The sequence below is a fragment of the Pistacia vera genome, unplaced genomic scaffold (genome assembly GCF_008641045.1).
Source record: "Pistacia vera cultivar Batoury unplaced genomic scaffold, PisVer_v2 Contig350, whole genome shotgun sequence".
Classification (NCBI taxonomy): domain Eukaryota; kingdom Viridiplantae; phylum Streptophyta; class Magnoliopsida; order Sapindales; family Anacardiaceae; genus Pistacia; species Pistacia vera.
In genome coordinates, this window is record NW_022196169.1 from 235,177 (window position 1) to 307,265 (window position 72,089).

Consider the following 72,089-nt stretch of genomic DNA (forward strand, 5'->3'; position numbering starts at 1 on the left):
TAGAGATTCGTCATCTTTTCAACAAGTAGAGTGTAAATTATTGTGTTAGAGGTTTATGTAAAAAATTAGTGTTACAATATTCAACCTGAGATTGATTGTTTTTAAGATAAAGTAGTGAATTATTTTCTACTATAAGAAGTAATATTTCTGGTTAATGAAGAGTAATTTCATTGGGAAATTTGAGAACTAATGACAATGTCAATACATGTGTAGAGATAAATCTGGGATTCAATGTTAGAGAAGACAGGTTCAAAACAAAAATAATGTTAAAGGGGCAAGAAATATTTATATTTACCATTTCTAGTTTAAACTTGTTGTATGTGATTTTTCCATCAAGCTTAGAGTATCGCGAAATTATAGCGCGACCCAAAACTAGCTCAACTCCACCGAACCAATTGTCTGACCAATATAAGTTCGTCGAGCTATAGCTCGACCCAGCACAAGCTAGTCACAAACAATATGTGCGATCATTCAACCAATTCCCAGATAACTTCAAATCCCAGATATCTCCAAAGGGGTCAGATTGAAAGTAATATTTGCCCAATCACAACACCCAATCGCGAGAATATCAGAGTTGTATTTCAATTTAATTGTAATCTCTTTATTTTTGCTCTTTTCTTTATACAAACTCTGTATATAAACCCCCTCAAATAATGAGAAAGGGATTGGAAAATATTTCTAGAATTTCTATTGTAAGCTGTCATAGCAAATACAAAAAACAGTGGAAGTAGGCTCAAGAGTTCATCTCATCGAACCACTTTAAAAATCTCTTTGCCATTTACTTTACTGCATTCATTATTCATTTATTGTTGGTTACCCGTAATCATGCACACACCGGTTTCAATCTCACTAAGGTCAATTGAATCACTCTAGTTGGTGCAGATTTCTGTATCAAGAAAACTTTGTTGTTGACTTCTAATTGATGAAGACAATATAAAATATGCTTACTAATAAAACCTCATTTATTTAATAAATAATAGAAAAAAGTTGGTTCTATTTTTAGATTAGTAAGATCTATTTGCAAAGTAAATTATAACAAATTAAAATAAAAAAGACAATTATAAAAGAAAATTAATTAATTGAGTAGGGTCATAAGCGCCACCCCCACTAGTCACTTCTTAGGTCCGCCCCTCACATTCCTTGGTTGTTGAAAATATAATCCAAATCAATTCGGTAGATGGAGGGTGAGACCAGTGGTGGAAAAATAACCCACCTGGCCTGGCCTGGCCCGCAACGGGTTATAGGGATTGGCTGGCCGGGCCTAACCTAGCCCACCAACAAGGGCGGGTCGAGTTAGGCCCGCCTCTTGGCTAGAAAGGGTGGCCCAGCCCAGCCCGTCAACCCTAACCCAGTGGGTTAAGATGCGGGCTAGGCCGGGTTAGCCCACAATTTTTTGTTTTTTGTTTTTAATTTTTTCTTTTGTGTAATTTGTTTTAGTTAACTTTTCAAATATCAATAATTCAATTAAATTTTTTTTTTTTGGTTAACATTTCAAATATTAATTCAATTTTAATACAATAAAATTGTAATATAAGAAAAAATATATTTATTTATTTATCAAAAAATAAAATAAGAAATTACAACAATTATTGTCTCGTTAAAAACCTTACCAAGAAAAACCCAATGGGAAAAAAACTTGGTAAGGAAAAAAGAGTACAATAATTGACAATTAATTTACAAGTTACAATTTACAAAACAACTAATCTAAGGGTTGACTAAGACTTCCCTCATCCGTATCATCTATATTACAAAATTGAAATGATTCTATTAAAGTATCTTCAATAACCTTGTATTGATCCTGATGGTGCAGTCGTTCCCAATCTCGAAGACATGTGAGGACTTCAATCATTTTTTGTGAAAGTTTAGTCCTCCTTTCATTTAAAATTCTTCCACTTGCACTAAATGTTTGTTCGGATGAGACGGCTAAGACAGGAATAGCGAAAACATCTAAGGCAAGTCTTGATAATACCAAAAAAAATACATTTTTTGGTTTTCCAATATTCTAAGACATCAAAGTTGGCTCTTTGTTGTGGATCCACTGGTAACACTTTGGGGGTTCCCAAAGATTAGTGAAGCTCATTACTCTGTAATTGCATGGAGGATAGTACAGTCGTTGTTGGTGCTTCTAAAGAGGAGGTTGTGCTTCAAGTTCGAGTCCTCTTCGGCCTATTAAGTGCACTTCAAGAGTCGAAGTCTTCATTTGTTTCTTCTGATGCAACTTCCACGGGTATTTTGCCATTTTACTGGTTCTCATACCTGTTTTCATATTGCAAATATACCTCTGCAAGACACTCTCTTACCTCTCCTAGTTGATTGGCATATGCTTCGTTTTGTAAATTTTCAGTTAATGTGTCTAAACCGTTTTCTAAACCTGCTACTTTAATTCTAGGATCAAATATAGCACCTAAACAATAAAGAAAAAGAATGGGTTTCCAATATTTTTTTTTTTTAAAATTCCATTGCCTTTATTGGCCCCGCTAAAATTTCATTGCTTCTGTTTTTTTCTAAATAAAACTGAAATTTTTATAATTATATGTATTACCAATAGACTAGTAGGATAATACACACCAAAAAGTTGTAAAGTGGATTGGTAAAAAAATTTAAGAAAAGAATGAAATTTTTTAGCTATATGTCAATCATTTTCTACCAAACAATGAGGACCTCTATTATTTGCTACAAAATAACTAATTAAATTTGCATAAAGTAAACATGAATCAAGCATTAAATAAGTACTATTCCATTTAACAGGCATGTTTAATGCAAAAGTTCTAGGAGACATATTTGATTTTATACAAGCATCTTGAAATTCAGCATTTCTTTTATTACTACTAGTAATCCAAGCTAAAGAATTCCTATCTCTAATTGTTTTCATACCCCTTTTCACAATTAAATTAATAATGTGACATGCACAGCATTGGTGAAAAAACTTCAAATTGTCATAAAAATGATAATTAATTTTTAAAAAAAAATATATAGTTGTACTATTAGCACTTGCATTATCTAAAGTTAAACTTATCACTTTATTAATAACATCATAATCTTCTAAAACTTCAACAATTTTATTATAAATTTGTTGACCACTATGATCCACATCCATTAATCTAAATCTCAATAAAGATTTATTTAATTTACATTCATTATCAAAATAATGACTAGTCACACAAATATAATCTTGTTTAGCTCTACCACTCCAAATATCGGCGGTTAGAGTCACACTAACATGACAAGTATGTATTTTATTTTTTAATTCTAATTTCATTTTCCCAAACAATTTTATTAAATCATTTTTAGTTGCAATTTTAGAATAACTTTTAAATCCTGGAAAAATGAATTTTTAATAAATCTTTCAAAATATTTATCTTCGGCCATATTAATAGGTTGATTAGTTACAGCAATATATAAAGCTAATTGTTCCCTATATACATCAGAATTATAACGTCAAGTAGTATACTCATATTAGGTATTTGAGTTTGATTGGTTTCTCTATTTCCATGTTGAGCAATATATTTATTAGCATGCCTTTTTAAAGTATTAGTACCATTACCTGAATCAGCTTTATTAATATTTTCACAATACTTGCATCTTGTTTTCTTCACTTGAACTACATTTTCTGTCTCGTAAAACTTATCGAAATGCACCCAAATGTCTAATGTGTGCCTGTTGTCGGTTTCGACAGTAGTTGATGAACCCGCTTCTGCTTGAGATGAAGTTGGATGAGAACGACGATTACAAGGATGACTTCTAGAACCACCGAGAGCTGTAACAGCATGGGGAGGAATCAGGGAAATATTATGAGGTGCATCAGATTTTGAGACTGGGAAAGCGGGACTATTTGAATCTACTGCATTTATGTTAGTAAATTCAGGGGGACTAGGATAGTTTCCTTCATCATCGAAATCGATGGGATGGAAATATCTATCTATTGTAGTTGAAAAACAAAATTTGATATAGAAGAAATAAAAAATTAAAGAAAGAGAATTGGAATTTGGAAATATGAATTGAAAATTGCAAAAACTAATAAAAATTAAAATAAGAGCAAATTGACAAATAACAACAAAGAGAATAATTGAGAGATTTCAATAGAGATTAGAGAAAATGAGAGAATTTGAGATGTGAGAAAATATTATAGTTTAGGGCCTATTTATAGAAAAAATGGGAAAAGAAAATGACGAAGAAGACCCCTCCAACTGCTATAAAACGGATATATTTCAAGGGTAAAAAGAGTATTTGCAAAAAAAAAATATTTTTTTTTTGGTCCGAATTACCAAGTTGGCAGGTTTTTTTAAAAAAAAAAAAGTAACCCGTCGAGTTGCCATATTAAAACCTGGCCCGCCTAGCGAGGTACATGCGGGTTGGGTTCAACCCCACCACCTTTTTTCGGATTGAACCCTCCTTAATGTGGGCTAGGTTAGGATTGACCTACCTAACCTGACCCATTTATTCCACCTCTAGGTGAGATTAGATCATATATAAATCTTGGTTAGATTGAGGAAGAGATTTAATAAATATTTAAATCGATCAACATTGAATAGGCCCAGCTTGACCAAACCGATTAAAATCGTGATATAATAAGTGGTGCCCAAGTTTATTTATATCCTAAAAGAATATGTGAAAGCATCTTTTAGGTATAAGAACACCGTGCACATGGGACAAAACCTAAGATAATTAAGCATAAAAATATTGTTGAAGTGATCATATCATAGGGCTGAAATGTTCCTGTAAATTTCTAAAATGTTGTTGGGACACAAGTTTGATTTGTATTGTTACTGTCTCCAAAATGTTGCCTGCACCATAATGTATTTATTGTGTGTTGTTAATTCTAGCTTTGGCTTCACATTCTCACTTCACTTTCATTAATTTTCTTCCTAATCCGGCAACAATGGTTTTACTTCATTGGATCCAAGGATATTGGTTCCCCCAGGAGAATTCTGGTCTTGGACTCGGTAAACACATGGTCTCCAGTCTCCACCTTTTAAGTAGAGGCTCCAAATGCCAGTCTCAGCCTCTTGCTACATGGGGAATTTAATCATGGTGTTGATATGTTCAGTGCGGCAGTCTGATCCGACCTCAAGAGTAGATATTGCCTGCAATGAGTTCTACAAATGTCTTGATTCTCAATTTTCATAGATTTGTACGCACGTATTGATTTCAATATACCAGTTTGATCCAATCCAAAGGGAAGATATTACCTACATTGAGTTTCTCAGATGTCTTCTTTTTCATTTTCATGGATCTTTAAACACGCATTGATTTCAATGTAGCAGTCTAATCCTCCTACTATATTGTCTGTTTTGAGTTTCACACGTCTTTCACTTTCACGAATTTGGCAACACGTATTAGTTTCAGCATCTCTATAAAGTTTAATCATCTCATTATTAATTATGCAATGTGAGATTTCCGAAACTAAACAAATTGAATCATGATAAACATATACTCAATATGAACACTATCAAACGAGTAGAACGTGTCTACTTTTAGTTTTTAGGTTTCACAAAAGCATCTTTTCACCCATAATACCAAACACGCCTATCTAATTGGGGAAATACAATAATTCTAACTTGCTGTCACCAACAATGTAGGATGTGACACTCAATCTTTACTTTGAATTATGAAAACGTGATCTTGTAATGGGGAAAAAGCTTCAGAAAGCAACATAATCCATTAATTAGTGTTATGCTTAGTTCATTGTAATCCACTTGGAAACAAACTGTAATATTATAATTTAGAGGTGATGACTTGAGGACAAAGAGCACACAGAAATTGAACAAAAGGGTTCAAAGCGGCATCAAATGAGATCAAGATTCTGATCCGAATTGCACACAACAAGACGGCTTCCTGGAATTTTTGGCCAATTGCAAATAGACAAACTCAACATCTTTGTAAAACACAATATTATTCTCAACTCTTTATAACTTGATATACAATTTCAAGGTAAATTAATTATCTAACATAAGAGTCATTCTCTAATCAAACGTTCAGGATTATGCTTAATCACCATTGGTTTCATTTTATAGGATGATATTATATTTGACAATTCAGATCTAATAGTAAATATACATAGTCCTAACAAATTACTATAGAACGTCATGACTAAATAACCATTAACATAAAAGATTATTAAAATATAATTAAGTTGCGTATTAACCATTCTAAGATGCATTGTTAGATTCCCAAGACGTTTTATCATCCATCTATTTTATCCTAAGTTTGTTTTTTTTCCTAATATGGACAATGCGGGAAATGCTTATTAATATTCAGATAGAAAACTTCTCATTGTTTTAGTCAGCTAAATCCATAACATTTCAGGAAAGGGAAAAAGATCGACAACCCAATATGAGTTCAACATTTTCAATAGCAGGAAGGCCTATAGGGGTTGGCAATGGCAAAAGAGAATTCTGTAAAAAAGCTTTAGTGATTAGAGCAACAAGAAGTGGTGGAGTAACAATGGCCCCCAGGGAAAAGAACTCAGTTATCTTCCCTGGATTGTCAAAACATGGCATTCCTCACACTGATCTCCATGTCCGTGACATTGTCGAGAGGCAGTCTCAGCAGGCTAGCTTGTTTGGCAAGGAAGATGCCTGCAGAAGAAAGCCTGAGTTCCATCCTTTGTTCCTTGAAGAAGCTTATGAAAGATGCAGAAAAATTTGTGCAGAATATGCAAAGACTTTTTATCTAGGTCCAATTTCACTTCCCTTCTATCCAACAATTTCAATCATTGGCAAATGGCTTACTGATGAATTTTTTATGCTGCAGGTACTTTGTTAATGACAAAGGAGCGACAAAAGGCAATCTGGGCGATTTATGGTAAGTACTAACTGTCAACTCTGCAGATTAATACAAGGAGAGGACTCATTTTCTAAGTTGTTTTTGTTTAAAAGGCCATTGTTTCCCGCTTCCCAGAGATTGCAGGGTTCAGTGGAGACTCCAGTTTTTAAACCGGGCTTGCAAAGCAAGTGTCGAGGAATTTCTGGGCTCTTAAAAAAAAAAAAAAAAAAAAAACACTAATTTAAATGATTTTCTGCAGTTTGGTGCAGGAGGACTGATGAGCTAGTTGATGGGCACAATGCTGTGTGCATGAACTCCAGTGTTCTTGATAGATGGGAAGAGAGGCTGCAAGACATCTTTGATGGGCGCCCTTATGACATGCTTGATGCTGCACTTACTGATACTGTTTTTAACTTCCCTTTAGACATCAAGGTGCCTGCAGAATTCGCTTTTCTGTAGTTGTCTCCTGTGAAGTGTGAACATCCTGAATTTTTTTTAAATCCGAACATGTACTCCTGATGCAAGAAAGTTAATGTAATAACAGATTTATTTTTTTGTTCAGCCTTTCAGAGACATGATTGAGGGAATGAGAATGGATACAAGGACATGTCGATACGAAAACTTTCAAGAACTCTATCTTTATTGCTACTATGTAGCTGGGACAGTCGGCCTAATGAGTGTTCCAATAATGGGAATCGCACCAGAATCTGTAGTTTCTACTCAAAGTGTATACAACGCTGCACTATACTTGGGAGTTGGAAATCAATTGACAAACATTCTTAGAGATGTGGGAGAGGAGTAAGTTTCAGTATAGAGAAAGCATAGTTTGCTTGCAGTTGAAGCCTCTTAATTTAATTTCTTATTTGTGTTTTATTGTCATTTCAGTGCTTCAAGAGGGAGAGTTTATCTTCCCCAAGATGAACTAGCACAGTTTGGACTATGTGACGAGGATGTTTTCTCCAGAAAGGTGAATGATAGATGGAGAGACTTCATGAAAGAGCAGATTACAAGAGCAAGATTCTACTTCAAGCTGGCCGAAGAAGGAGCTTCACAGCTCAACAAGGCTAGCCGTTGGCCGGTATAATCTATTTAACATTTCCACATCTTAGTACTGATAGTGAAAAAAATGTCAACATAAAACATGAAACTAATAACACACCGATAGTATCAATCATATATAAAAAAATTTAGATATTTTCAAGTGCAAGAAAAACAAAACTCAATCTAGATTCAAGACATCATTGAAAGTGAAGGAAATTAAAAACATCAATTTCATAAAAAAGTCAAGGCTTTTTGTAGAAGATTACAAAATGATTGATGGTGATATATATAAATGTTTATGCAGGTATGGTCATCCTTGCTACTGTACAGAGAGATTCTGGATGCAATTGAAGAAAATGACTATGATAACTTGACAAAAAGGGCCTATGTTGGAATGACAAGGAAGTTTATGATGCTGCCCTTGGCATATTCTAAAGCTAAATCAACACCACCTAGCTTCAGCTTTCCATATAGAATTTGATTGTAGAAGGGCTTGTGACTTTGTAAATGTAATATTAGTTGCCCCCTTTTTAAGGGTTGACAACTTACGCTTTAAAATTGTCGGGAGTTGTAGGTATATACGGATTTTGTGAAGTCTGTCAATTATGTAAAGCTGCAATTCCTTCCATGAACTACTTAGCAATTTTTCTACCACGGCATCTAAGTAAAACCACAAGACAGTGGCAATATGAGTTTAAGCACCGGTAAACTCTCGTTGGAGAGAATTGGTTAAGCATAATACTATGAATACAAACGAGAAGACATGAACCACTTAAGTTAATGATTAAGATTAACCAAAGGACATTAACTCATTTGGAAGTTTTTAACGAACTTGGCAATAATAAAATAAACCTTGAAGGGATGAGAATACTTTCAAATGCAACCATCCAAACCTGTACAGTCCAAAGCAACAGAAAATAGAATGAAAACAAAGAAAAGAAGTTGCTAGAGAACACATTAGATTGAGACTAAGGAAAAAATTATAAAGCACCCATTATAAAAGACAAAAATAGAAAAGTTGACTCATCATCCCTCTACAGATCCCCAACCCCAAGATATTGTATCCTTCTACATGAGAAAAAGGACAAGAGAAAGGAACAAAATCAAAATAAAGAAATAAAAATGCCATATTGTTTGCTGGAAATGGTACTTGAGCCACTACGGCGACGCCAGCTCCACTGCTTCCTCTTTGTTGAAACTTAAGCAAACAACCGAATGAAGGGGCTGTCCCTGCCAATTCTACATGCTTTTCCACCCAATCATCACCTCAGTGAAATTATAAATCTTAAATTTGAAAAAAGCCCTCAGTACATAAACCACCTGCAGGCACTGGATGCAGGGAATATATCGATTTAATACCAGCTTGCATCATAGGAAGTAGTCAGGTGTTCTCCTTGTCACATCTGGCTCTCCTCTCCTTGGAGCAGGCTCAAACTGCAAACATACAATGTTCATAAATGGCAAAGCATATATAACAACCTGAGATGCAGCAGGGCCTATAGTATTCATGCTTATGTGCTCAGTTTGTGTGCATGCGGATGAGCGAGAGTGCGAATGAGATGAGTGTACATGTGACTCTGCAAGAATGTGAGTGAGACCAACCTGAATGAAAGTGTGACCCTTGCAGTCATCAACTTCCAAGATGGATGCCATGTTTCCACAGCGATAACAATAATTAGGTGCACTAAATATAGTAACCACTTTTTGTTCCTGTCAAAAGAATGCAAACCAATTATCCATCAGTCACAAACCCAAAAATTAAGAACGCCAATAAAAACTTCAGAATTGGGCAAAGTAGTTACATGACCCCAGTTGTATCCTTCCATAACCAGCTGGTGCGCCCTTGCAATCAGCTTTAAGTTATTTGTATGATTAAATTGCTCTGATATATCCTGAAAAACAACAAAAATTAGCACACCCAAAGAAAAGAGCATTTAAATGGGAAAAAAGAAAGGGAAATTATTTTTACTTGACCAAAGGTGTATCCAGCACCCCTGGGTGAGATACCCCAACCACAACGATCATCTGGATCAGACCATAAAAGATCACACATCGGACCCTCATGGGGAACTTCTTGAACACGATCAAAATTACGTATGTTATCAAGGGTCTCAATGGATGGAGATAATCCACCATGGAGACAAAATATTTCTGATTCAACCTTCAAAAGAGAGAGGAAAATATAATAAAGATCCAAATAATAATCCCAAACTGTGAATATTAACAAAACCAATGACATCACAAATAAAAGTCAATATTCTACTCGCTAAATAAACATGTTAGCACTGAGCAAGCACAAACTCGAAACTACTGGCTTTGTTAACGACGAACTATAAAATATATGGAACTTGAAGAATTAGCAATTGCTCAACTTAGGAGTCGCCAGGATACTTCACAAATTGAGATTTCTAAGTAGCATTCTTTTTTCCTTCAAAGTTTCTTTTCATGCCCAGAGCTATTCTATGTTTATCTTTAAGACATCAACAAATAATATATAGTCATACTAACCAATGCAGTCAGTGGAAAATAGTCGAACAAATCTGTAAATATCTTCCAGACATTGGCATTTCCATACCTGCAAATATATACAAAAATAAATATCTTAACAGACTAGTAGGAAAGAAAGAACTTTAAAATGGAAGTTACTGAATTAAGAGAATAGAAGGAAGGGATAATAGCAGAAATATAGTTTTTATATTTCTAAAAGAAACCAGGAAAATATTGCATTCATTTACATGAATAATTTGTCATATCTACAACCTTAACCAGTATTCATATTTTCCAAAAAAGATAGCCCACAGACTATACACCTGGAATAAAATTATTTCCTGCAGAATCATATATACTAGCTAGCTACGACTGTCTCTATAGGATCCCACATTGAAAGGGAAAAGGGTGGGCATGTGGGTTATAAAGGCTTGGGCACCCTCCCTTGGCAAGCCGGTTTTCCAAGGAGAGTTCTACCCAAGCCCATGAAAGACTCATGGCCCAGCCCAAAATTTTTGAATTATTGGAGTGGATTCCTATCAATTGGTATCAGAGGATGATCCTGCACCTATATGGCAACGCACGCGTGGCAGGCTGACCCATGACCGGCTAACCTTGGGCCCGGGCTGCTACCCCTATAAAGGGCATGAAGACCCGAGGGAAAGAGGATCCGCATAGTCACCCAAGGGGTAAAAAAGCCAACGGGGGTAAAGAAGCCGACGTGGACGTCGGTTGCGGAAGCGTGATGGAATGTTAGGATCCCACATTGAAAGGGAAAAGGGCGGGCATGTGGGTTATAAAGGCTTGGACACCCTCTCTTGGCAAGCCGGTTTTCCAAGGAAAGTTCTACCCAAGCCCATGAAAGACCCATGACCCAGCCCAAAATTGTTGAGTTATTGGAGTGGGTTCCTATCAGTCTCACTGAACAAACAATAATCTGTATGACAGTGCCCAGACATAGTCCTATAACAACTTAAACAAAAAGGAAGGAAAGCAAATACAAAGTGTCTGAAAGAAACAATTTAAAATTTTATGACAAATTCTGAATTAAGGTTATAATCTTAGTCACAAACTATTAAAAAAATATGATCCTTAGAAACCAAGGATTCCAGGAAACTCACTTCCTAAGGCACTCATCATAGAACCCATAAACTTGAGTAATCTGCAATAAGAAACATTATTCCATAATCAGCATTTAAAAAATAAACAAATCAATCAAGACAAATAGATGTAAAATCAAGAATCAAAATCATAATGTTGCAAACAGAAATTTCACCTCTAATGGAACAACAAAAACAAAATGATACTGAATTGAATTTTCCAATATTTTAATAAATAAACTATAGCCCTGCGGTCAGATCCGACAACTACTATTAAATATTCTCTAACTTGAAATCAAGCAAAGAAAATAGTTACATAAACCATGCTCAGTAATTTAATGCATAACTAAAACTACATAAGAAAGCATACCTGACGACTTTCATGATTTCCCCTAAGAATAGTAATCCTCTGAGAATAACGCACTTTCAAAGCAACAAGTAGCTGGATAAAAAATTTCAACCGCATTACAACCATATACAAAATGAAAATGTTTCCAAACAATTTTTTAAAGGAAATGAATCATAAACAATTGATAATTTATAAAATGCAATGCTTTACACTTTGAATTAAAGGCATCAAGTGATGAAAAGAAAGATAGCAACTCTACTTACTGTTACAGTTTCAACTGAGTAGTACCCACGGTCGACATAATCCCCCATGAACAAGTAATTTGTATCCGGACACTGATCAGAAAAATTGAATCCAAACATAAGTTCATAATCATGACTCAAATAGGGAAATCAAAATGAATCTACTCAGGGAAAATGAAAAAATAAAGAGTTCCAGCAAATACAAATATTGCACCACATCAAAAGGAAATGTTAGATCCAAAATTTTAATTATATGATATCACCCTTCAGGCATTGGCCACCCTAGGCAAATAAGTGAGACCAGAAATATTTTAGTTGGGGGACATGTGGTAGCAAGCTCATGATATTTCAACCTAGGATAGGTATCATTACATAACATTTCTAGAAAGAGGTCATCAATGAAAAACTGAACTGACAGGGTCCAATTGCCAATTGTATTATAGTTTAACCTCGAGGGATATTAAGGAAATTTCCCTTCACTATATTTTATATTAAGAAAACAATGTTTCATATCATTTCTATAATACACTCATCTGGAGCTCAATTAGCAGATTTCCACATTAAAATTAAACTCCATTAGCATCTAACCATAAATCACAGGCCTTAATTAATCACCATATCTTCAGCAAAGAAAATAACCCGAACTAGAACAATTACCTTTCCCCCAATGCGAAAAAGCTCTGCAAGATCATGAAATTGCCCATGAATATCACCACAGATTGTAACAGGGCTCTTCACAGGCTGCATTGCATAAAACCAAAAAGATTAACTAGAATTCACTGCCACTTCAAGTTCATGATGCTGTAGCATGTCTTACACCCAAAAACAAGAATAAAAAAATAATAATGAACACAAACCTAATGCACTAACCACAAAACCAATAACTTTGAGCGACACAGAAAATCCACAAGTAGTCTAGATCTCATAGGCCTAGTAATAACCATGACAAGTTGAAACAGATTGACAAAAATTCTTTTCCACCCAAATAAAGTAAAAAGCAGAATCATGCTAAAATATATTAAGCCCTTACTAGAAAAGAAAAGATGCACAAATTACCATTGCTAGGCTACAAAATTCTGAACTCTGACCTAGATACAAATCCAATCCAGAACCCATTTTCTACAAATTCAAAAATTAGCCGAGAAGATTATTGTTGTTTGGCAAAAATTATTAATTCGTATTGAGAAGTAATAAGTGCCAACGATTTCTAAAAGAAAAAGTTAAATAAGAGACAGAAAAAGAAATCATTGCAACAAGTGCGTTCATTAGCTACTAACAAACTCAAAGAAACTAGTGATGATAAATCACCTTCCTTTATGACAACCTCCAATGGTCAATCTAGATCTAAGAAGTTGAGAACAAAAAAATAATGAATGAGAAAATGAAGCATGAGAAATGCAAAATACGTACATATCACAGGGATGTCTAAAAGAATCCATAGATATATATCTGTAATTAGAAAACCAAAAAAAAAAAAAAAAAAAAAAAAAAGGTAATAATACAATGGAAAGAGAAGCATACCTGGACATTGCTTTCTTCCATCAATATCTCTTTAGCCTTATCACATAACATTCTAACCTGAATCATGAAGACAAATATCATAGGTAAATAAATCAGTAGAATGCTGATAGAAAACTTTCATCCAACAAAGATGTAATAAACAAATAAATGTGACAAAAAAGAAGGAAGAATAAGACAAATGCACAAATTGGAGAACTACACTTCATTAAGGATAAAACTTTAAAAGGAAAAGCTCCCACTAATATAAGGCAAAAAAACTAAAAGTTGTAAATTTCATCAGATTCTAAATAATTAACCGTCTTCCAATAGAAAGAGTTCCAGGAAACTATAGTGATTAATATATTGTCACATGTTCCAAAGCATTTACCTCTGGTTTTAGCCATCACCGTATTACTTCTCATAATCAATCAAACATAATAATGACAGGAACTAACCAAAAACAGAGAACACAAAGGATACTGTTATTTAAGTAAGATTAAACAGAGAACCATAGCTTCAACCATTCTTAATATTCTATATCCTAAAAAAAACAAATTAAAGAAGTTTGCAAGCTCCTTCAGCTTCAAAACCAACGATTTTATGAAAACATGAAAATGTCACATATCCCAAGATCCATTTACCTACGCCCTAACATCTAATAAGAAACAATTGGCCACGTCGCCACCCATCAAGAACACCCAATTCATCAAGAAATCAGTCAGCATAGCTGGCAAGATCAACATTAAGACTCACCACTTAGATTTCAGCAGCTCAACGAGTTAAATTACTTCTATTTCACAAAAACTTTTCAAAATTTCTACTCTCTGATTCATTAATACAATGGATTACAACTCAAAATCCCTAAATTCAACAAAAGTTGTCACTTTCACCATCCCAAAATCAAATTTAAAGCAATACCCCCAGCAGATCTGATCCCACTACCCTCAAATGAACCCCAAAACTTCAAGATCGGTTCAAACAAACCCTAATTTCACACAACTCACAGATCACCCACCAAAACCAAAACTTTAACCGATAACGCCTCTCGAACTCCACCCAACCCGGATCCGACTCATTCCCCCGAAAACCAACCACAAAACACTCAAAAGCACCCAAAAAAAAAAAAAAAATTAAAATTTTCAAAAATTAAACCTTCAATTTACGGTACCTCTTGCTCCGACAAGGGCTTGCACTGCATGAGCTGAGAAATCTGCTCGTCGAGGCTTCCATTCGTGTTTGAAGGGACCGAATCCAAGCTCATTTTGATCTTCTTTCTCTCGTCGTTTTTGTCTCCTCTTCTTGATACTTCTAAAGCTACAGATTCAGATCCCTCCAATTGCTCTGCACGATAACCCTAACCCTAGATTTCGAGTAGAAACGATTTACAAACCCTAATTGTGATTCCAAACCCTAGAATTTCAATTTCGTTCTTCGAAAGGGTTTAGAAAGAGAGAGAGAGAAGAGAAAATGAAATGAAATGAAAAAAGAAAGCAAACAAAGTGAACGGTGGTGGAGAAACCAATAATAATGATCTTTAGTTTAATTTTTTTCTTTGGGTTTTTTCACTACGGTCCCTCATCAGAAGTTTTTAACGAAAGAATCCCTAAAAAATCTTGGGTCCGACTGGTGAACTAAGTCATCTGCATGGACATTCTACTCAGGGACGAAACCAAAAAATTATTTCCGAGAGGGCTCAAAAAAATTTTAAATTGATATAAGAATAATATTTAATAGAGACAGAGTAAACAAAATTTATTTTGAAATAGAGAAACAAATGAAAAAACAGTATATGTTGAATTTTGTAAAACAAAATGAAAAAATTAGAGCATTATAACTATTTATTATGATTAATAGATATTTTAATAAAATTAAAACAATAAAATGTAATCATTTATGTATTTTATATAAAACTATTATGAGTGCTGGAGGTCGGGGGGCTCCCTTGGCTCCGCCCCAGATTCTAGCATGTATCTTTTATTTCCTACATTCATTATATAATTATCATGATTATTGTTGAGCAATTTTGAAAAACAAGTGTAGATATGTGAAATTAAATTCATTACCAGTTTTGAAATTCGTCATGAGAATCCTTATAATAATCTCGATTGAAAGAGTGTATTATATTACATATGCATTCATGCGATTAATAACATCCTATTTTTGTATTTGTATATAGTTGTAACAATTATTGATTAATTTTTAAATAAAAGCATAGATGTGAATCTTATTTGATGTATATTTATTTTTGTCAATAACATTTAATTTTTAAAATTTAATAATGGGATTTCGATAGAGCTTTATAAGGCTAAAATAATAATACTCTAAACAATGGACCTACAATCAAATATATATATTAAGTATTAATGAAATCATTATTATGAAATTTAATTAAAATTTTAAAATAGCTTAATTAAATAATAAAATAATTATTAATTATTAAAATTAAATAAATGATTGCATTAATACAAAATGTAATTAATGATTATTATAATCATTATTAAAATCTTGTATTCAAATATGTTATATAGGTTTGCAGTTCTCATTTTCAAACAAGCATATTAAATGCATTTTCATTTTCTAGATACATATTATTTAAATTAATCCCTTTTTAATATTTTCAATATTTTCGCCGAATGAAAAATGAATAAACCCTATATTTTAAGAAAAAACTATTTGGTTTACATATTTATAAAAAAGTTTTTGATACAATTCTAAAAGCTAGTTAAAATTTAAAAAAAAAAAAATTCTAATTTTCTACATTAATTTTTCATATTTTTCAACTTTAAAAAAATTGAATATTATTCTAAAACTGTTTCCAAATATTAAGGATATTTATATAACTGAAAGTTTTTTATTCAAATAATCAAACAAATCCTCCCTAAACTTTTTCTTCACTAAACAGTAAACACATGCACATTACCATTCAACTCATGATTATGCATGTGACTCTAATCATTTTACGGATTCATATGATTATTTTTTAATTTACAGGCCCTTTATGATACAAACCAACAAATAGGGGATCTAAATGTACCTACTCCTGATATTATTTGCTTTTTTATTTTAAATTTTTGTGACTATGAAACGGAACTCTTGAACAGCGGGAGGGGAATGTGAGCAACACGGGCAAATAATATTGTACTTCAGAGTGAGATGGCGAGATTTGATTGGACAGAGAGTGACATAAAAAGGGTGGCGCGTGGGACTTAATGGGCTATAGAGACAGAGTGAGATTGTGGATGGGATTGGCTTATGTTAAGAAAGATCTTAAAGGAGTGAAAATAATGTGTGTGTGTGTGTGTAAGTGACGGATGTTGTTGCTAGATCCTTCAAATTTAATCATGAAATACGATTTTTACTATTTCATTCTATTTAAAAAATAAATAGAAAATAAAAATGAATGATTAAAAATATCATATACTATATACTAAGATATTGAATAATATATGCATTTTAATTTTTGAAAGATGAAACAATGATATTTATAAAGCAAAAAATGAATTAGGCTCTCACGATAGAAGTGGTATTATAAACTTATTTTAGATGTAGTATATAAAGGCATGCTTGTTGCCTAATATTGAAGAAACCCAACATTTAGTAAAGCATTTAATATATTTAGGTGGGTATTTGAGTCTATCGAGAGATTATTAAGTTTCAAACGCTCAACAATTTTCATAAATAATTAAATAGTTTGTCTTGTGAGAAATATTCTTTACTTTTATAAGGGTTTTTTTTTTTTTTTTTTCTATATCTAGGGATTTTTTTTTAATCTTTTTAAAGGAATTTTTGTAATAGTTCAAAATAATCTCTAAAATAGGGATGGGCACGGGCCGGGGCGGGGAATCCCCGAATAAAGCCCGTTCCTCAAACGGGGAATTCGGGGAATGTTTAGGGGTTTTGTGTCTTTTTGTATCCTTAACTATTTTCTCCAAATTATAATATACCAACCAAAAAGAAATTAAATATATAATGCACATAGGGATCATACCACCCAAAAAGAAATTACATCTATAATGTACATATTAAATATAAAAACCATAATGCTAAATTGATAATATATTATAATATGTGACATAATATATAATGTGTTATAATAAATTCTAAATAAATTACACCATATATATTATAATGTCTCTTTAATATATAATGTATTACATATGATACATTATACATATATATTATAATAAATTCTAAATAAATAACTACCATATATATTATAATAAATTCTAAATAAATGGCTATAATTATAATATAACAAGAGCAATTAGGTAATAGAATTAAAATAATGATTCAATGAGGGACAAAAAAAAAAATTATAATGATTTATTGATTCATTATAATCAATCAAAACACCAAATGATATACTACATATATATTATGTATTAACATAAGATTATAGATAATAGCATATTATGTGTAATGCATAACATATATATGTCATATACATTATACTAATATAGTATATACTATATATAACATATAATGTATAATATATAATGTATAATATCAAATGTATACCATATATAATATATAATGTACAATGTCGAATGTATAACTTTTGTTTCATAGCATTAACATATTATGTATAATATATAATACATATATATTAGTTTTATTTATTACCTATTTGTATATGGTTTCATAAAATACTTACACAATTATAATTTGTCATTATATAATAAATGATTAGTTTTCAAATATTAAAATTAATATAGGTATATATGATTGATTTTTAAATATTAAAATTTAATATATATATATACGGGCCAAGGCGGGGCAAGACCTATCCCAGCCCCAGCCCGTCCCCGAATTTCGGGGCTAATTTTAGGCCTGATCCTTGCCCAAAGCCCGAATGATTCTGGGAAAATCCGTCCCGTTCGGGGCAGGTTCCCGCGGAGCCGGGCTTTATGCCCATCCCTACTCTAAAAGACTAAAACTCTTGAAATTTAACAATCTCTCGAGTATGGATGAAATTAACCCGAACTCATATTGATGTTTACGGGTTCTTTATCTTTGGACATTTTTTTCTTCCCTTTATTTATGTTTTCTTTAGTTTGCTTAGTTGGTAAACTCATAAGAAACATATTATGAGAAATAGCCACTATTATATCATATCTCAAAACCTTTTATTGTATTTTGTTTTATTTTATTAACATGTTTCTAATAAGGTTAAGTACAGAAATTGCCCCCATTGGCCACTATTCACCAAGTGTAATGAAAATTAACCCATACATGGTGCTCTTTCTAAAATAATCACCCAACTTTCATAATGCCTAGTTTACCCTTGTTTATATGTAATACCTTAAACCAAACTATTACTTGATCAAAGTCTGTGCCAATTGATTTCTAAAAGGTTAGCTTCTCTTGATTGATACATTTGTTTATATACAATTTATGTTTAAAACTATAATTTTAGGCTAAATTTACGATGTATTAATGATAGTTGTTAATGCATAGGTTAGAAAATAATTTGTGGTAAGTTTGGTGACATAAAAATGTGATGAAAATAATACAAAGATGAAACACAAATGAAACTTATGTTTGAAATTAAAGTATCCTGTTAATGATAATACTCATAAGATAGAAGATTAAGTATTAGAAACATCTTTATATTGCTTATATTAAATGGAATGGATGGCTTATATACTAGATGAAATTTTCAATTTATTAATAATAATATTTTCTAAAATAAATTAAGATAGATAAGTCAATGTAAAACTTTAAAATTAAAAAATATTATTAAACCATATATATACCTTCTTGGTTATACAAATAACTACTTTTTTATTTCTCCTACATTGACAAGCCTTTGATCAAAATATTAATTATTACATCAGTTAAGATAACGGTTTAAAACAATGACTTATGACCTTTTAAGGGTAAATATGACAATGAAGATTCGACATCAAAGTCATAATGACCCCAAATTAAGGATGATTAAAGAAGATTATTAGTTTATAGATAAAGTAATATTCATCATTTAATATTAATGACACTTTTTTACCATGAATCATTGAGACAATGTGCAATACACCTTTACATTTGATTTAATGTGTTACATGCTTTCAATTGGCACTAATTTTTATTATAGAAGTATCAATGGTAATATAAATGGTGTAAAATAGCAAAAAATGGGTGCTCTAAATTTATCATAATGAAGTTTAATCTCAACTATTTATATCTTTTTTATTTTCGGTCTTCTTATTTATGACCAGTTTCTTATAAATTGCCTTCAACTAGTGTTTATGGTAAAAACAAATTGTTAGGGCCAAAAATTGTCTTGGGCTTGACGAGGCCCAATAACAAAATAAACATGTCACGACCCAAAGCCTCAACCCAATCTCGATTGGGCTTACGCTTAAAATCACCTTGCGACCTACCCACTCTATGAGTTGGGCTATCCTATAAGTTAAGCTAAACTGGGTTTCAACCCATTAGCCTGCAACAGTCTATAAATAGGAAATCAGAATCCCATTCTATTTCCTCTTCTACTAAGATTCTAAATCTTACTCAAACTATTAAACTTAATATGATAAGTTCAAGAAATCTTATCTCTTTCATGATAGGGATTATCTCCCAAAATAGGACTTAGTGTCCTACTAAGATTCCAACTCTTATTTAAACTATTAAACTTAATCTAATAAGGTGAAGAAATCATATTTCTTTCTTGATAGAGATTATCTCCCAAAAAAGAGGACTCAGCGTCCTACTAGGACTCCAACCCCTTGGGTTTACTATAAAAACAGAGGCTTACCCTCTCATTAAGGGCGATCTCCCACAGTCAATCTACACTACTCAAAACCATCTATTTGCTCCTAAATTCTTGCTCCCAAGAACCCGACGCCTCCGCCGTAGTCCTAGCCTCCGACAAGACTCCTAGTAATTCTTCTTCTCCTTAATTCTTATTAAGCCTCTTTCAGCCTTGCTGACTTGAGCGTCGGAGTGCCTACGGCAAACACCACCTCGGTGTTTTCCAGAAGCTTCACGCTTGTCCTTTCATATGTGCAGGTCTAACGGATTGTCAGTGACCTCAACCTCACGAGATCACACCCTATTTTCATGACGGTAGATTTTTTGCATCTACAATGATGATGGTGATGATGATGATGAATTTTGATGCTAGTGTGTGAAGCTCAATCAACATGGAGATGGATCAAAGAAAAAACACTTGCATCAAATGTTTTGTTATTAATTTTTAATTATTATGTATTTTATCATTTGATATGTAAATACAACATCCGGTTTGGATTTAGACTTTGAATTGTTGTTAAATACTTAAATTATGTTAGGATTGTTGTTGAATTTGAACTTTGAGTCATGTTGGGCAGTAATTAAATTGTTATTGTCTTATTGAAAAATAGAAATCTAAAAAAAAAATTGTTTTTTTTTTAGAATATGCTGATGTCATTATGATGTGTGATGATGTCACCGGTCCAACCGACGGTCCAACCGGTTGGACCGATTGAACCGTGACCCGGCCATCAGAGTGGGTTGCCCTCCGGTCCGGTTTTTAAAACAATGGTAGAGTGGAGGCGCAAAAGTGTTGAGGCAAAGTTTAGGGATTTTAGATATTGCGATTTGAGGGGAAAGGAAATAAAAATTCTTTTAATTGTTTTTTACACAAATGGGTAGCTGCAGGCACCCGCAGGTTTGCCTGCCTAACCCGTTGGGAAAATGGGTACGGGTTGAAGAAAACATGTCCAATTTCAAGGACTCTTACCCTATATTTTTTTCTCGGGTATAGGGTGGACCCGTTTTACCAGGTCTACTGATATGACATATACTAAATAATGTAATTTTTTATAATATCACAACATTAACACAATACATGCACAAAATGCACAATATAATTTAATGCTCCCAACAATAAAATAATTTGTGGATTAAAATACTTTCAAACAATTCTAACAGAACTAGAAATGCTTATTTGTAATCCCAAATCAAACCCAAAAAAAAAGCCTAATTTAAACAAAAAAGAAATAGGAGTCCAATACAAAGTTGTCTTACAGATAACTAGAAAACCTACAAAATATATTTTTGCAATTAACTAAATATAAAGAAAGAAAAATACCAAATTTAGGGTATCTTTATTATTTTTAAAAGGTCTCTTTCAGTGTCTGCTTTGGAGTTTTGTTTCCACTAGTTTTGAGGGTTCTAAAACCATTACTTGCCAGATTTTTTATACACTAGTTTTGACTAACTCAAAAACCCCTCAGAACCCATGTAGTATATTTTTGAGGGGTTTATAAAACACTCTAAATCAAGGTGTTTTGGTTTATTTTAGAATTTTATTCCACAAATACCTTATTCACTGCAAAACTATCATAATTATATCAAAAAAAAAAAAAAAAATATGTAACCATATTATGTGCGTCTCCAACCATATTAAATATAAAATAATTTTAAGCAATCATAAAAAAAAATTATTAAAATCTCATTTCTAGATGCTTTCTTACAAAAATGGAGTTACAGTTTTTCAATCATTCCACATGCTGCAAAGAATGACGAAGAATGATAAGGAGACTTTATTACATTTAAAGTTATAAAATACTAATAAGTAAAAAGCAAATAAAGAACTCTTACCTTGTAATTGAAAAAACAAAACTCCCAAATACTAGTTAGAGTTGGGGTATTTTTATGGGCATATATGTAAATTTATCATTTTAAAAAACTATCAAAACTGCTGGAAAATAAACTCCCAAACACAGGTTGGGTGTTTTAAAAACCGTTACAAACCCCCTCAAAATCGCTACGATGGTTTACCCTCAAAACCGCTACTGTGGTTTACCCTCATAACCGCTACCATGAAACTTCAAAGCTGAACCTAAGAGCTTCCTATGTTTGGATTCATATGCGAAATTTCATAAACCAAAAAGATATATTTTTGATCATGTAAACAAGGAAATATATATATATATATATANAAAAAAAAAAAAAAAAAAAAAAAACCAAATAAATTAGGGTTTCAAATCCTAATAAATGAAGGATAATTAATTTGTATTATATATTAATAAATCGCATCCTAATATCAACTTACTCAATCTCAAATTTCAATCCAAGTATGCAAAGTTGTAAGGAAAAACTTAGAATGTGATTTTTATGAATAATTTCATAAATTCTTTTATTGTCTCAATATAATTTCATTTTAATTACAAATGGAGTATTTTAATCACCTCAATATTCATTTTCATGATCTAACGATTACTTCACCGTATATCAGGTAATGTCACCAACAACATTCAGATGGCTATCGCCAACGACTTATATTTGGCAACTTCTCTTTCGCACGTAACCTTTTTCGTTTGTCATAGTGTTTGGCAATAGGTTACTTAGATTATTTGGTGTGTTTGGCTTACGTTAGCCTTTGGGGTCGTTTGGATCATATAATATTTTATTATAGGGGATGTTATATTCACGAAAAGATAGATCACCCTGAAAATTACTAAGAATGTTTAGAAAATGTGTTTGGTTGGTTTGAATAAATTGGTGAATAATATATTTGGTTGGGATGATAAATTGGTGGCTATGTTATTAGATTATTAATTTGTCCTCCTTTTTAAATATTAATATAATATTATTTTTTTAATCATTTTTTAACCCCCTACATTTGAAATTTTGCTAAAACACCTAAACCATATAAAACTTTAATTTGTAGCAAAACCATTCCAAGCCACTGCCAGCAGCCAGCCACCACCGTTGGCCGCCATCAACAGAATGGTGTACAACTGGCCGTATATGGTCGGCCATGCACCAACAAAACCATTTTCGGTAGTGGATCACAAATCCATGGCCATTTTATGGCCAAATCTATGGCTATTTCACGGCCAAAGATGTGGTCGTGAAATTGCAGCCGTGAAATGACCAGATCTGTGGCCATTTCATGACCACATCTTTGGCCATGAAAAGGCCTGATCCGACGTTTTTGGGAAAAGTCCTTACTGGCGTTTTCGGTCATGGATCACAAATCCATGGCTGGAAAATGCCTTACCAGCCCACAACCAACCAGATCTCAGCGGTCGTGCACCATTACGGTGACTGATACCGGCGGTTGGCAGTGGTGAGTAACAGCCGGCGGCTGGCAGTGGTGAGTAATGGCCGATGATGGTCTTGGTTGGCTGACGGTATTTTGTTAACTTTTAAATTTTTTTGTGGCTATGTTGTTTTAGCTAATTTCTCAAATGTAGGGGGGCTGGATAATTGTTATTTTGTAGACATTTGAGGGCAATTGTGTCCGAAATGGTATTTAATTATGGGCAAAATATGTATAAAAATTAGATTATCCAATAATCTTTTAATCCCACCCTTGGGAGAGGGTATCGAATTACCCCCTACATTACTAATAGTAAACACTATTTGTAGTACAAGATACCCATAATATTTTATTACTTGTAAACCAAACACTAGAATCTTGCAAAATGAACAAAGATTACCCCCGTTATCTTATATGCCCCCGATCCAAACGCACCATTTATACTATCAAATATTGTGCACTTCATTATTATTTTATTCTATATTTTTTATCCCAAGGTTAATTACTAGGATGCCTTTGAGGAGTCGTTTGGTTAAGGGTAATAGAAGATGACGCTGGTTATCTATCTTAAAAATGGGATATTACCGTGTTCGGTTTTTAGATAATCAAAGATTCCGATAATCTTTCAATGTGAATGGTGTTTACTATTGGCGAAATTGGGGGTAATTCGATTACCGAGTGAAATGGTGTTATTTAAGATTACTAGGGTAATCTATTTTTAATTTCCATTTTACCCTTAGTTAATTAACATTTTGGACACAAATGCCCTCATATGTCTGTCAAATAACAATTAGCCCAACTATGCAAAATGACTTCAGTAACCCCCTACATTTGAGAATTTGCTAAAACAGTCTAACCATAATAAAAGTATAAAAGTTAACAAAATACCCACAGCCACCCAAGATTACTACAGGCCACTGTCGATAGTCGTCGAAATGGTGCACGGTCGGTTAGATTTGACCGGTCGTGCACCATTCTGGCGACTACCGGTGGTCGACAGTCGCTTGGGTGACGGAGATATTTTTTTATATTTTAAACTTCTATTGTGGCTAGGGTGTTGTAGCCAAATTCTCAAATGTTAGGGGGTTAACAGTGATAATCTAAATAATAAAATAATATTTAAAAAAGGGCAATTTAGTAAAATAGTCTCCCATAATTCTTTTATTCTTCTCAACCAAAAATATTAATTATTTATACCCACCAATCTAGCCAAACATATATTATGAAACATTCTCTTTAATTAATCTATCTTACTGATAATCCTATCTTTTCAATAATACAATATTCCCTAAACTGAACAGCCGCGGATAGTGACAAGTTAACTAAGTGGTTTGTCAAAAATGAGGGTTAAGGTTCTATTTTGGTTTGGTGGAATTGGTTGTGGATTTGGGTTTTGAAGGTTTGTGTGATTGTGTGTTTGATTTTTCGATCGCGATGCTCCCCAGCTTTTCTTCCTCTCTAGCCTGCAACCATCTGCCGACAAAGGCCACAACCACCTATTGCCCAACAACCTAGATTTTTAGTCCCGATTCCGATTCCACCAAATTTGGAACCGAAACTGGCTCCTTGTGGATTCAACATTGCTTACCGCTAACAATAGTATGATTCAACACAATTTCCACAAAAATTAAACAATATCATTCATCTCACATTCTCCACAAAAACAAACATACTCCATAAAAATTAAATCAATCAACACTCCCCAACTTAAAACGTGTGCCATTCTGCTGACATTTTGGCCACGTTCAGCGATGGTGGCTAGTTGTGGCAATAATTTGTGGTGGGGGTGGTTTTGTTAATTTATAAACTTTATTGAGAAAAATATTTGTTAAATGTTTGAGGTGAATAAAATAGGATTGGATTTTGAATTGAATAGTCAATATTAAAAAAATATGTATTTCACTGAATTTGATAGGATAGGGTTTGAAAAGTTAAATAACGGGGGGAAGATATTCGTTCAATTAAACCTTATTTTTGTACAATTTCGACACACACACACCCACATATAATATATATATTATATATATATATATATATATATATATATGATATATATATATATATATATATTATTAATATATAAAACGTAGAGATGTCAAAGTCGAATAAGTCAATATGATAGAAAACTGTGCTGATATATAGACTTAGCAAACGAGCAGGTGGGCTGGATTGGGTCATCACAGGTATAGGCCCAATACGAGTTAAATTATATGGGTCCAAAAATATTGGCCCGTACCCTACACCTATGCAGGTACGGGTGGACCCACAAGTGCCTGTTTTTTCTCTCTTCAGGTTTTAATTTTTGTGTTTCACCCCTAATAGTTTTCAATTATAACAGTTATACCCCAAAATTCCTGCAATTTTAATTTTGTACATTTACACCCCCCCAAAATCAACTACTCTAAATTTAATTCAATTTGAATATAAACAAATACAAACAAAATAAACAAATAACACTAAACAAACAAAATAAGTCATTAACATATAATACAAAACTACAAATACCAACCAAAATAAAACAAATAATAATCAATAATAGTAATACACATATACAAACACAAGAAGTCAATAACATATAATACAAAACATACAATACAACCAAGGCTTCTCACATGCCTTCTGTTCACTGTCAACAAACCAAATCAAATAGTAATTATATTTTAAACAGATTTAGAGGATTTACACAAGACTATTAATTCACACATTAAACTAATTCTTTCTATTTCCTTTCCTGCTCTACTCCATAAGAAGATAAAATCTTCTTGCTGTAAAATGACTTCAATCCGATCTCGCTGCAGACTGCAGATGTATAAACTTGGCATCCAGAACGAGGTGTTCGCGGTCTTAGAGCAATCAGCTGAGTTGCCAAACTCAAGCTTTACACGCTTTGAGTGGGTTTACTCATCCAGTCAAGGCAGTCCTCCGCAATCAGAGGGATGGGCAAGCTGCCATGCAAGCAGTTTTTGTTGTGCAAAGTAAATAATATTAACATTTGAAACTTCAAAACTCTTTCTTTTTTGGTTCTTAGATGCATAAAGATTGCCTTACCCACTCCTAACAAAGTGGCCCTCCAAAATTAAGTTGCAAAACACTCATAATCTCCTTCCAATAACCAAAGGTGTTCACGTCCCACACTTTCTCAAGACCTGCATTTCGACATAATTTGAACATCAGATAAGACATGTTGAAATTTTGTTTCATGTACAATATTAAGCATCGTGCTTCTTTGCTATATTCATCACCAAGTTGTACCCACAAACTGATGAAACTTGTTTCATTTCTAGCAAATGAAGGGTCATCCACTGATTTCAATCTTCTAATGGATTTTTCATCTTTAGTTTAATCGTATTCTAAACCAATTTAAAACATTTTCTTATTTTATATTAAGCTATCATAGCAACTATTAAATTGCTAGTGGCTATTCACACAATGGCCATGCTTAAGCATCAATGAATTGTATTTCTTAAACTTTTGGGTTACAAGTACAAAATAAAAGATATGTATTTAGCAGTCCATGTTCTGGAGGGTCAAACAAGTACTACCAAGTCTAAATTAACAGCAAACTGCAAGGACTATAGAAAGGAGCTGGCCGTACTAGTTGTAATCAAGATGGAAACAAAAGCCTTTCTACACTCTGACTTTAGCAAACGGAACACAAACACAAATAAAAGAGGTCTTGCTCCACAAGTTTCAACCAAGTTCGACCTATATCAGTTTCAAAATTCAAATCTTTCTGTAAATATAGAGCTTTTGACAACAACAACAATAGAGACTACTTTGAAAATACAATTTCATCAAATAGCATGGTAATACACCAAAAAGTTAAACATAGACACATCTCCAGTAAAATTAAATAAAAATTGAAACCCACAGATTTCCAATGACAATCAAACACAAATTAAAATACACAAATCCCAAAATATACAGACACAAATTTAACCCATAGATTTCTAGAGACTATCAAACACAGAACAGTCAAATTAAAGTCAAGAACAAACATTTGCCGTTGAACTGTTGAAGACAGGGGGAGGAGAAAGGGGTGTGCAAAGATGATAAAGGAAGGGCAATGATGGTGAGGAGACAAGGCTTGTAAATGAAATTAAAGTCAAGAAGCAAAACTTTGCCGGAGAACAAATATCAGAGAAGAAACTGACCTAGAAATTGATGAGAGATTCTGATGCCTTTGAGAGTGACGAACTGATAGTGAAGTGGAGTCTGGAGAGCAAATTGATGAGAGATTGGGAGTGAGTTTGAGTTAGGCAATGGGTAAATAGTAGATTGACGGTGGAGTGGAGTGGAGTGGAGGCGCAGAAGTGTTGAGGCAAAGTTTAGGGATTTTAGATATTGCGATTTGGGGAAAGGAATAAAAATCTTTTAATTTTTTTTTACACAAATGGGTACCTGCAGGCACCGCAGGTTTGCCGCCTAACCCGTTGGGGAAATGGGTACGGGTCGATAAAACAGGTCCAATTTCAAGGACCTCCCTATATTTTTTTCTGGGTATGAATGGACCCGTTTTACCAGGTCCACTGATATGACATATACTAAATAGTAAATAATGTATTTTTATAAATCACAACATTAACACAATACATGCACAAAATGTACAATATAATTTAATGCTCCCATTAAATCTCTAAACAATAAAAAAGTGGATTAAATAATTTCAAACAATTTAACAGAACTAGAAATGCAATTTTAATCCCAAATCAAACCAAAAAAAAGCCTAATTTAAACAAAAGAAATAGGAGTCCAATACAAATTGTCTTACAGATAACTAGAAAACCTACCAAATATATTTTTGCAATTAACTAAATATAAAGAAAGAAAAATACCAAATTTAGGGTATCTTTATTATTTTAAAAGGTTTCTTTCAAGTCTGCTTGGAGTTTTTCCACTGATTTTGAGGGTTTTAAAAATATTACTTGCCAGATTTTTTATGCACTAGTTTTGACTGACTCAAAAAACCTCAGAAACCGTGTAGTATATTTTTGAAGGGTTTATAAAACACTCTAAATCGGGGTGTTTTGGTTGATTTATAATTTTATTCCCATAAATACCTTATCTACTGCAAAAATATCATAATTATATCAAAAAAAAAAAAAAAAGTAACCATATTATGTGGCGTCTCCAACCATATAAATATAAAAATAATTTTAAGCAATCATACAAAAAAAATTATAAAATCTCATTTCTAGATGTTTTCTTGGAGAAGTGGAGCTACAATTTTCAATAATTCCAGATGCACAAAGAATGGCGAATAAGGATAAGAAGACTTTATCACATGAAGTTATAAAATATATAAGTAGAAAACAAATAAAAACCTACCTTGTAATTGGAAAAAAAAAACTCTCAAGTACTGTTGAAGTTTGAGTTTTTTATGGGTATATATGTAAATTTTATTTTTAAAAATGGTTAGAACTGTTGGAAAATAAAAATCTCAAGCATAGATTGAGTGTTTTCAAAACCGCTACTAAAAAACCTTCAAAATCATTACAGTAGTTTACCTCATACCGAACTATAAACTCCCAAACGACCCTTAAAGCCAACAAAGAATTATGCGTTCATTCTAACCCACTCATTCATTCATTTCACTTCACAATAGCCAGCCACAATTTTAGGACTCTTAAGACTGTTTTCAAATTCAAAATAAACCACAACAAAAACAAAAAACAAACAAAATTAAAATAAATATATTAACGGTTTAGGGTTTACAACTTGGTATTGAATAAACCATTCATAATTTGTATTGTAATACCTAATTAATAACAATAAATAAATAAATCTAAATTTGCTTCATAACTTAACCAATTAAAATTAAATAATTAATTTATGTTATAATAACTGACCGACTAGAATTAAAAATAATTAAAGATTGTTTTCAGACCCAACCTCCGGGCTTTATGCCCATCCCTACTCTAAAAGACTAAAACTCTTGAAATTTAACAATCTCTCGAGTATGGATGAAATTAACCCGAACTCATATTGATGTTTACGGGTTCCTTATCTTTGGATATTTTTTTCTTCCCTTTATTTATGTTTTATTTAGTTTGCTTAGTTGGTAAACTCATAAGAAACATATTATGAGAAATAGCCACTATTATATCATATCTCAAAACCTTTTATTGTATTTTGTTTTATTTTAGTAACATGTTTCTAATAAGGTTAAGTACAGAAATTGCCCCCATTGGCCACTATTCACCAAGTGTAATGAAAATTAACCCATACATGGTGCTCTTTCTAAAATAATCACCCAACTTTCATAATGCCTAGTTTACCCTTGTTTATATGTAATACCTTAAACCAAACTATTACTTGATCAAAGTCTGTGCCAATTGATTTCTAAAAGGTTAGCTTCTCTTGATTGATACATTTGTTTATATACAATTTATGTTTAAAACTATAATTTTAGGCTAAATTTACGATGTATTAATGATAGTTGTTAATGCATAGGTTAGAAAATAATTTGTGGTAAGTTTGGTGACATAAAAATGTGATGAAAATAATACAAAGATGAAACACAAATGAAACTTATGTTTGAAATTAAAGTATCCTGTTAATGATAATACTCATAAGATAGAAGATTAAGTATTAGAAACATCTTTATATTGCTTATATTAAATGGAATGGATGGCTTATATACTAGATGAAATTTTCAATTTATTAATAATAATATTTTCTAAAATAAATTAAGATAGATAAGTCAATGTAAAACTTTAAAATTAAAAAATATTATTAAACCATATATATACCTTCTTGGTTATACAAATAACTACTTTTTTATTTCTCCTACATTGACAAGCCTTTGATCAAAATATTAATTATTACATCAGTTAAGATAACGGTTTAAAACAATGACTTATGACCTTTTAAGGGTAAATATGACAATGAAGATTCGACATCAAAGTCATAATGACCCCAAATTAAGGATGATTAAAGAAGATTATTAGTTTATAGATAAAGTAATATTCATCATTTAATATTAATGACACTTTTTTACCATGAATCATTGAGACAATGTGCAATACACCTTTACATTTGATTTAATGTGTTACATGCTTTCAATTGGCACTAATTTTTATTATAGAAGTATCAATGGTAATATAAATGGTGTAAAATAGCAAAAAATGGGTGCTCTAAATTTATCATAAAGAAGTTTAATCTCAACTATTTATATCTTTTTTATTTTCGGTCTTCTTATTTATGATCGGTTTCTTATAAATTTCCTTCAACTAGTGTTTATGGTAAAAACAAATATAAATTAATGAATATTTAAACAAAATTAAGTGGATGTAAAATGAGTTATAGATTCATGAGGGCTTATCCCTATTGCCTATTTTTTATTCCAATGTTTTTTTGAGTTATAATTTAGTAGATTTTCATACCAAGGCTCAATCCAACTAAGTCGGTACCGTTTACTAATTTCAACATATCCCCTTTGTGGTATGAGATTTGGATTCTAATGTCAGTTCCGGCGTTCCCCTTTTTCTTTCATTATGTCGAAACCATTGAATTCATTAAATATGATTCCTATGTTGAAAAACATTTTGATTTCTTGTCAGAAATAATTATATTTTATCCTTTCTCTCATCCTTTCTGTTTTGCAAGCCTATGGTTTATTTTTATAGGGTTTCCGTTTGAACCTCCTATAGGTGTACTTACATGACCAATAGCCATTGTTTTCCATTCCGAGAGATCGTGGGGTTTCAAAGATTTAAGTTTAGAGTAATTATGAATTATTAAAAAATTTCATAAGGAATGACAAAAGTAGGGGTTGTCGCTCCAGGTACTCGCCAAAATCCCAAGGAACCAAACCCGGACCAGAACCAGCCGGTTCTTGGGATTTGGAATCAGAACTGAAATCGGTCATTTCAATTCTTAAATACTTAAACCCGAAACCTGTTTTCAAGTTTTAGTTTTGGTTCTGAGTACTTGAGAAAATTACAATACAACCATTTTAGTTACAAAAATGACAAATAAACCCTTTGAAAATTATGATACACCTCCACTTGTTTACAAAATTATAAATACACCCCGCAGTTTGTTTATAAAAATTACAAATGTCATTGTTGTCTCAGGCCAAATCGACATGTTTCTGATGTCATCAACTACCCCAGACACCACTATCATGCTTCCCTCAGCCCCCCACTAAAACCCTTTTCACCCCCTACCCATTCACCAACCATTGCCCATTGATTAGCCCACACAATTCAAGCCTTTTCCAGTCGATTCCATCGCTAAAAATCACATTTGTCACCACCAATCGAGTCACTAGCATCACCTCTCCTAAACCCCTAACCTCAACCTCGATAGCCCATCGATTGTCGCCCTCCTCTACCTAGGGTTTTGCTTGAATGATCAATTGGATTTGGTTTGATTAAAGGTTGTTTGTTGGAATTGGTTGTGGATTTGGGTTTTGGAAGGTTTGTGTGATTTGTGTGTTTGATTTTTTCGATCGTCGATGCTCCCCAGCTTTTCTTCCTCTTCTAGCCTGCACACCATCTGCTCGACAAAAGGCCACAACCACCTATTGCCCAACAACCTAGATTTTTAGTCCCGATTCCCGATTCCACCAAATTTGGAACCGAAACTGGCTCCTTGTGGATTCAACATTGCTTACCGCTAACAATAGTATGATTCAACACAATTTCCACAAAAATTAAACAATATTCATTCATCTCACATTCTCCACAAAAACAAACATACTCCATAAAAATTAAATCAATCAACACTCCCCAACTTAAAACGTGTGCCATTCTGCTGACTTTTGGCCACCGTTCAGCGATGGTGGCTAGTTGTTGGCAATAATTTGTGGTGGGGGTGTTTTTGTTAATTTATAAACTTTTATTGAGAAAAATATTTGTTAAATGTTTTGAGTTGAATAAAATAGGATTGGATTTTGAATTGAATAGTCAATATTAAAACAAATATGTATTTCACTGAATTTGATAGGATAGGGTTTGAAAAGTTAAATAACGGGGGGAAGATATTTCGTTCAATTAAACCTTATTTTTGTACAATTTCGACACACACACACCCACATATAATATATATATATATATATATATATATATATGATTATAAGATATATATATATAATATATATATATATATATAAACCGTAATAGAGATGTCAAAGTCGAATAAGTCAATATGATAGAAAACTGTCTGATATATAGACTTAGCAAAACGAGCAGGTGGGCTGGATTGGGTCATCACAGGTATAGGCCCAATACGAGTTAAATTATATGGGTCCAAAATATTTGGCCCGTACCCTACCCTATGCAGGTACGGGTGGACCCACAAGTGCCTGTTTTTTCTCTCTTCAGGTTTTAATTTTTGTGTTTCACCCCTAATAGTTTTCAATTATAACAGTTATACCCCCAAAATTCCTGCAATTTTAATTTTGTACATTTACACCCCCCAAAATCAACTACTCTAAATTTAATTCAATTTAGAATATAAACAAATACAAACAAAATAAACAAATAACACATAAACAAACAAAATAAGTCATTAACATATAATACAAAACTACAAATACCAACCAAAATAAACAAATATATAATCACTAATAGTAATACACATATACAAACACAAGAAGTCAATAACATATAATACAAAACTACAAATACCAACCAAGGCTTCTCACATGCCTTCTGTTCACTGTCAACAACCAAATCAAATAGTAATTATATTTTAAACAGATTTAGAGGATTTACACAAGACTATTAATTCACACATTAACCTAATTCTTTCTATTTCCTTTCCTGCTCTACTCCCATAAGAAGATAAAATCTTCTTGCTGTAAAATGACTTCAATCCGATCTCGCTGCAGATGTAATAAACTTTGGCATCCAGAACCGATGGATGTTCGCGGTCTTAGAGCAATCAGCTGAGTTGCCAAACTCAAGCTTTACACGCTTTGAGTGGGTTTACTTCATCCAGTCAAGGCAGTCCTCCGCAATCCCAGAGGGATGGGCAAGCTGCCATGCAAGCAGTTTTTGTTGTTGCAAAGTAAATAATTAATTAACATTTGAAACTTCAAAACTTCTTTTCTTTTTTTGGTTCTTAGATGCATAAAGATTGCCTTACCCACTCCTTAACAAGTGGCCCTCCAAATTTAAGTTGCAAAACACTCATAATCTCCTTCCAATTAACCAAAGGTTTCACGTCCCACACTTTCTCAAGACCTGCATTTCGACATAATTTGAACATCAGATAAGACATGTTGAAATTTTGTTTCATGTACAATATTAAGCATCGTGCTTCTTTGCTATAATTCATCACCAAGTTGTACCCACAAACTGATGAAACTTTGTTTCATTTCTAGCAAATGAAGGGTCATCCACTGATTTCAATCTTCTAATGGATATTTTCATCTTTAGTTTAATCGTATTCTAAACCAATTTAAAACATTTTCTTATTTTATATTAAGCTATCATAGCAACTATTAAATTGCTAGTTGGCTATTCACACAATGGCCATGCTTAAGCATCAATGAATTGTATTTCTTAAACTTTTGGGTTACAAGTACAAAATAAAAGAATATGTATTTAGCAGTCCATGTTCTGGAGGGTCAAACAAGTACTACCAAGTCTAAATTAACAGCAAACTGCAAGGACTATAGAAAGGAGCATTGGCCGTACCTAGTTAGTAATCAAGATGGAAACAAAAGGCCTTTCTACACTCTGACTTTAGCAAACGGAACACAAACTACAAATAAAAGAGGTCTTGCTCCACAAGTTTCAACCAAGTTCGACCTATATCAGTTTCAAAATTCAAATCTTTCTGTAAATATAGAGCTTTTGACAACAACAACAATAGAGACTACTTTTGAAAATACAATTTCATCAAATAGCATGGTAATACACCAAAAGTTAATTACATAGACACATCTCCAGTAACAATTAAATAAAAATTGAAACCCACAGATTTCCAATGACAATCAAACACAAATTAAAATCCACAAATCTCCAATAACTATCAGACACAAATTTAACCCATAGATTTCTAGAGACTATCAAACACAGTAACAGTCAAATTAAAGTCAAGAAGCAAACATTTGCCGTTGAACTGTTGAAGACAGGGGAGAGGAGAAAGGGGTGTGCAAAGATGATAAAGGAATGGGCAATGATGGTGAGGAGACAAGGCTTGTAAATGAAATTAAAGTCAAGAAGCAAAACTTTGCCGGAGAACAAAATATCAGAGAAGAAACTGACCTAGAAATTGATGAGAGATTCTGATGCCTTTGAGAGTGACGAACTGATAGTGAAGTGGAGTCTGGAGAGCAAATTGATGAGAGATTGGGAGTGAGTTTGAGTTAGGCAATGGAGTAAATAGTAGATTGACGGTGGAGTGGAGTGGAGTGGAGGCGCAGAAGTGTTGAGGCAAAGTTTAGGGATTTTAGATATTGCGATTTGGGGGGAAAGGAAATAAAAATTCTTTTAATTTTTTTTTACACAAATGGGTACCTGCAGGCACCCGCAGGTTTGCCCGCCTAACCCGTTGGGGAAATGGGTACGGGTCGAATAAAACAGGTCCAATTTCAAGGACCTTACCCTATATTTTTTTCTCGGGTATAGAATGGACCCGTTTTACCAGGTCCACTGATATGACATATACTAAATAGTAAATAATGTAATTTTTTATAATATCACAACATTAACACAATACATGCACAAAATGTACAATATAATTTAATGCTCCCATTTAACATCTCTAAACAATAAAATAATTTGTGGATTAAAATACTTTCAAACAATTCTAACAGAACTAGAAATGCTAATTTATAATCCCAAATCAAACCCAAAAAAAAAGCCTAATTTAAACAAAAAAGAAATAGGAGTCCAATACAAACTTGTCTTACAGATAACTAGAAAACCTACCAAATATATTTTTGCAATTAACTAAATATAAAGAAAGAAAAATACCAAATTTAGGGTATCTTTATTATTTTTAAAAGGTTTCTTTCAAGGTCTGCTTGGGAGTTTTGTTTCCACTGATTTTGAGGGGTTTTAAAACTATTACTTGCCAGATTTTTTATGCACTAGTTTTGACTGACTCAAAAACCCCTCAGAACCCGTGTAGTATATTTTTGAAGGGTTTATAAAACACTCTAAATCGGGGTGTTTTGGTTGATTTTATAATTTTATTCCATAAATACCTTATCTACTGCAAAAATATCATAATTATATCAAAAAAAAAAAAAAAATGTAACCATATTATGTGCGTCTCCAACCATATTAAATATAAAAATAATTTTAAGCAATCATACAAAAATAAATTATTAAAATCTCATTTCTAGATGTTTTCTTGGAGAAGTGGAGCTACAATTTTTCAATAATTCCAGATGCTACAAAGAATGGCGAATAAGGATAAGAAGACTTTATCACATTTGAAGTTATAAAATATTAATAAGTAGAAAACAAATAAAAACCTACCTTGTAATTGGAAAAACAAAACTCTCAAGTACTGGTTGAAGTTTGAGTATTTTTATGGGTATATATGTAAATTTATCATTTTAAAAAATGGTTAGAACTGTTGGAAAATAAACTCTCAAGCATAGATTGAGTGTTTTCAAAACCGCTACTAAAAACCCTTCAAAATCATTACAGTAGTTTACCTTCATAACCGTAACTATGAAACTCCCAAACAGACCCTTAAAGCCAACAAAGAATTATGCGTTCATTCTAACACCACTCATTCATTCATTTCACTCTCACAATGACGCCAGCCACAATTTTTATGGACTCCTTTAAGACTTGTTTTCAAATTCAAAAAAACCACAACAAAAACAAAAAAACAAAATTAAAATTAAATATATTAACGGTTTAGGGTTTACAACTTGGTATTTGAATAAACCATTCATAATTTGTATTGTAATACTTTAATTAATAACAATAAATAATAATAAATCTAAATTTGCTTCATAACTTAACCAATTAAAATTAAATAATTAATTTATGTTATAATAACTTGACCGACTAGAATTAAAAATAATTAAAGACTTGTTTTCAGACCCAACCTCAAAAAAAAAAAAAAAAAAAACCAAATAAATTAGGGTTTCAAATCCTAATAAATGAAGGATAATTAATTTGTATTATAGATTAATAAATCACATCCTAATATTAACTTACTCAATCTCAAATTTCAATCCAAGTATGCAAAATTGTAAGGAAAAACTTAGAATGTGATTTTTATGAATAATTTCATAAATTCTTTTATTGTCTCAATATAATTTCATTTTAATTACAAATGGAGTATTTTAATCACCTCAATATTCATTTTCATGACCCTAACAATTACTTCACCGTACATCAGGTAATGTCACCAACAACATTGAGATGGCTATCGCCAACGACTCATATTTGGCAACTTCTCTTTCGCACCTAACCTTTTTCATTTGTCATAGTGTTTGACAATAGGTTACTTATATTATTTGGTGTGTTTGGCTTACGTTACCCTTTGGGGTCGTTTGGATTATATAATATTTTATTAGAAGGGATGTTATATTAACAAAAAAATAGATCACCCTGAAAATTACTAAGAATGTTTAGAAAATGTGTTTGGTTGGTTTGAATAAATTGGTGAATAATATGTTTGGTTGGGAGGATAAATGGGTGGCTATGTTATTAGATTACTAATTTGCCCTCCTTTTTAAATATTAATATAATATTATATTTTTAATCATTTTTTAACCCCCTACATTCGAAATTTTGCTAAAACACCAAAACCATATAAAACTTTAATTTGTAGCAAAACCATTCCAAGCCATTGCCAGCAGCCAGCCACCACCGTTGGCCGCCGCCAACAATCGACAGAATGGTGTGCGACTGGCCGTATATGGTCGACCATGCACCAACAAAACCATTTTCGGTAGTGGATCACAAATCCATGACCATTTCATGGTCAAATCTATGGCTATTTCACGGCCAAAGATGTGGCCGTGAAATTGCAACCGTGAAACGACCAGATCTGTGGCCATTTCATGACCACATCTTTGGCCATGAAATGGCCTGATCCGGTGTTTTCGGGAAAAGTCCTTACTAGCGTTTTCGGCCATGGATCACAAATCCATGGCTGGAAAATGCCTTACCAGCGCATAACCAATCAGATCCCGGTGGTCGTGCCCCATTACGGTGACTGATACCGGCGGTTGGCAGTGGTGAGTAACGGCCAGCGACTGGCAGTGGTCAGTAATGACCGATGATGGTCTTAGGTGGCTGACGGTATTTTGTTAACTTTTAAACTTTTTTGTAGCTATGGTGTTTTAGCTAATTTCTCAAATGTAGGGGGGCTGGGTAATTGTTATTTGGTAGACATTTGAGGGCAAATGTGTTCGAAATGGTATTTAATTATGGGCAAAATATGTATAAAAATTAGATTATCTAGTAATCTTTTAATCCCACCCCTGGGAGAAGGTATAGAATTACTCCCTACATTACTAATAGTAAACACTATTTGTAGTACAAGATACCCATAGTATTTTATTACTTGCAAACCAGACACTGGAATCTTGCAAAATAAACAAATATTACCCTTGTTATCTTATATGACTCCGATCCAAACGCACCATTTATACTATCAAATATTGTGCACCTCATTATTATTTTATTCTATATTTTTTATCCCAAGGTTAATTACTAGGATGCCCTTGAGGAGTCATTTGGTTAGGGGTAATAGAAGATGACGCTGGTTATCTATCTTAAAAATGGGATATTACCGCATTTGGTTTTTAGGTAATCAAAGATTTCGATAATCTGTCAATGTGAATGGTGTTTACTATTGGCGAAATTGGGGGTAATTCGATTACCGAGTGAAAGGGTGTTATTTTAAGATTACTAAGATAATATATTTTTCATTTTCATTTTACCCTTAGTTAATTAACATTTTGGACAAAAATGTCCTCATATGTCTATCAAATAACAATTAGCCCAACTGTGCAAAATGACTTCAGTGACCCCTTACAATTGAGAATTTGCTAAAACAGTCTAGCCATAATAAAAGTATAAAAGTTAACAAAATACCCCTAACCACCCAAGATTACTACATGCCACTGTCGATAGTCATTGGAATGGTGCACAGTCGGCTAGATTTGACCGGTCGTGCGCCATTCTGGCGACTACCGGTGGTCGACAGTTGCTTGGGTGATGGGGATATTTTTTTATATTTTAAACTTCTATTGTAGCTAGGGTGTTGTAGCCAAATTCTCAAATGTTAGGGGGTTAACAATAGTAATCTAAATAATAAAATAATACTTAAAAAAGGGCAATTTAGTAAAATGGTCTCCCATAATTCTTTTATTCCTCTCAACCAAAAATATTAATTATTTATACCCACCAATCTAGCCAAACATATATTATGAAACATTCTCCTTAATTAATCTATCTTACTGATAATCCTATCTGTTCAATAATACAATATTCCCTAAACTGAACAGCCGCTGATAGTGACAAGTTAACTAAGTGGTTTGTAAAAAATGAGGGTTAAGGTCCTATTTTAGAAATTTTAGGGGGCTTGTAAATAGTTGAAACACACAAGGTTTTTCTATATTATCCCAATAAAATTTCATATTGTAAGATAAACTATCTAAAATAATTCATAATATTAAGTATTTATATTTTATACTTTTAAAATTCTAATAATATGTGTTGATAAGCGGAAATTAAAAAAAATACAAATACCTTTGTTACTAATTTCAAAGAAATATAAGAGATAAATGTCATAAATTGATCCACTCAAATTCAAATTTTTTTTTTTTTTTTAAAGTTAAGACTAATCTTCAAAAGAAAAAAAAAAAAAACAATTCATGTTAAAAACACTATCACTATCACTTACATTTAATTTATCTTTTTTAATTTATAAATTAAAAATAATTCAAATATCTAGGACAACTCATCAACAGTTACCTATTTTGGTCAACATAAGTGCAGATAAAATTGAATTGACCTAAAATTTTAAAAAGAAAGATATGTCATTCAATTAAACTTATTTTTATACAATTTCGATCCGACCAAATATATATGTATATATATCGATAAGTTATATGATAGGAAACGTTGTAATATGACATGATTACTCGAACTTATTAACATCTTATTAATGGTGTAATATAAAACATAGTACGGTACATAAGCATAGTACGGGTACCATATGTATTTAACAAAGGTAAGTAAGCTGTTAGTAAGCTCGTAAGCGTAGCATTATTGATATGACTATATTAAATATGTAATTTTATAATAACATAATATTAACACAAATACATGCACAAAATGTTGATATATGATGCCCATTGAATCTCTAACATAAAATAATCTGTGGATTAAAAAACTAAAGACAATTCTAATAAAACTAGAAAATGCTTATTTATAATCTCAAATTAAACCAAAAAAAAAAAAAAAAGCTTAATTTAAACAGAAAAGAATAGGAGTCCAGTACAAACTTGTCTACACATAACCGGAAAACCTACCAAATATATTTTTGCAATAACTAAATATAAGAATTAAAAATACACATTTAGGGCATTTTTATTATTTTAAAAGTTCTCTTTTAAAGACCAACAGAGAATATGCTCTCATTTTAACACCACTCATAATTCATTTCCACTCTAACCAATGACGCAGCCGCAATTTATGGACTCCCTAAGACTTGTTTTCAAATTCAAACCACACCACCCCCCCCCCCCCAAAAAAAAAAAAAAAAAAAACAGAAATAAAACTAAAATTAAATATACTGAACGGTTTAGGGTTCAAACTTGGTATTGAATTAACCATCATAATTTGTATTGTAATACCTTAATTAATAATAAAAATTTAAATTGTGTCATAACTTAACCAATTAAAATTGAAAATATTTAATTTATGTTATAATAACTTGACCGATAAGAATTGAAAATATTTTTAGACTGTTGATTGTTTCAGACACCCCCCCCCCCCCAAAAAAAGAACCAATAAATTAGGGTTTCAAATCTATAAAAGAAGGTACTAATTTGTATATAGTTAATTCACAAAAAAATGAAAAATTAATCTGACAGTCATTTATGTTACAATAATTTAATATAAATTTGCATAATTTAATTATGAAATAGTTTTAATCAAATATCATAAATTTTTTCTTAATATAAATTATAAAATCCCTATTTTTAGTGAATCATTAATGTATTATTAAAATTATAATAGATGGGTTAATAAATCTTTATATAACTACTTCTTTACCGTTTATTTAATATCAACAAATTAATGAGGAAAATTTATGTTATTTTTATAATATAAAAGATTTTTTATTTAATTATTAAGGGATTATTGTATAAACCAAAATTTAATTATGAAAATATTGAAAATGTGTAAGGGAGATTTTGTTAGACTTGTTTTCAAACTCAAAAACCCAAAAAAAAAAAAAAAAAAAAAAAAAAAAAAAAAAAAAAACACACGCAAATTTTCGTTATATATATATTTAAACAGCGAGAAGAAGAAAGAAGATATTTGTAGCTGTTGTCGTCTTTGTTTGTATCTGCTGGCTTTAGGGTTCGTTCTTTTTTACTCTTTTGGATCTCATTCTCTTCTCTTATCTTCCTCTTCAAATCCACATCCGAATCCAATCCGCAATCAAAATCAATTCTTGGGTTTCATTCACCAGGTTCTTCTCTTTTCTTCTTTTGCTGTGTTATGTTGATCTCTCTTGTTCTGTGAATTTTCGATTTTGTTGCCGTTCTAGTTGTTGCTTTTGTTTTTGTTAAGTGGGTCGTGTTTCGTTTCTGAGATGGTTTTTGATTTTTGAAGTTCTGAATTTTTTGGGGTTCTGGAGTGGAAGAAATTGAATATTTTGTTGGGATGAAGAGTGTTAAACGTCGAAGTTTTGAGCTGTTCTGGTTGTTTATGAGGGGGTTTTCATCTTTTTTTTTTTTTTTTTTTTTTTTTGAGTGTTTAAAATTGTGGGTTAGTTTAATTTCGGAGTCTATTTGGCTTTTTACAAAAGTTTAATGAAAAATTTTAATTTTTGTTTGAGATGTAAAGTTTAAAAAAGTGCTTCGCTTTGGGTATGTTTTGAATGTTTTAAGCTATAGTTTTTGTGTGAGTTGTTGGCATTGTGATTTTGTGTTTGGTAATTGCTTTTGTTACTCAATCAGATAGGTTTTCATTATTTTTATGTTTATGTTGTTTTATTGAATGTTTTTTATTGAGGGTTTTAGTTTAGTTTGATTATTGAAATTTAGTGACAATGTGTTCGAGTTTTATAGCAAGTTTGTGGAATTTGTTGTCATAATGTATTACATGGTTTTAGGTTGAGATTTTTGATAGGTTGTTTTTTATTTTTGGTTTGATCAGGGTTTTTGATTTGGGTGCTAAATTGAAAGTCTCTTCACGGAGAGGAACTAATCAAAGCAATTATTAGATATATCTGATTGTGGACTTACATTTGTGGAATTTGAAGTAAGTTATTGTTTTTGAACCAAAGGGGCAAATTTAGAGTTTGAAGTAGGAATTGTTGGCTACTGTGGAAAACAAGAGGAAAAAGTGTGGATTGTGATGAGTACAAAAACATCATGGGCTGACATGGCTGCCAACTCTGCAGCCGAGAATGTAACTTCTGCTAGCAACGGTGCTGTTGGTACCACTTCAGCTCCTGCACGATCTACATATGTTCCTCCTCACCTTCGAAACCGCCCAGCGTCATCAGATCGCCCAGCATCATCGGATTCTACTGCCCAAGCATACAATGGACCTGTGACAACTAATGATCGATCTGGATATGGTGGTGGGTCCCGATGGGCTGGTACCAGAAATGACTATAATCGTTCTGGCTATGGTGGTGGACGTGCTGGTGGATGGGGCGGCAGAAGCGGTGGGTGGGATCGTGGGAGGGAGCGGGAAGTTAACCCTTTTGGAGATGATGACGATACAGAGGAGGCTTTTACTGAACAAGAGAATACTGGCATTAACTTTGATGCATATGAGGATATCCCAGTGGAAACAAGTGGTGATAATGTACCTCCCCCAGTGAACACTTTTGCTGAGGTTGACTTGGGTGAGGCGCTTAATCTGAACATCCGGAGGTGCAAGTATGTGAAGCCGACTCCTGTGCAGCGTCATACCATTCCAATCTCCCTGGCAGGTCGAGACCTTATGGCATGTGCCCAGACTGGTTCTGGCAAGACTGCTGCCTTCTGCTTTCCTATTATCAGTGGAATTATGAAGGGACAGCCACCACAGAGGCCACTTCGTGGTGCACGGACTGTTTATCCTCTTGCTCTCATTCTTTCTCCTACTAGGGAGCTTTCAATGCAAGTGAGTTTTAGTATTTTGACGTTTCATGTGGAATTCTGCTATTCATATATGGTCAGCATGAGAAATTTCATGATTTATTTGCAGATACACGATGAAGCTAAGAAGTTCTCATATCAAACAGGGGTTAAGGTAGTTGTTGCTTATGGAGGAGCACCAATTAACCACCAGGTACGTTTTTGTCAATTCTTTTATTGCCAATTCTGCAATGTGACAACATTTGTGTATTATTATTGTTATTATGTTTGCATTTCATGAAATCTGAGAAATTATTTGTTCATGCATTGGTATAGCTAGTGTCAGAACTTCTCTTGTATTTGACTAATAATCTTGAGGTACTAATATTGTATTGCCTTATACTTGTACATTTTGGATGTTATAAATTGAGTCAAGTGACTGCCATGTTATGAGTGCCTCTTTCATATGCATTGTTGCATGGTTGCACTATTTGCTTTGTTTTATTGTCAGTTTCTGGTTAGGAATCTAAATATGTATTCGTTGATTAATAGAATTTTTGTGTTGTGTTTGACCAGCTGCGGGAGCTGGAGAGAGGTGTTGATATTCTTGTGGCTACACCTGGAAGGTTGGTTGATTTGCTGGAGAGGGCTAGAGTTTCTCTGCAACTGATCAAGTATCTTGCTCTAGACGAGGCAGATCGAATGTTAGATATGGGTTTTGAGCCGCAGATAAGAAAAATTGTTGAACAAATGGATATGCCTCCGGCAGGTGTAAGACAGACAATGCTTTTCAGTGCCACCTTTCCTAAAGAAATACAGGTCTGGTTTCCATTCTGAAGATTCTTATAAAATTTTGGTTTGGTGATGATTTTTGCTTTAGGGACTAGGTATTGCGAAAGAAATAATTTTTTTCTTGATTATGGGTAGAAGCACTGTAGTTTTTGCACCTCATCAAATCTGATGGTGAAGGAAATCAATGATAAAATACTCATAATTTGAAGATGCTGAACCCTCTTAAGTGGTTGTCATGTATGATCATATGCATCAACGCATATAGTGTAATAGTGCAGAAGGAAAGTAGTTTGAACATTTTGGATTTGAGTTTACTTGTTTCAAATTATATCTTCTCTGATGCCTTTCAACATGTCATGCAGAGACTAGCCTCTGACTTCCTTGCAAATTACATCTTTTTGGCTGTTGGACGAGTGGGTTCAAGTACTGATTTGATTGTCCAAAGAGTTGAATTTGTTCACGAGTCTGACAAAAGAAGTCATCTCATGGACCTTCTTCATGCACAGAGGGAAAATGGTGTTCAGGGAAAGGTACTACCGGAAAATCCCATTCCCATCTTCTCCCTTATCCAGTGCCAACGATGTGTTGGATTTGCTAAAAATATTTCTCAGTAATAATTATGAAAAAAAATTTAATTAATTGATTTAATTGCTATGTGAGGTACTACATGATTAGTAACTATCTCTGTACCTTGACTTTTGTAATTATTGCTTTGTGGTTTTAAATTTGCAGCAAGCTCTTACTTTAGTTTTTGTGGAGACGAAAAAGGGAGCTGATGCTTTGGAAAATTGGTTGTACGTTAATGGATTCCCTGCAACTACCATCCATGGTGATAGATCACAGCAGGTGTATACGTAATTAATTATTTTTGGTTTCAATGTCTTATTTTAGGATGCCTTTTTTTATTTCAGTAGTTGTTGTCTCTTTGGTGTATATATATATATATATGAACTCTTTGAAAATAATTGAAGTCTTTCAGAATTTCCTGATCCATATATGTACAATGGCTGTAGTATTATAGTGTTATCTAGAGCTTAAAACACGAGGCTAATGTATAAGTAGACTGTATCCAGTCCAAAATTCCATAGCTGAGAGGAATATATAATACTGAATTAAGACTTCTGCCCTAGGAGTGACCCAATGAAGAGCCATTTATTGGTGATTTCTTGTCCAGCTTCAGGAAAGTCCATACTTTAACCATGGAGTAGTCACTATTGTTATGTAGTGGCATATACTCAGCCTAATATGTAATAAAACAAAATAAAAGTTCTTACTGTTTGTTGTTTACATTGTTGCATCTTGGTGGTACAATGTACCTGCTGACAATCATATGATGTTATCCTTACTGGTTGCGGCGCTTCACTTTCTTAGTTTTCTTGAAGCAACACCAATATGCATTATTTTCAAAGTTTTTTTACAAATAGATCATTTGTGAAGTTTGTTGTTAATTCTCTCAGGAGCTTTTTTTGTATCATACATTATATGTGCTACAAGAGTGTCTACATGCATGCTGATATATGACACATTGATATGTTGAAATAATGGGCTTTGTATTTCCATGCATAAGAGTTATGAGTATTCTTCATTAATGTCACGGAATTAGTGAAACAGTGGTGATGGGCTTGCATTTTTTATGCACTTTATAACCTCTTGACTTAGACTAATGCATCTTGCCTGTACTTTGAAGTTCATGTGACATGCCTCATTTCTGTTTGTTATCTTGTTTCAAGTCATCTCTTGAGTTTGCCCCTTGTATAATGCTCCCTGCATCTACTTTCTCCAGCCTAAGCTGCAACTTTTATAGATGAATGGTATGTGCTGGTTGGAATTAAGTTTTATATGTTAACTCATTCTTTTCTTTTACATATTGCAGGAAAGAGAAATGGCATTGAGATCTTTCAAAAGTGGAAACACTCCAATCTTGGTAGCAACTGACGTAGCAGCACGTGGTCTTGATATCCCCCATGTTGCTCATGTGGTCAACTTTGATCTCCCAAATGATATCGATGATTATGTCCACCGTATTGGAAGAACAGGTCGAGCCGGGAAATCAGGTTTGGCTACTGCCTTCTTCAATGAGAACAATGCTTCATTGGCAAAGGCATTAGCTGATTTAATGCAAGAATCCAATCAAGAAGTACCTGCTTGGTTATCCCGGTATGCAGCAGCTCGTTCCTTTGGTGGGCGGAATCGGCGTTCTGGGGGAGGTCGGTTTGGTGGCCGTGACTACCGAAGGGATGGCTCTTCTGGTAGAGGTGGTTCTGATTACTACAGTGGAGGTGGTGGTGGGGGTGCTGGTGGATATGGTGGTTCTACTGGGTATGGTAGTTCTGCTGGGTATGGTGGTGGAGGATATGGTCCAGGCATGTCCAGCGCGTGGGATTGACAGTCAGCCCACATCACAGTACTTAGTGTCTAGTTGGTGCGGACAATCTCTTATCAGGTCTATTTCTTTTTGGTTTTGTTTTTTTGTTAGTGTTCTAGCGGATGTGTTTTATACTATTAGGAGTGTTTATCACAGTTATTAGGGAGGGGATGTAAGTTTGGGTTTGGTGTTGCAGGAGTAGAGTTGTGTGTAATGTTGGTAGGTTCCCGGTTTCTAACAGAGTAGGTATTATTTCACGCTCTTCTTCGTCTATCCTCTTTCCATTTTGCTGGTAATTTGATTAGATGATGTTGGGTTGTAGAATATGTAGTGGGAGAGGGAGAGGGTTTCGTTTCGCTTTGTTCGGCCGCTTTCTTTTTACGTCTCATAGGCATGTTCATTTCAACCCAGTTTGTGGGGGTAAATTGTTGAGGCTCTCTTGTCTTGCCATTTTCTCCAGCTCTTCTTTCTTATTGAAAAGGAATTTAAAAGGCTTTGTAATATTTTGGTGGTGACTGACTGAAATAAATCCAAATCTTTTCAGACAGTGAATGTTTCAAGTTTACTTTCAGCCCTTCCCCTGGAAAAAACAGAAAATTATAGATCTCTTTATACATCTTTTTTTGAGTCGCTTATTATTTGCAGGATTCTTGGATTTCAATGCAATGAAATCAATTGTTTCTGTGATTCTTTCTTGAGCATGCTTTAATGCAATTTTACTTTGGCAAATCTAATATCGAAGAATTCGGATCCTATCCTGATATGAGCTTGTTTGAGTTTCGAAGAATCTTTTGGCGAGTGTTTATTTTATTAGAAGTCACTAATTCTAGATTTATGTTTATGTGATTATCATCCCATTTAATATTATAGTTGCGTTTACTTTGGCAAATCTAAGTAGACATCCATAGTCAATGCTAGCATCATGCATTGGTAGCATCGACTAATAAAAGAATTCGGATTCTCTCGATATGAATTGAGTTTCGAAGAAGAATCTCTAGCTGTTTGATCATTGTGTAAGAAGTCACTATTCTAGTTTTTTGTTTGTGTTTATCATTTCGTTAATATAAGAAAACTAATAGTTGATTCGAACTTGTTTGAGTATTGAAGAATCTTTTGTTTCGTGTTTGTTTATATATAAAGTCACTATTCTAGATTATTGTTGATGTGATTATATGTCATTTAATATTTTCATACCTTGTATTGCATGCTGATTTTAAAAAAAGGTCAATGTTATTGGTAAGACTTGTGATTGTTTCGTAATGTTAGTTGTTTGAGCTTATCTAAATCTCATTTAAGGCGAATGAAAATCGACCAGATACCAGAAGGTGGGTTGTTATGAACACAATTATATGAGAAGTATTTTTACAAATTGAAAATATTTTCTTTTATCAATATATAATTTGAGGAAAATAAACTCTTGAGCAACCAAAAAGTATATAAAGGAGATATTGGGAATCTAGAAACAAGGGGTCAAGAAATAATTAACCCACAATAAATACTAAAAATATAAGTAAAAAAATAAATAATATGGGTGTTCAAAAAGGGAGGAAGGATTGGGGATTGACAAATGTAGATATTTTTGTGATAAAATAAAACACTTTGACATGTTCATATAAAGCCAAAAGAGCAAGTGCATTTCTGACTTCACCACATGGGTTTGATTTTGGTTCTTTTTTTATTTAATTTAGTTGATGAAATTAAATAACTAGGATGGAGATGGATGGATACTCTCATGTCTTTAACTAAGTCAATAAGTAGTTTTCATTGTGTATTTATTTATTTTTAATATAATGCATGATATATGTTCAATGGAAGTAGTTCAATATGTATTTTATGCATTGTTCATTTCATTAATGTGTTTAGGATTTATCATTCTAATTTTATATTTATATCTTAATGGCCAATTCAATTGCTCTGTTTTAAAACAATGGTTTATAGTGAGGAAATTTGATAAATTTTTTTAACGAAGTTCTTTGTTTAAATTGAAATGAGAATATATTTTGATTATCAACTAGATTAACTCTTATTTTATGCATGTGTAGCTCCATATGAATCTCAATCTTATTTATTTAAAAGATGGCATATATTATTTCTAAGTTCAAATACATCGAATAACTTATCTTTTAGAATAATTAAAGCACTTCGAACTCAAATCCTATACAAATTATCTTATATATTAAATAGCTCACTTAAAAAGTCTACATTTAATCAAGTATATATTGCTTGTGCGAACTATCTAAACCTAATTGTATATATATTATCCAAGACAACTCAGACCCAATTGAGTAAATATTGTGTCTAATTTGTATGAATTTAGTTTTGAGTTTTACGTAAACGTCTTTATCTACTTCAAAAGCTTTCATTTATCAACAACTTTGGGATGAGATAGTAATAACATGTTTAAATTGTTTTTGGAAATTAAAGTTACTGAAAATTTCCATATTTAGAAAAAAAGATCACAAAGTTCAGATACGTATTTTTATGAGTCTAGATTCTGACCGTTGATCAATCTAAACAGTGGGCGTTACTCATATCAGCCGTTGATTCTTAACCCATAGTTAATAAACCAAGCGGCAAGATTAAATCTGTCTATAATATAATTAATAAATATGCAAAATAGAGACCTTTATATAAGGAATAATTTGAGTTTCAACTTCATTCATTTTTTTTTTCTTTTAATTTTTTGTAGTTTTGAATAATTTTCAAGCTATTTCCAGGTTTATATTTTTTCAATTTTTTTTTTTTTTTTATTTACTTCTCTTCTCTATTATGGTTGAGTTACTATATTATCATATAGTTCTATTATCCTTGTAAGACATATGAAATTATGAACAATAAATTTGAATTAATTTTTAATTTTTAGATTTTATTAATTACTAGGAAATCAAGCTTTTAGCAAAGTATATTACATTAAATTTCAATTAAATCACTTTTAAATTGGTCACAATTCTAAATTATTTGCATTATATGATATTATCTTTCTTTTGTAAAATAAATTTTATTAAAACATTATAACATTTACATCTATAAGTTTAAATATATAAAACCTTAAAAAATTCATCATAAATTAAGTATAAAATAAATTTTAATATTTAATAATTAATTATTTTTTTCTTAATAGCACATTTGCTTTTTATATTAAAATCCCACCTTTGAATTCACATGAAACTCATCATATAAGAATGTGAGATGAAATAAGAATGTGATTTTAACCTCTCAAAACGATGAAATCTCATGATACCTTTAAAGGTTTTTCTTTTAATTTTTTTTTTTAATTTCTTTTCATAGTATTGAAAATGTGTGAGAAATTCAAGCTTTTATGTTACTTTATCATATTTAAGTAAATTACACAAAAAACATTTATATTAAATAAAAAAAAATCAAATAATCCAAAAGTTCTTTTACTTTTTATAAAAACCACTTAATAATTAGTTTTCCAAAAGGATGATTTTCTTTAATAATAGGAATAATTATAAAAGTTTTTAAAATAAAAATACAGTTTTTTTTTTCTTTTATAAAATCAAATCTCAAATAATTTTTCAAACAAAAAATCTAAAATATCACATATGTTTCACAACAATTATATTATATTTAAAATACTTTTCTTTACATTAAATTAAGTTAATAATCATTAAAATTTAATTGTTGTGTAACATTTATTTTCTAAAGAAAATTGATAATTTTTTAGTGTTTTAAAAGTTAAAAGAAAAAAAAATATATAAAAAATGTATTAAATAGAGGCACATGATAGATCCACAAAAATCCAGTCCACTAAAACCCAGTTCTCTCTCTTCATTTAAAGTGGGGTTTGACCCAAAAATGGTAAACAATTAATGGGAGTCATTAACACTTAATTATATCTCATTTGTCTTGCAACAAGAGTTGAAAATTATTAATTAATCCCAATTAAAATATAAATACCCCAATTAATTAATTAAATGCTAACCAAGAAAATTTAAAGAAGTTGGTGAAGCCCATTACATAAAATACAAAAAATAAAAATAAAAATAAAAACAGCTGTTTCTCTCTTCCACAAGACCAATCTAGAGAGAGACAACACAACTCAACACTTTCACATTCCTTCATTTGAGTTTGAGTTTGAGTTTTGTTGTTGCAAGTAGTGAAGTTGTAACTCCTGTCATGTTTGTTTGTTTGCATTTGAAGAGGTTGAGTAAAATTTTTGTAGTTAATTTAATTTAAGTGGAGTCAAATTTAAGACAAGACAAAGTTAACACAACAACAACTTGAAGAACAGAAACCAAGGCAAAAGTTGTCTCCTTTTATTACTCTCGTTGTTGGATCAAGTCTCGTGTTCTTGATCTAAGTCTCAAAATTGTGTCTTTATGAATCTTTGTTGCTGAAGATGGAGCAGCAGCACAGGCAATCTTCCAGTATTCTTAGAGGGTATAGAATTCAAGCTCCATTGGTAAGCTTCTTCCATGGCCTTTTTGCTTCTCTTTTGGTTGTTCTCGTTGTTAGTTTTGTGAATTTCATGAGATTTTTGAGGTTCCTAGTTGCTTAGTTTTTTGTTAAATGTAAAGTCTTTGTGGGAATTTGGGGGTCTTGGATATTGTTAGGAGATTAAGTAATGGTTGGTTTTTTTACATTTTGGTTTTGTTTTGTTGGGTTTTTGGTTTTATGAATTTTTGGAGAAAACCCATATGGGAAATGATAGTCAGGTGTGAATTGGAGTGTGGATGAGAAATTTAGGATGGGAATATGTTGGTTTTGATTTTTATTATCATTTTTTTGGTGGGTTTTTAGTTTAATGCAAAAAATTTGGGTCAAATGAGCTACCTTTTGGGGAGAATTTGGAATTTGTTTTAAGAAAAATGGTAGACATACATTAAATTCTGTTGTTGAATGCACAAGTAGTGCCAAGTGGTTCTCATTTTTGCATCTGAAGTGCTGCATTATCTTAGTGTACCCTTTAAAGTTAGGATTTTTTGTATATATAGATTATGCTCTAGTTGCTCTTCTGAATTGGGATTTCGATTTATTTTGTTTGTTTTCTAGTTTTCCTCATCATAGAACCATAGTTCATGCTTCAGGTTTTCAGTTTGAATTTTGGAGTATATTCAGGAGCATGGTTTGAATCTCAAGTCACCTTGCTCTCAAATCAGAACCTTTTTCTTCTGACTTTTTGAATGAAAGTCTTAAAGGATTCCACCCCTTTCCCTGGCTATTTGAATGTTTGGTAGATCAATTCTATATTAGAAAAAGGAAGAATGCATGAGGTATGCATTCTGTTCTAGAATAGGAGTCTTAACACCGGTACTTAATGGATGCAAAGTGACGGCAAAAGAGTGTTCGGTGTCTGGATATCATATATACATAGATATATGTTTGTGTTTGTGTGTGTGTGTGTGGCTTATAACTGAATCTGCTAACTTCTCCATCCATCTGGAAAAATACTGTAGATCTTGATATTGTGTGTGATACTCATAGAACAATAGTGATGATTGGGATCTTTGCTTAAGGAGCATATACACAACAGTTTATACATTTAAAATGGCGATGAGCCTTTCATTTATGTTTCTAGCTCACTTTCGTGTAATTACTTGGGTGTATTGTTCTTGTTACTTTTTGTCTAACATGGATAATATTGCAGGTTGATTCTGTATCATGCTATTGCAAAGTAGATTCTGGACTAAAAACTGTTGCTGAAGCAAGGAAATTTGTCCCGGGATCAAAACTTTGTATCCAGCCTGATATCAATCCCAATGCACACAAAAGCAAAAGCTCACGTAGGGAGAGGAGCAGAATCCAGCCACCACTCCTCCCTGGTCTTCCTGATGATCTTGCTATTGCATGTTTGATTCGAGTTCCTCGTGCTGAACATCGAAAACTTCGTTTGGTTTGTAAGAGATGGTCTCGCCTCCTAAACGGAAACTTTTTTTATTCTCTTAGAAAAAGCCTGGGAATGGCTGAAGAGTGGGTTTATGTTTTCAAGCGAGATCGTGATGGAAAGATCTCATGGAATGCTTTTGATCCTGTCTATCAGCTCTGGCAACCACTTCCACCGGTTCCGAAAGAATATTCTGAGGCCCTAGGTTTTGGCTGTGCTGTTCTTAGTGGTTGTCACCTGTACTTATTCGGAGGAAAGGATCCACTGAGGGGTTCTATGCGACGGGTCATCTTCTACAGTGCACGGACAAATAAATGGCATAGGGCACCTGATATGCTTCGGAAACGTCATTTCTTTGGTTCTTGTGTTATAAATAACTGCCTATATGTGGCTGGTGGGGAATGTGAAGGAACCCAAAGAACTCTCCGCTCTGCTGAAGTTTATGATCCCAACAAGAACCGTTGGAGCTTTATTTCGGATATGAGCACAGCCATGGTGCCCTTTATAGGGGTTGTATATGATGGAAAGTGGTTTCTAAAAGGTCTTGGGTCCCACCGTGAAGTCATGAGTGAAGCCTATGATCCTGAAACAAATGCCTGGACTCCAATCAGTGCCGGTATGGTTGCAGGTTGGCGTAACCCGAGCATCTCCTTAAATGGACGGCTTTATGCTTTGGATTGCCGGGATGGGTGCAAGCTTAGGGTTTACGATGGAGCTACAGACACATGGAGCAGATTTATAGATAGCAAGATTCATATGGGGAGCTCACGCGCATTGGAGGCTGCTGCAATTGTTCCCTTGAATGGGAAGCTTTGCATCATCCGCAACAACATGAGCATTAGTCTGGTTGATGTTTCTAGTCCTGACAAACAGGTTGAGACTAACCCTCACCTGTGGGAAAATATTTCTGGGAAAACTGGTCATTTAAGGGCTCTTGTCACAAATTTATTGTCTAGCATAGCCGGCCGAAGTGGTCCTAAAAGTCATATTGTTCACTGTCAGGTGCTTCAAGCCTGAGGATCAGGATTGCTTTTGCTCATGCTTCCCATACCATTCTTGCATTTCCATCACTTTGTCGTGATAGGTTTACATTTGCAGTTTCACCTATTCGGGAATCTGCATATGCTCTCTTTACCGCACTGTTCTTACAGTTTTGTGGAGATTGAACCTTGGGAGGGATTTCGAGTTACTCTTGACAAGTTGTTTTATCATATTGAGGCTTGAGAACGCAATGAATGAGTACTCTTGTGCATGTTTCCGAGAAGCTGACAAGAACATATACAGTGAAATTCTCATCCACATTTCAGTCGAGGCCACTATGGTGACCAGCGACACATTTCATGTCATCAACCTGTATTTACAAGGCAAGGTGGATTCACTGTTGATTTCGGTAATAGAATTATAAGGCCATTCCTTTACATTCATGAAGAGAGAGCAGATACTTGTAAATGTCTGTTAATTTGGTTTAGGGTTGAGTCTGTCTTTTGTTTCTGTGGGATCTTATCTTAGTTGTATGTAGTCTTTGAGATGCTTTATGAATGTACATGGGATTATTTAAGATGATTCAAATATATACTTAGATTACATCTTAGTGGCTATATGAAATTGTTACTTCTTTGTTTGTTCCTTAAGTTGTTTCTATTGAGCTGCATTTTTGCTATTCTTTTAAGCCTTTCTGGAAACTATTGCAATTCATGAACTGAAATGATAACTATTATGATTCAATATCAATAGATTTGCCATTTTTCATTGCAGATATACAAGGTTTGACGCTCAAACTCCTCGTGCGATCATCTCCTGATAGCGTTTGAAAGACTCCTCTCTCTGAATCCTCAACTGATTCTTGAAGTTCCTAATGAAAGCATCAGCTTGAGTATTGATGTCTCCCTTCTCATCATCCTCCACAATCAACCCTCTTGTCCTCCTCTCTCCTCTCTTCATATCTCCCTTCTTGATAGTGTCATTCATCTCATGGCGACGATGCATTGAAACCTCTCCTCGGCGCTCCATATAAATGCTCGATTGATTAAGTCAAGTTTCCAGCTTTCAGAAAATGAATGTAATTGAGATATGTCGTCGTGATGATAACAAAACATCACAACCCTGAATTTATACCTTTGTTCTAAACTTAGAAGCATGAGTTTGGTGTGACTAAAAGCAGAAGAAACAGCAGAAAGAGGCCATTGGAGTGATAAGATTTGCTTGCTTATATTATAAGCTGAGAAGCAACATTGTGATAGTGAAAGCTTAAAAGAAATGCCAACAGAATGCCTTACTTTATAATGAAAAGCAACTTTTCTTTCTTTATAAGGCATTGTGTGTCATTCTTTATTCATAATTTCTTAAATTATGGATGAAATATTTTGATTCCGACGCGTCGATAAGGACACTTCCACCGAATTATTATTACTAAATTTTAGCTTCAAATCAGAATGGCCTTTTCTTTTTCCATTGTAGTGATGAACAACTTCAAGATGCTTTCATAGTTATAATTTGTTTGAACTCGTATCTAATAACTAGTTGGTCATAATATATAAAGCATGGAGGCACGAAGAATCAAAGAAGAATTTCTTTAAAAAAAAAAAATCCTGAATATTTTAGGGAAAAATTGTCATTATCATGTACAGATCTAGTCAAATTGTTCAATGGTGAAAACTAAGAACAGGATTGACAGTTTATAAAACTAGAGGGGACTAATGGTGATAAAAGTTACAGTGGTCTAGAAAAATTCACTCGTGTTTTCATTACACTTTGCGAGTTTGCCCTATATTTGGACATGAGGAGCTTATTAGAAAGTTTAATACTAGAATTATAATTTCACCTATTAATTCAAGTTTTTTTTTTTTTTAAGTGATTATTTAATTTTAACAATTAAAAAAAAAAAAAAAGAAAGAAAAAAATTCTTATATAAAACTATCCATAAAATGCAATTTTAGGGCATATGGAATATACTCGTCCTATGATTAATAAATACAAAAATGAACTCTAAAATCACCTTAGGTTTGATAGTTGGTCACATTGTGCATTTTTGACACATTTACTAACAATTAGTCAAAAATTGTACGGAAAGAATTATACAATTAAACCTTTAACCCTTCAACTGCTAGTTTATCCATAATCCAGTGGGTAAAAAGAAAAAAAAAATTCCTCTTTTATTTTTTTTAATTGATTTCTAGTAGGGATCTCAATCAAGCCAAGCTGCTCGTGAGCGGCTCGAGCTCAGCTCGACTACAGTGTCAAGCTGAGTTTAAGCTCTCCAAATTTCGGCTTGAAAAACTTGATTTGAAAAATAGAGAATTAGAGAATTTTTTTTTTTTTTTTTTTTTTTTTTGTGAGATCAAGCTCGAATTTTCAAGCTCATCAAGCTTGAACTGGAATTTTCAAGCTCACCAAGTTTGAGCTTGACACTGTAACAACCGAGTCGAGCTCAATTAGCCTAAAACTCAGCTCGGCTTGGCTTGTTTACAACCCTAATTTCTAGGCATCAATATATATTCTCCACTAGTTTTTCTCTTGTTTTGATGGTTATATATTCAAACAAAGCCTTTGCAGTATGACATTATTAAAGATACCATCGTAGTTTTAACAAAAGAGATCAGTTTAATCATCAATTTTTGCTAAATTCTTATCTATTAAATTAATGTAATTTAATGGGTTTACAAGAGAGGTAATTACGTATGTTTGACACCAACTCCAAAATTTTTCAGCCATTGCATCGCTACAAATTAAACACTAAGAAAAATTATCAACTCAATAAGTTTTATAACTCGCTCACCAAATCTTTGTACCATCGAGGTTTACCAAAAAAGAAAAAAACAATCAAAAGAACACAATATCAATATAAATTCCCTTATCTATATGCTTGATTATATTTTCAAATAAAGCCTGTGCATGAAAACATAAAGATAGTAATTCAAGTTTTAAAAAAGGAGATTGATCTAATCATACATAACCCTCTTATTCAATCAAGCTCAAAGATAGAAGCAAATCCCTCACCAAATTTCTTGTACAGTCGAAGGTTTACCCAAAAATAAAAAATAAAAAAATGTCACATTAAACATAAGATTTATTATGAAACAATATATATCACTGAAATTTCAATATATAATACATGATGCATGGTTGGATCTATATATAGTTCAAACTCCTCTAGCAATCATCTCCTGATAGCGTTTGAAAGATTCTTCTCTCTGAATCCTCAACTGCTTTCTGAAGTTTTTAATGAAAGCATCTGCTTGTGAATTTATATCTCCCTTCTCTTTATGATCATCTTCATCCCTCATGATCTTCCTTTCCCTTCTCTTTGTGATATTATTCTTCATCTCCCCACCACCCTCACCAAAAACCTGTCTGTAACTCTCCATGAAACCACCTTCTTAATTCGCTCAAGAATTACTAAAAATAATATCTGATCTTCTATGATTTGTTGTAGCAAAAAATATCAGAACCCTGAATTTATAGGGGAGTTTTTGAAGCTTAGAAGCATGAGTTTAACATGCATAAAAGCAAAGGAATTTGCTAAGAAATTTCTTAGTGAACGTAATGAAGCTTACAAGAAATGATATAATAATATTATATTAATAGTTTTTGTTGGCAAGTTTGTGGTTGAAAGTGAAGTAAAAATTCTCTTTCTTTTTTAGGGTTTCTTATTGCTTGTGTTTCAGGAAGAATTTGCTTTAATTGATGTAAAATATTTGTTCGGCTTTCACGTGGGTCAAAATAAGGTTTTTTTTTTTTTTAATTTTATGGATAGTAATCTCATTGATGCATCTAAAAGAAACTTCTTCATTGGATTGATTGTTATTCAACAATAATGGTAGGTTGGTTAGCTCGCATAGAGGTAGACATAACCTATTTTGCTTGACTAATGACAAACTGTCACATCGAAAGTTGTAAAATTGAATTGTGAACCTAGTATTATTCGTTATTCAATACCATTACAAATTAGGTCTTTCCATTGTATAATCTATAGTTACGATATCAATATTTTTTTTTTTTTTTTTAGTTTATAATTGATTTTGTAAGATTATAATATGATGGGTTTATAACAAAATAAATAAATAAAACATTGAAATAGATTAGCTTTTATGACTTACTTGTAACCAAAAAAAAAATTGGCTTGTAATAGTGAATAGTGACCGATATCATTGCTTCAAATGTTGACTCTATTAATATTTAGTAAGAATTAATAATGAATTAACATTCAAAGATAACATATAAAAACGATATGGTTGTCTTCGAGGTGCTGTAGAAGAATCTATATATTTATAAGCTCGTTTTGTTTAGTATTTCCTTATAACATATTGCAATACAATTTGTCACATCAACACGAGTTAAACATATTTATTTTTTATTGGCTAATTTTATTCCATATCATATTGTGTGAATTTTTTTTTTGGATACATGGAATTCTCTGTTTTAAACAATGAGAGATATAAGAAATTTTTTAATAAGGTGTCAAATCGACAATTTTATAACCTAATTTTCAGATACCATAAAAAGGATATTCGTATAATTTTATTTTATTTTTAAGGAAAAAGTAGTTTCATGTTCTCTCTATATTGGTTTTTTTTTAACTCTGAAGTCTAAAACTATGAAACGTAGGCTTTTGATATTAAAATTATTGAGAATATAAGTTGGATATCTAGTTAATATATTTTTATTCATAAAATTTGTCTTCAAATCATGATATAGACATGTTAGCTTTTCACATGGATGTTCAAACTTAGCCACCAAAAAAAAAAAAAAAAAGTTAAAATATCCGATTCCTAACATTATAAACAAGCTTGAGAGTTCATCGATTACTCCGTCTAAAAAGAAATCAAACAATATAATAATTATCACCGCATGAGATTTAACTTCTTATATTAATACTTCGTGTACGTTCAGTATTCTATTTAATTTTTTTAGTCAGATTTTTAAAATACGCGTTTGACACATTATTCAGGTAGTGCTACAGTATTCTATTTAAATCTTGACTAATCTAATTTAGGCGGTGCTATAGTTTATTAATATTATTTTTTCCTTCTTTCTTCTTTTTTCTCCTTCTTCTTCATTTTATCTTCCGGCTTCCACCTTTATATACCACGGCTTCCCCCTTCTTCTTCAAAGATTAGAACCAGTGACCGCCACCCTCTTCCACATTTCTTCTTCAAAAATAAAAACAGAAACCGCCACCCTTTTCCACGTTACAACCACCATAACACCCCCTTCCACTTGCATTAAAAAACACCACCCAAAAACACCTTCTTCCGACGCTTAAGACTCAAGAAACACAACCACCTTTCGGTTTCCTCCGGCAAACCTAGGCCAGCAGGTACGACCATGATCATCGGCCACCATTTTCAAGTTCTTCGGACCACCTTGGGCCACCCTCCTCCAACCCTAGGCCACCAGTTTTGAGCACCACCACGGCGCCCAGAACTCGAGATCCGCCACCAGTTTCTATAATTTATTCAACTCTAATATACTATCCTAAATACTTTACCAAACATCAAATCATATTCTTGTAATAATAACTCAACTAAATACTTTACCAAACACATTTTTTTCAAATCCTATTCTCGAAATAATAACTCAACTCAACTTTACAGTAATATTTCAAAAATACTACTCAAAATAACTAAACAAATGGATTATTTTAACTAATGGCATGATCCATGGGTATTCTATTAATAATATTATACTTCCATCTTTGGAAGGAATGAAATTTTTGTTTTTTCAAATTATAGCACTATGAACATACATAAGATCTTTTAGAATATCTTTTAAATCTATGTTTGTTTCATTATTAAAAATACTATTACATCCAATCCTATTCAAAATACATATTTGTTTCAATATTCTCTAAATCCAATAATATTTTATTCAATTCAAAATGTTTAGATTTTTTAACCCCTTAGGTTTATTAATTTAACTAAACACCCCTAACAATAAAAGGTTATAGATTGACAAAAATAGCCCCACCCACCCACATATTCCTGGCAGCCAGCAACCACCGTCGAAAGGTGACCAAAATCTATCAGAATGGTGCACGATCCACTGGATGTGGTCGGTCATGCACCGATTTGGCATTTTCCAACCAGATTTAGCTAGACCTAGCCGTTGACGAGAGTCATATCTTGGCTGTTGGTTGGACGTCGTTGACTACTAGATATGACCGTTGTTTGGCCATTTTCGGCCAGATCCATGGTGGATAGGGGTGAGCGGTTCCGGGTACCCTCCATTTTCCGGGGGAACCAGAACCGGAACCGAAACCGGAACCGCACAATGCAGGTTCTAAAAAAAAAGAATCCGAACCAGAACCGCACAGTGCAGGGTCTTCAATTCAAGGAACCAAAACCTAAAATGCAGGTTCCAGTTCCTTTCCGGGGTACCCTATAAAAAATCAATTACCCCCTATTAGTTTAAAAAATGACAAAAATACCTTAAATGTTTACAAATACACCCCTAACAAATATACTATTTGGGTTTAGGGTTTAATTATAATTAATTAAATTGTTAATCATTTAATTAAGTATTATAATATTGTTTATAATAGAATATTATAATTAATTAAGTAATCATACCATAAATTTATAATGTAATATGATAATTAATAAAATTCTAATAATTTAATTAAGTATTGTGTAAATTAGTAAATTAATTACTAATGTTTATAATATAATGTCATAATCAATTAAGTAATCATTTAATTATGTAATGTTATATTAATTATATGATCATACTATAACAGTATAATGTAATGTTATAATGAATTAAGTAATCATACTGTAAATCTATAATTTAATATTATAATTAATTAAATTTCAAATCATTTAATTAATATACTAATGTTTATAATGGAATGTTATAATTGATTAAGTAATCTTATTATAAATATATAAGATAATGTTATAATTAGTTAAAGTTTTAATCGGTTAATTAAATAATGTAATAATATAGTAAATTACTAATGTTTATAATATAATATTATAAATTCATAACTAATTATGTAATCATTTAACTATGTAAGTAAATGATCATAATATAATGTAATATAATAATGTTATAATTTAATTGAGTAATTATTTAATTATAATGTAATGTTTAATTAATGTTTATAATGAAATGTTTATAAGGTAATATTATAATTAATTAAATTTCTAATCATTTAATTAAGTATTGTACTAATGTTTATGTAGTAAATTAGTAATTACTAATGTTTAAAACATAATATCATAACTTATAATCAATTAAATAATCATTTAATTATGTAATATTATAATTAATTATGTGATCATACTATAATGTAATGTTATAATGAATTAAGTAATCAGATTATAGATCTTTAATGTTATATTATAATTAATTAAAATTTTAATCATTTAATTAAGTAATGTAATAAATAATAATGTAGTAAATTACTAATGTTTATAATGTGATGTTATAAATTTATAACTAATTAAGTAATCATTTAACTATGTAATACTATAATTAATTAAGTGATCATAATATAATGTAATGTAATAATGTTATAATTTAATTAAGTAATTATTTAACTATAATGTAATATTTAATTAATTAAATTTCTAATCATTTAATTAAGTAATGTGCTAATGTTTATGTAGTAAATTAGTAATTACTAATGTTTATAATATAATATCATAATCAATTAAGTAATTATTTAATTATGTAATGTTATAATTAATTATATAATCATACTATAATGTAATGTTATAGTGAATTAAGTAATAATATTATAAATCTTTAATGTAATATTATAATTAATTAAATTTTTAATCATTTAATTAAGTTTGTACTAATGTTTATAATAAAATCAATTAATTAAGTAGTAATCAATTAATGTAATGCTATAATTAATTATACTATAAATCAATTAAGTAATGTTATAAAATTATAATTAATTAAGTAATCATTTAACTATAATGTAATATTATAATTGATTAAGTATGATATTTAACTAGTAATTAAATTTATTAATGTTTATCAATTTATCATATATAATTAATTAATTACTAATTTATTATAGATATACTTAAAACTTGATAATTGAAGTAAATAACCAAATATATTATTACTCAATCAAATATACTATTTTATTTACAAATAATTCTTTTAATAACATTAAAAATGTAAAACATTTTTAATTGAATCATAATTCCAATTATTCACTTAATTAATCAAAACTTTAATATTAATGTATTATAATATATTAAAGTTTTTAATATGGTGTAATTTATATGTAATAAGTATAATTATATTCGTATATTTATTTAATTAGGTTATTCTAAAAATTTAATTTTTTCTATTTAAATTTTTTTTATAAAACAATAGAAACCATCCATTATTCACATTTCACAAATATTTCATTGTAGTCCAGGTTCCAAAACAGGTTCCAAACAGGTTCCAAAAATTGGTTCCAAACCGGGTACCCCTACAGGTTCCAAACCGGGTACCCTTTTTACAGGTTCCGATTCCGGTTTCGGTTCCTCCACACACAAGAACCGGAACCGCACAGTATCGATTCCAAAAAATTGGAATCGGAACCTACCGCATAGTACCGGTTCCGGGTAGGTTTCGGTTTCGGTTCTGGTCTACCCCCCGGTTCCGGTTCTACCAGCTATCCGTGCTCACCCCTAGTATTGGTGGATCTGCCCGAAAAAAGCCAGTTCGGCGTACTATCAGCTAGATCCAATCAATCGTGTGCCATTTTGGCATCCTCCATCCACTATTTGGCAGTGGTAGCTAGCTATTGGCATTTAGTAGGTGGGTGTGGGTGTTTTTGGTAATTTTAAAACTTTTATTGTTAGGAGTGTTTAGCTAAATTAACAAATATAAGAGATTAAAAAATAATCTAAATATTTTCAAAAAAATTTTTCAAAAAATTTATCAAACACATTTTCAAATTCAAATTTTATTTTCGTAATAACAACTCAACTCAATTTTTTCAAAAATACTATTCTAAATACTCTACCAAACACAAACATTTCTTTAAAATGTGAACCTCGTTAATTGAATCGGTTATTGATTTATTAAGTGTTGGGAAAGACTTTATTTTATTTTTCCTTCTGTGATGTTGCTTATAATGAAACTCAAATGTTCGTTCAACAATTTTTTGGATAACTAGTAAATTTATAAAGAATAAATAAATACACCTAAACGGGAAAAACCCGAAGCATCCTATCTAAAATCAACGGATGGCGCAGAGCAAAAAGAGCACAGGATGTACAATCCTTTACACACCCTGACACCCACCCACACCCCAACACCATCCAAAAACAATTTTGGGGTGACCATTCAAAAAAAAAAAAGAGGGCCAAGCGCAGAATCTGCAGAAAAGAAATGGAGCAGCATAGTCTTCAGCAAACAGCAAAAGCCAAAGGACACTTGAAACAGGAGTAAACCGTCAGCTGGAATCAAAAGAAGCTGCTGGTTTCGTTCAACAATTATTACATAAGAGATTTTTTATAATAATTTTACAAAATATTTAATATTTTTTGTTATGCCTACAAAGTATACATTCATGTCAGCACTACCTAAAAGAAAAGTATATTAGCTGTCAAAATTCAAACTGTCTCAAAGAGATATTATATAACACTCATCCCACCTTTATCAAAATAAAAGATCAAGATGAATGAAAGCTCTCCACGTGTCAGACAACTTGCAAAAACACGTATTACGTTAAGCTCAAATGTGTATAAATTAGCAACTCTCTTCATAAAATGAAAAGGTTAAGCATATAAGAGCTAGGCATACAATTGAGCTTCAATCATTATTTTTCTCAGTAAACAAAGCATTATACCATTTTTGTATGTCTTACAGACAATATCAGAAATAATAAAATAACAGCGGATGTAGGAATCGTTTTAAATATCTAAACTATTATAAAAATCTATCTTGTCAATCTTTTATCTATGTTTCTTCAAACATATATCATCTTAGCTCCATAATCAACTCTCATATTGATTTCACGTGTAATTTCTAAGACTTGTTTAGTATTTTGTACATGCGAGGTCGTTGATGTCAAAATCACGCATCAACATTTTTAAACTGTTTTTTGATACTTTTTTAAGAGAGTTTTTGATAATTATTAGGCATATTTAATACATTTTAAATGAAGCGGATAAGTTCATTAATTTTATAAGTTTTTTATATGGAAAATTTGAGATAAACCCGTTGATAGAAAGATTATAAGTTTTGAGTTCACAGTTCTAAAGAGCAGGAAGGTTAGCCAGTTATTAATTCACACTAAAAATAGTAAAGATGTTAATATCTGAGAATTTTCATATTAAAAAGACCATTAAAATCCAGGATGAGAACTTGTTTAAATTTTAAGTTTCCACATCTATTTTGACACCCCAAAAAGGATGCTTGATAGAAATGGATGTAACAAACAGCTCTAAAATTTCATTCTTGTAAAACTTACATGAGCTTTAAGTTTTCAGACATTGGGAAGAATTATCAAATACATATAGATATGTATCCCACAACCAATTAATATGAAACAACATCAGAAAATTTCCAATTTTTATTCCAGGAATACATTATTCGACGTTCAAGTTCCTCGAGCAATCATCTCCCTATAACGTATGAACGATTAGTCCCTTTGAATCCTCAACTGGTTTCTGAAGTTCTTGATGAAAGCATCAGCTTGTGCATTGATGTCTCCCTTCTCATGATCCTACACAATCACCTGCCTTATCTCGCTTTCTGTTCTCTTTGTATGACTCTTCCTTTGAATCATTTCATGGCCACCATGAATAAAAATCTCTCGATGGTGATCCATGAAAGCAGCTTTGTTGAGAAGTGCTTTTGTGATTGCAGCGAAACATCACAACCCTGAATTTATAAGTCCATTTTAAGATTAAAAGCATGAGTTTAACATGCATAAAAGCAAAGGAATCTGCAGAGAAATCTTTATTAGATGCCAAGACTTGTTTAATGTTTTCTCAAAAGGTGGAAAGCAAAGGGATTTGTTCTTCAGACTTAATTTCTTCACTTATGTTATGCCTAAAAAATATAAGGGCTGACGTCAGGTCCATTCAGCCCACAAAAGTCAGATAATTGGAACAACCACCGCCTACTTACGTCAGGATAGTGGGTGCACGTCAGGCCAGTCAGGAGCTATGGTGCTTCCACGTGTCCAATCCCTGCTCTAAATCGCGCAAATCACTCTGGAAGGTGGGCAATGTGACATAAAGAAGGATTTGCACGGATAATCCCACCAACTTTCAGATTTAGTGATCATTGCCTCAATGAATCCCACTATAAATTGGGAGCTCCTCTCTCATTAAAGGGGATTTGCACATTTTACGCTTGATTAATTATTCTCTCTTTCCCTAGAATTCTTAGCATTTGATACCTTGTAATATTATTGTAAAGTCAGTCAGCTAAAAGCGATCTGACCCTTATCATCAATATAAGCATCAGTGGACGTAGGACTTGCTACCTTAGCATCTGAACCACTTTAAAAACTATCCCCATTGCATTTACTATCTCATTATCCTTCACATTCACGTGTGTCTTCTGGGTCAGCTCAGCATTTCACACTTGCGTTTCGTTGGTGTAAAAATCATGCATCAATAACTTACAACTTCTCAAATCGCTACAAAATATTTCAATTCTGATGCGGCGTTGACGATTTTAATCACTTTACTATCTTATAGTTCAAATTTGATGGCTAAGACAATTGGTGTTTTGATATTCAAGGAGACAAATAAAATATATGAAGATGGTTCAAGAATCAAATCAAATGTAGCCATCATTGACACAAAAGTTAGAACATCCAAACATTACAAACAAACATGAGAGTTCATCTCTACAAAAATAAATAAATAAAAATGCAAATTTATAGGCAGATGTGAATGCAAATGCTGATGCATGCATGATCGTATTCGTACCAACTAATATTCTCCCTAATTCTTTTCTATCAAAGAAACATCAAGAAGGATGAAGGATTTTTTTAAGAATCTTCTGAAGAATAATATATTATAATTTAACAATTATAGTTTGGCAAGTAGACACTAGAATGTTTAATTGTAGTATAAAATCATGAGCAAAATCACCACTGGATAACCTGATGGTAAAAGAGCAAAATGAGTTTCATGAACTCTTGAGTTCGAATCCCCCTAAACACTAATAAAGATGACCATTTGGGGCTCTTACTCAGCTCCAAACCCAAAGGGTTAGGAATCTTAATATCCTAATTAGAACCTCGTGATCAATTTGAATATGAAAATATAATAGTCTCAGTACAAAGTAAATTCATGGAAATTTTATTTTTAAACTCCTCTAGCAATCATTTCTTGATAGCGTTTGAAAGATTCTTCTCTCTGAATCCTCAACTGCTTTCTGAAGTTTTTAATGAACGCATCAGCTTGAGAATTTATATCTCCCTCATCTTCCTTTCTCCTCTTTGTAATATTTCTCTTCATCTCCCCACCACTCTCACCAAAAATATCTCTGTAACTCTCCATTAAACCGCCTTCTTTGCTCAAGAATTGAAGAATAAGAATATTTTTCTTTGTGACTGTAACAAAAACATCAGAACCCTGAATTTGTAGAGGTGTGTTTTAAGCTTAGAAGCATGAGTTTAACATGCATAAAAGCAAAGGAATCAGCTGAGAAATTTCATAGTGAATAGGTGAAGCTTACAAGATTTGATATAAAATATTATATTAATAGTTTTTGTTGGCCAGTCTGTGGTTGAACTTGAAAGTGAAATAAACACTCTCTTTATTGTTTGTGTTTCATAGAGAATTTGCTTAAATTGATGTTTAATATTTTGGTTCTGACGTAGGTGGTTTTCTTGATGCATCAAAAGAATTTTTTTCATTGGATTGCTTGTTATTCAATTACATTACAAATTAGGTCTTTCTATTCTATGGTCATGAAATTGATGATTATTTTACGAGTCTATAATTGAATTTTATAAGATTATAATAATGGTTAAAATAAAATTGAAATGATTGATATAACCGTTCAAATGTTAAGTAACTTTATATTTAATAAAAAATAACAATAAATTTACATTCAAAGATACCATATAGAAAAGAGACGGTTGTCTTCGAGGCGTTGTTGCCGAATTCATAAAAATCATAAGCTTGTTTGTTTTAGTATTTCAGGAAGGGAAAGTCGTTTCTTCAACATGTTGCTGTATAATCAGTTAATGACAGTATGTTACATTAGTTCAAGTGGAACACATCTGTTCAGAAATTATTAAATACTACTATCAAGGGTTTTGATAATTTTGTAAGGAAATATTTGATACTTTTAAGGCTGTTTGGTTCCGATAATGTTTTATTATAAAAAAAATAGAATTATTAGTGAGATAGATAACCTTGAAGATTAATGGGTATAAATTATTATTGTGTTTGATTCATATGAAATATATAAATAATTAATGAGTTTGGTTGATAATAATTACAAAATACTTACGTGTGTGTGTGTATATATATATATATATGTATTGTTATTATTATTATATTTGGGGCATTTTTTTTCCAAATAATTACTTAATAAGGTTAAAGGAGCCATTCAACAAGTTGGGTTAATTGTTATTTGACATCAAAAGGAGGGCATTTGTGTTCGTAATTTTTATTAAGGGTAAAACTGAAACAAAATAAGATTACCATGATAATCTTAAAATACCACCCTTTAAGTGGATAATCATGTAATTTTCTATATCAAACAAGGCAATGATTAAATTAAAAAAAAAATTATCGAAGTAATCTTCTTAGGGCTCTAACTATAGGGAGCCTTAAAAGGGGTTTTGGTAATTTTGTAAGGGATTGTATGATATATTTTAGGAAAGCTTTTTATAATTATAGAGGGATTATTTGATATTTTCTTAACAATCAAATGAATACATTTTAAGCGATTTTAATTAAAATAAACCCGTTGGAAAAAGATTATAACACTACACAAAACAGAACTTGTTTAAATTTTAAGTTTCCAAGTCTATTTTGACACCAAAAAAAGGATGCTTGATTCAGATGGATGTAACAAACAACTCTAAAATTTCATTCTTCGAAAACTTACATGAGCATTAAGTTTTCAGACACTGAAAAGAATTATCAAACACATATTGATTTGTATCCCACAACCATTTATTTATGAAACAACATCGGAAAATTTCCAGTATTCTATCCAGAATGATTCAAAGTTCAAGTTCCTCAACCGATCATATCTTGATAACGTTTGAACGATTCGTCCCTTTGAATCCTCAACTGATTCCTGAAGTTCTTGATGAAAGCATCAGCTTTTGCATTGATGTCTTCCTTCTCATGATCCTCCACAATCAACTGACTTGTCTTGCTCTCTGTTCTCTTTGTATGACTCTTCCTTTGAGTCATTTCATGGCCACCATGAATAAAAATCTCTCTATGGTGATCCATGAAAGCAGCTTTGTTGAGAAGTGATTTTGTGATTGCAGCAAAACATCACAACCCTGAATTTATAAGTCCATTTTAAGCTTAAAAGCATGAGTTTAACATGCATAAAAGCAAAGGAATCTGCAGAGAAATCTTTGCTAGATGCCAAGACTTGTTTAATATTTCATCAAAAGGTAAAAAGCAAAGGGATTTGTTCTTGAGACTTTCTCNAAGCTAAGCCCCCCCTTCTTCGGGAAGAGGAGTGCCCATTTATTCACATTTGCACTCAATGACATGAGAGCTTTTGCAAACTGCTTTGACACATGGAAGGCTCTCGTCCATTCATCTCTTTGAAATGAGATAAAGTTGGTGATAATATCTTTGGAGATATGGGCTTGGCAGCTGGTACAAAGAGACATTAATTGTGCTGACATAGGCTTGACTTTTGAGGCATAACAGTTTTATTATCAAAAAAATAAAATTACTAGTGAGATAGGTATAAATTATTATAGTGTTTAATTCGTGTGAGATATATAAATAATTAATAAGTTTGGTTGATAATAATTACAAAATACTCACATGTGTGTATATATATATTGTTATTATTATTATTATATATGGGGCATTTTTTTTTTCCAAATAATTAATTAATAAGGTTAAAGAAATCATTCAACAAGTTGGGTTAATTGTTATTTGATATCAAAATAAGGGCATTTGTGTTTGTAATTTTTATTAAGGGTAAAACTGGAACAAAATAAGATTGTCTCAATAATCTTAAAATACCACCCTCTAAGTGGGTAATCATGTAATTTTCTATAACAAACAAAGTAATCATCAGATTAAAAAATAAATTATCGAAGTAATTTTCTTAGGGCTTTAACTATAGGGAGCCTTAAAAGGGGTTTTGGTAATTTTATAAGGGATTGTATGATATATTTTAGGAAAGTTTTTTATAATTATAGAGGGATTATTTGATATTTTCATAACAATCAAATGAATTCATTTTAAGCGATTTTAATTAAAATAACCCGTTGGTAAAAGATTATAACACTACACAAAACAGAACTTGTTTAAATTTTAAGTTTCCAAGTCTATTTTGACACCCCCAAAAAGGATGCTTGATACAAATGGAGGTAACAAACAACGCTAAAATTTCATTCTTCGAAAACTTACATGAGTATTAAGTTTTCAGACACTGAAAAGAATTATCAAACACATATTGATTTGTATCCCACAACCATTTATTTATGAAACAACATCAGAAAATTTCCAATATTCTGTCCAGAATGATTCAAAGTTCAAGTTCCTCAACCGATCATTTCTTGATAACGTTTGAACGATTCGTCCCATTGAATCCTCGACTGATTCCTAAAGTTCTTGATGAAAGCATCAGCTTGTGCATTGATGTCTTCCTTCTCATGATCCTCCACAATCACCTGACTTATCTTGCTTTCTGTTCTCTTTGTATGGCTCTTCCTTTGAGTCATTTCATGGCCACCATGAATAAAAATCTCTCTATGGTGATCCATGAAAGCAGCTTTGTTGAGAAGTGCTTTTGTGATTGCAGCAAAACATCACCACCCTGAATTTATAACTCCATTTTAAGCTTAAAAGCATGAGTTTAACATGCATAAAAGCAAAGGAATCTGCAGAGAAATCTTTGCTAAATGCCGAGACTTGTTTAATGTTTCATCAAAAGGTAAAAAGCAAAGGGATTTGTTCTTGAGACTTTCTCGCTCATTTTTCACATACAACGGCTCAAATTGCTATAAATAAATTTTGATTCTGATGCGCGGTTGACGACATTAATCACATCAATATCTTATTTATTCAAATTTGATGGCGTAGACAATTGATGTTTTGACATTCGAGGAGACAGAAATAAAATATATGCAGTAGGTTCAACTGCAGCCACTTGAACAAAAGTAAGAACATCCAAACATTACAAACACAAACCAGAGTTCATCTCTACAAAAAAAAACAAAAATATGCAGAAGTTCCAGGCAGATTTGAATGCAAATGCTGATGCATGATCGTACCAACTAATATTCTCTCTTAATCCTTTCGTAGCAAAGAAACATTGAGAAGATGCCAGACAAATACTTAACATAAAACTCAAACCACAATGCCGATAAAACTCAAACCACAATGTCAGTTGACTTTATTTTACTCAAAAGTCAGTTACACCAATTGCTTCGCTTTTGAAGTTGCCTAATTGAAACAAACTGAACCTAACACGAAATTGCAGTAAATGATAAAAAGACTGAAGAAGGCTAGAAATGATAATAGAGACTGCAAACATAAAATATGGTGATATATAAGTACAATTAAAACACAGAACGTTATATATATTCTATACAATATATTTCCAAGATGTTCTATTTATTCCAAGATCTATTACAACATCAATAAGATGATACCAAGAGATTGTTGTACATTGACATGGTTCTGGTGTAATCCTTTGATACATATGAATATGGGGAGCTTCCGCCTGCAAAGAATCAAGGAAGCTTTAAGAATCTTCCAAAGAATATAATATTTAAAATTTAGCAATTATGGTTTGGCAAGTAGACACCAAAATTTTTAATTGTAGTATAAACTTAATGGAGCAGTGAATGCAGGAATCTTAATATCCTGAATCTTAATATCCTCTAATTCCACTATGTAATGATAGACTACTCTATCAAACCAATGCCCCCAACTCCACGAAATAATTCTCATTGCCTAAATTAGAACCTTATTTTCTTTACCTTTGATCAAGATTCCTTACTGTTTGTATATGAAAATATTGCCTTCCAGCATGTAGCAACTTTCATGTTTTGATCTCCAAAAGGGCCCCCACTGAACATGCCTAAATTTTAGGTGTGCGTGTGATTGTTTAGGGAAGAATTATCAATACATATAGATATGTACCCACAACCAATTAATTGAAACAACATCAGAAAATTTCCAATTTTCATTCCAGGAATACATTATTCGACGTTCAAGTTCCTCGAGCAATCATCTCTCCATAACGTATGAACGATTAGTCCCTTTGAATCCTCAACTGGTTTCTGAAGTTCTTGATGAAAGCATCAGCTTGTGCATTGATGTCTTCCTTCTCATGATCCTCCACAATCACCTGCCTTATCTCGCTTTCTGTTCTCTTTGTATGACTCTTCCTTTGAATCATTTCATGGCCACCATGAATAAAAATCTTTCTATGGTGATCCATGAAAGCAGCTTTGTTGAAAGTGCTTTTGTGATTGCGGCGAAACATCACGACCCTGAATTTATAAGTCCATTTTAAGATTAAAAGCATGAGTTTGACAGGCATAAACAAAGGAATCTGCAGAGAAATCTTTGTTAGATGCCAGAATTGTTTAATTTTTTCTCAAAAGGTGGAAAGCAAAGAGATTTGTTCTTCATACTTAATTTCTTCAGTTACAACTTCTCGAATCGCTACAAAATATTTCAATTGCTGATGCGGCGTTGACGATTTTAATCATAGTCAAATTTATGGCTAAGACAATTGGTGTTTTGATATTCAAGGAGATAAATGCTGATGCTGATGCATGCATGATCGTACCAATTAATATTCTCCTAATTCTTTTCTAGCAAAGAAACATCAAGAAGGATGAAGGATTTTTTTAAGAATCTTCTGAAGAATAATATATTATAATTTAACAATTATAGTTTGGTAAGTAGACACTAAGCGTTTAATTGTAGTATAAAATCATGAACAGAATCATCATTAGATAGTTTGATGATAAAAGAGTAAAAAGAGTTTTATGAATTTTGAGTTCAAATCCTCCTAAACACTATTAGAGGTGACTATTTGGGGCTTTTTACTCAGTTCCACGCCCCAAGGGTTAGGAATCTTCATATCCTAATAGAACCTTATTCCTTTACAAAGTAATTCTGGAAATTTTTTATGAAACGATATACGAGTGAAATTTCAACATTAATTTTTCAATCCAAGAATAGTAATATACGTGTGTATATGTTGACGGTTCAAACTTTAAACCCTCTAGCTAGCAATCATCTCTTGATAGCGTTTGAAAGATTCTTCTCTCTATCCTAACTGCTTTCTGAAGTTTTTAATGAACGCATCAGCTTGAGAATTTATATCTCCCTCATCTTCCTTTCCTTCTCTTTGTAATATTTCTCTTCATCTCCCACCACTCTCACCAAAATATCTCTGTACCTCTCCATTGAACCACTTCTTTGCTCAAGAATTGAAGAATAATATTTTTCTTTGTGATTGTAACAAAACATCAGAACCCTGAATTTATAGGTGTGTTTTAAGCTTAGAAGCATGAGTTTAACATGCATAAAAGCAAAGATCAGCTGAGAAATTTCATAGTAATAGGAGAAGCTTACAAGATTTGATATAAATTTTATATTAATAGTTTTGTTGGCCAGTCTGTGGTGACTTGAAAGTGAAATAAACCTCTTCTTTTAGGTTCTTATGTTTGTGTTTCATAGAGAATTTGCTTAAATTGATGTTTAATATTTTGGTTCTGACGTAGGTGGTTTTCTTGATGCCAAAGAAGTTTTTTTCATTGGATTGCTTGTTATTCAATTACATTACAAATTAGTCTTTCTATTCTAGTGATGAAATTGATGATTATTTTACGAGTCTATAATTGAATTTTATAAGATTATAAATGGTTAAATAAAATTGAAATGATTGATATAACCGTTCAAATGTTAAGTAACTTTATATTTATAAAAAATAACAATAAATTTACTTTCAAAATACCATATAGAAAAGAGACGGTTGTCTTCGGGCGTTGTGCCGAATTCATAAAAATCATAAGCTTGTTTGTTTTAGTATTTCAGGAAGGGAAAGTCTTTTCTACAACATGTTGCTGTATAATCAGTTAATGACAGTATTTACATTAGTTCAAGTGGAACACACTTGTTCAGAAATTATTAAATACTACTAGTTTTGATAATTTTGTAAGGAAATAT

General features: G+C 32.1%; 4 protein-coding genes across 7 annotated transcripts; 3 read left to right on the plus strand and 1 right to left on the minus strand.

Moving 5' to 3' along the window:
- Positions 1 to 6,291: 6,291 nt before the first annotated feature.
- LOC116139360 (phytoene synthase 2, chloroplastic-like) lies at positions 6,292 to 8,364 on the plus strand. The gene is made up of 6 exons (XM_031425038.1): positions 6,292 to 6,676; positions 6,754 to 6,804; positions 7,025 to 7,197; positions 7,328 to 7,563; positions 7,651 to 7,843; positions 8,111 to 8,364. Exons 1-6 carry the CDS (start codon positions 6,334 to 6,336, stop codon positions 8,285 to 8,287), a joined length of 1,173 nt encoding a protein of 390 aa, XP_031280898.1. The 5' UTR covers positions 6,292 to 6,333; the 3' UTR covers positions 8,288 to 8,364.
- A 281-nt stretch (positions 8,365 to 8,645) lies between these two features.
- LOC116139361 (serine/threonine-protein phosphatase PP2A-3 catalytic subunit-like) lies at positions 8,646 to 14,983 on the minus strand. 2 transcript variants are annotated; one of them, XM_031425039.1, is made up of 11 exons: positions 14,653 to 14,983; positions 13,506 to 13,562; positions 12,642 to 12,725; positions 12,006 to 12,077; positions 11,764 to 11,835; positions 11,415 to 11,455; positions 10,315 to 10,381; positions 9,776 to 9,967; positions 9,609 to 9,698; positions 9,409 to 9,516; positions 8,646 to 9,240 (listed from the first exon to the last, which is right to left on the minus strand). In XM_031425039.1, exons 1-11 carry the CDS (start codon positions 14,743 to 14,745, stop codon positions 9,175 to 9,177), a joined length of 942 nt encoding a protein of 313 aa, XP_031280899.1. In that variant the 5' UTR covers positions 14,746 to 14,983; the 3' UTR covers positions 8,646 to 9,174. The 2 variants fall into 2 exon arrangements, with proteins under 2 accessions (XP_031280899.1, XP_031280900.1); XM_031425040.1 differs by lacking the exons at positions 13,506 to 13,562; positions 14,653 to 14,983 and adding an exon at positions 13,041 to 13,115.
- Positions 14,984 to 41,002: 26,019 nt separating this feature from the next.
- On the plus strand, positions 41,003 to 46,555 carry LOC116139369 (DEAD-box ATP-dependent RNA helicase 37-like). 2 transcript variants are annotated; one of them, XM_031425045.1, is made up of 7 exons: positions 41,003 to 41,151; positions 41,841 to 42,800; positions 42,885 to 42,968; positions 43,331 to 43,573; positions 43,909 to 44,076; positions 44,279 to 44,392; positions 45,420 to 46,555. In XM_031425045.1, exons 2-7 carry the CDS (start codon positions 42,042 to 42,044, stop codon positions 45,930 to 45,932), a joined length of 1,881 nt encoding a protein of 626 aa, XP_031280905.1. In that variant the 5' UTR covers positions 41,003 to 41,151; positions 41,841 to 42,041; the 3' UTR covers positions 45,933 to 46,555. The 2 variants fall into 2 exon arrangements, with proteins under 2 accessions (XP_031280905.1, XP_031280906.1); XM_031425046.1 differs by having other exon boundaries at positions 41,971 to 42,800.
- A 3,368-nt stretch (positions 46,556 to 49,923) lies between these two features.
- On the plus strand, positions 49,924 to 54,140 carry LOC116139416 (F-box/kelch-repeat protein At1g55270). 2 transcript variants are annotated; one of them, XR_004129448.1, is made up of 3 exons: positions 49,924 to 50,337; positions 51,523 to 53,149; positions 53,515 to 54,140. XR_004129448.1 is itself a non-coding variant. In XM_031425093.1 (2 exons), exons 1-2 carry the CDS (start codon positions 50,275 to 50,277, stop codon positions 52,774 to 52,776), a joined length of 1,317 nt encoding a protein of 438 aa, XP_031280953.1. In that variant the 5' UTR covers positions 49,924 to 50,274; the 3' UTR covers positions 52,777 to 53,343. The 2 variants fall into 2 exon arrangements, 1 of the variants encoding a protein (XP_031280953.1); XM_031425093.1 differs by lacking the exon at positions 53,515 to 54,140 and having other exon boundaries at positions 51,523 to 53,343.
- Positions 54,141 to 72,089: the final 17,949 nt, after the last annotated feature.

What these genes read in the sequence shown, in the direction of transcription:
- LOC116139369 (XM_031425045.1), top strand. Translation starts at nt 42,042, where the DNA reads ATGAGTACAAAAACATCATGGGCTGACATGGCTGCCAACTCTGCAGCC. An exon ending in CTAGGGAGCTTTCAATGCAA is followed by an intron (nt 42,801 to 42,884) that starts GTGAGTTTTAGT and finishes ATTTATTTGCAG; the next exon opens with ATACACGATGAAGCTAAGAA. An exon ending in CCTTTCCTAAAGAAATACAG is followed by an intron (nt 43,574 to 43,908) that starts GTCTGGTTTCCA and finishes CATGTCATGCAG; the next exon opens with AGACTAGCCTCTGACTTCCT.
- LOC116139416 (XM_031425093.1), top strand. Translation starts at nt 50,275, where the DNA reads ATGGAGCAGCAGCACAGGCAATCTTCCAGTATTCTTAGAGGGTATAGA. An exon ending in ATAGAATTCAAGCTCCATTG is followed by an intron (nt 50,338 to 51,522) that starts GTAAGCTTCTTC and finishes ATAATATTGCAG; the next exon opens with GTTGATTCTGTATCATGCTA.
- LOC116139360 (XM_031425038.1), top strand. Translation starts at nt 6,334, where the DNA reads ATGAGTTCAACATTTTCAATAGCAGGAAGGCCTATAGGGGTTGGCAAT. An exon ending in GGCAATCTGGGCGATTTATG is followed by an intron (nt 6,805 to 7,024) that starts GTAAGTACTAAC and finishes GATTTTCTGCAG; the next exon opens with TTTGGTGCAGGAGGACTGAT. An exon ending in CTTAGAGATGTGGGAGAGGA is followed by an intron (nt 7,564 to 7,650) that starts GTAAGTTTCAGT and finishes TTGTCATTTCAG; the next exon opens with TGCTTCAAGAGGGAGAGTTT.
- LOC116139361 (XM_031425039.1), bottom strand. Translation starts at nt 14,745, where the DNA reads ATGAGCTTGGATTCGGTCCCTTCAAACACGAATGGAAGCCTCGACGAG. An exon ending in TGGAAGAAAGCAATGTCCAG is followed by an intron (nt 12,726 to 13,505) that starts GTATGCTTCTCT and finishes TATGCAATGCAG; the next exon opens with CCTGTGAAGAGCCCTGTTAC. An exon ending in GAAATCATGAAAGTCGTCAG is followed by an intron (nt 11,456 to 11,763) that starts GTATGCTTTCTT and finishes TTCTTATTGCAG; the next exon opens with ATTACTCAAGTTTATGGGTT.